This window comes from Grus americana, chromosome 1 (assembly GCF_028858705.1).
Source record: "Grus americana isolate bGruAme1 chromosome 1, bGruAme1.mat, whole genome shotgun sequence".
Taxonomy (NCBI): domain Eukaryota; kingdom Metazoa; phylum Chordata; class Aves; order Gruiformes; family Gruidae; genus Grus; species Grus americana.
The window spans coordinates 131,223,737-131,284,684 of record NC_072852.1 but is presented as its reverse complement, the minus strand read 5'-3'; the positions used below and the strand labels follow the sequence as shown (position 1 = coordinate 131,284,684).

The 60,948-nt window shown below is 43.2% G+C and overlaps 2 protein-coding genes across 4 annotated transcripts in view; both read left to right on the top strand.

The window, feature by feature from the left end:
- The first annotated feature begins 8,072 nt into the window (after nt 1-8,072).
- Nucleotides 8,073-30,664, top strand: ZFX (zinc finger protein X-linked). 2 transcript variants are annotated; one of them, XM_054828548.1, is made up of 8 exons: nt 8,073-8,364; nt 14,292-14,380; nt 14,842-15,408; nt 24,312-24,461; nt 24,647-24,790; nt 24,883-25,017; nt 27,568-27,708; nt 29,191-30,664. In XM_054828548.1, the coding sequence occupies exons 2-8, from the start codon at nt 14,320-14,322 to the stop codon at nt 30,375-30,377; spliced, it is 2,385 nt and encodes a 794-aa protein (XP_054684523.1). In that variant the 5' UTR covers nt 8,073-8,364; nt 14,292-14,319; the 3' UTR covers nt 30,378-30,664. The 2 variants fall into 2 exon arrangements, with proteins under 2 accessions (XP_054684523.1, XP_054684612.1); XM_054828637.1 differs by lacking the exons at nt 8,073-8,364; nt 14,292-14,380 and adding an exon at nt 16,528-16,605 and having other exon boundaries at nt 15,291-15,408.
- A 23,067-nt stretch (nt 30,665-53,731) lies between these two features.
- LOC129201787 (organic solute transporter subunit alpha-like) overlaps nt 53,732-60,948 on the top strand; it is a 12,518-nt gene continuing 5,301 nt past the window's right edge. The window contains exons 1-5 of one of the 2 annotated variants that reach the window (XM_054813511.1): nt 53,732-53,990; nt 55,447-55,598; nt 55,715-55,788; nt 57,344-57,502; nt 60,489-60,600. In XM_054813511.1, coding sequence (XP_054669486.1) covers nt 53,912-53,990; nt 55,447-55,598; nt 55,715-55,788; nt 57,344-57,502; nt 60,489-60,600 — 576 coding nt within the window. In that variant the 5' untranslated portion in view covers nt 53,732-53,911. Of the gene's footprint in view, nt 53,991-54,100; nt 54,355-55,446; nt 55,599-55,714; nt 55,789-57,343; nt 57,503-60,488; nt 60,601-60,948 lie in introns of those variants that run through there. The other variant, XM_054813512.1, reaches the window with a different exon arrangement.

Here is a 60,948-nt window from a genome sequence, read left to right as displayed (position 1 = left end):
AGCTCAGGATGCCAGGGACCCCTGCTCAACACAAGGACCACCCTGCCGTTTAAATATCTTTTTTCAGAATTTTATTCTTCCTGTAACCTTTCAATTAATTTTTTTTTTTTTAAACACGGGGGGGAAAAAAATGCATTTTGATCTCAGGCAGCTGAAAAAGCTGTGTCTGGAAACTTCCCAAAAAACTCAGTTTGAGGCCAACACCCCTTATGGAAAATTTCAGACTTGTGAAAGCTGGCAAACTAAAAACCTGTATAACAAAATGTCAGACAGCTTCAAAATAAGTGACACTATAGTGCACATATTGCTAGTATTTTTAAATAGAGAGCTTATCCAAGAGAGATACACAGCTGTAGAGATTTCATATTGGCCTTGCAACGTATTCACCAATTTAAACCTATTAGGTCAGTTAAAACTTACTGACTGTGGATACCACCACCGTAAGAAAGACTGTCAATAGCTGGACCCTCCTCTGATCTTTCTCCACAACTATCTCACATAGCACAGCATGGGCAAACCGATCATGAGCCCTTTGCATTCCACTTCTGGGTCCAACCAGCCAGGGGGGTCTTTACATTGCACACAGATCTCTAAGATGCACAATACTACTAGAATAAAAACCATGTCAGTTGGTTGTCAGGCTGCTATATCTGAACTCATTTTTTAATTACTCTTTTTTCAGAAGTAGGAACCATTAGATGGTCTGTCTAAATCCAAATCCATTTTCCAGACCCCAAGCAACACTGACAAATAGGATATTCTCAGATCACGTTTCACTATTCAGCCTGTGTATTTCCCACTCCTTTGCTATTCAATATCCCAGCCTTATCATGATGAACTTCCTCCACATGAACATGTTGCCATGCTTCTTTCATAAATTTTCCTCTAATACCTTATTTTTCAGCGTTACACAGATCTCAGCAACGTCTACATTGGGACTTGGGAAAATGTTTTCTAATGCCATGAAAACCTTCTTTGAAAGACTTTTGGGTTTTTTTGATAAGCATTTTTAATGGCAGTTTCTTCAAAAGAATTTTGTGTACTAATACACAAGCTCCATGGGTTGAAGCGAGTTGGTGGCTTCATGCTGTATACCAATGGGCTGGAAGGTGCCTGTCTCAGTGGCCCAGCCGTTTGTTCTGACAAGCATCAGGCCAGATGCTACCCGAAACCCAGGCGCTGTGGACACCTTCCAAGCCCAGGTTGTGCCTTCCAAGCCTCATTTCCCAGAAGCTACGTGAAGCTTCCCACCAATGCCAAGCCAGTTCTCTCTTCAGGTCTCTCCAAGGAGCACCCTGAAGACCAGAGGTGATTGCAAAAGTGTGGATGGATGGGTCAAAGCCTTTTCACAGCCTCCCAAGGGAGGGTGATGGGCAGCACACCAAGCTGCAGCATTCAGCTGGTGCTCAAGCTCCGTTGGTAAGGATACTGCCTGGTGGGAGAAGGTCATGCAGCAAATCCAGGACTGCTAGTTGCTGAAGCTAGGGGATATGGCAGGTGACTGTCCTGGAGTTCTGTGCTGGTTTTATCCCATCCTTAATGAGGCAGGTAACTAACAGAGCCACCTGGAGAACAAGCCATTAAATTTCAGCTGAAGGCATCAAGGGGAGGAGAACCCATCCTGCCCCTTGTGTTTTGCTCATGGTTGATCACCTTTTACCATTTGGACAGTCAAGTCTGAATTTTTAAATTTAATCCATCTCGTTTAAACTTCTGGCTATCAATTTCAGTTGTGTCTTTCTCTAGACTAAAATGACTTTGCATTACCAGGAAAGCACTATACAATTCATGTATCTATTTTTTTGTTCCTATTGTTATTAAACAGCCAGACTTTTTAAGCCTCTGAATCCTTTTATGATCCTCTGTGGCCTCTCCAGTTTTTCATCTATTTAAAGAAGGGGACCCAGCAGACACAAACTCTCTTTATTTCTGTCTACTCCAGTGTTAGCACCCCCAAACAGCCCTTTCTGTCTGATGGGTACACCAGACTCTTTTCAAAGTATCTTGTGATTGCACCTCCTCAATCTCTTCTGAAGTCTCTGGTTTCCAGGATTCAGTAATATCATCTAGGTACACAATTTGCATTCATTAATCCTAGGTACACAATTTTGCATGTGGACACATTAAGACATAATCTATTTAAGTGGTTCCATTTACAAAGCAATCCAGTCCATGTGACTGTTCTCCATCATTGTCTTTTCCTCATCATCCGTACTTTAACTCACCCCAGCATCTTTGTCGCAGCCACAAATAAAATCAGTGGCAATACCGTGATGACTTCTAGACCACGGACGCAAGTGTTGGGCCAGATACTGTAACTAAGGCTCCACTTCCACGAACACTCAGCTGTTTGGTTATTGTTGTAACGCTACTTATTTCTTCGAATCTGTCAGTCCATCAGCTTTTAAGCCATTTAAGGTACTATACTGAAACTAAGTGAGACTCACTGGTGTGTAGTATGAAGCACGTTACCAAAGTCTACACCATCTACATGATTAATTTTTTGCTGAAGCTTCTCTCCTACTCGAGTAATGAAGCTTGGTATGTTTGCCAAGATCTTTTTTCCTTAAGCCACGCTTACCGGTATTAATTATATTCCTGTCCTTTTACTCTTTAGCAAAGAAATCCTGTGTTTTCCAGTATTTTGCTGAGGACTGACTTTAACATGATGGGCTGGCTTATTAGTACCTGACTCATCCTGCTCAAATGGGAACCAGCCCTGATATCACTCTTTCTGAAATGGCTCAAGCCTTTTGAGATTTACATTTATTACTGCAAATGGACCAGCCACCTCCTCTGCTGACAAAAACAGGCAGGACTGTATTTTGAGGCATGTACCACTCTACATTTTCCCTATACTTGTAACTTCTCACTAGGCATTGTCTACTGATTACTGTCCAGAAACAGCTTATGAGGTCTAACAGACTTTTGGTCTGACAGCCTTTCCTTTGTTACATTCACTTTTAAGACTCCAGGGTTATCTGGACCTGCAGATTAAACAGTATCAATTGAATGACTGCTTATCCCTCATACTTCCTTCACTTTAGGACATATTTTTACAAGGATACCTTTTCAGTGTAACTGTCGCAAATAATGCATGAAAAATGGTCCTAGTACAGTTGTAGCTTATACCACAAAACACCGCTTTGGTCGACATGCTTTATGCCACACTCCTTTCTTCCTGAGTAAATTAATTCTAATGCAGGAACTGACCTTCCTGGCAAAGCTATCCCAGCAAAAGTTCACAATTTAAACCTCACAGAGTTCTTTGTAGACTGAAAACTGCTTTATTTAATCCTCATGAACTACAAACACATTTTGCTGGTTTTGTCACATGGAAAACAGAAGCATTTATTCCACCACCCCTTTTTCAGCTACTGATGGAAATACGCTTTTGCTAAAACCTCTTGCTGCTAACATACAACAAAGCTCTCTCTCCTCTCCAGTTCTGTCAGGGACAGTCTTTGTGGTGATACAAGCAGTATGAAAACAAGAATACTAAATACTTAGGTGTTTGGGTTCTTTTGAAATCCACATCTTTTTTAAAATGCATGTAGTCTTTGACATATATCATGGGTTGCTTGGATTAATAGCTGGAATGTTACTAATAAAGGTAATTAATTTTTCCTGGAAATCACAAATGGTTTAGTGAATAGTAGTATTACAAGCACTGCATCAGAATCACATCTGCAAGTTTTTGTATTTAACTACACCAAACTCCTGCTTCGCGTGTAAGTTAGTTTCAAAGGTGGACCACGGCCAGCTACAATGAAATGATGTTTTTTCCAACTCTTCCTTTCAGTAACTTAGCAGCTACTACAGTTACAAAGTAAACCTTTTTACCATTGTTACAAGTAATCTTGTTAATCCTCCTTAGTCATTCATTTTTAATCAAATGACTGCAGGTAAGTATTGGTGCATATGCAGTATTAATAACTAAAATAGAAAAAGTTACAGAAGACTTTAGGTCCTTGGATTTTTTTTTATAGACAAGCTTCAAACAGAAGCTGGGAGACAAAAAAATTATTCATAGAATTTCCACAAAAATATATTAACAGAAGACTATTCTTGGAGAAATGAGAACACCCCACACACACTTCCTTTCCTACTCAGCCTCTAATTTCCCTCCATCATTGTGGCTGCACAGGAAAAACATGAACAGATCACTTCAGCAGACTCAGGATGTTTACTGTACAGTGGAGTAACCTTGATTCAACTCAAAATGACCACTCATCACCGGTTGATAGGTTCATCAAGACTGAAAAATTGCTACTGTTAAAGGAAATATGATAATGTAACTGGATGATAAAATAACTCAAATTTCATACTAGATCAAGAAGCAAACACATCTTTACCTAAAGGCCTTCAAACCAGTCAACACAAAGTTGATGGCCCTCAACTTAGCATCTTTCTTCACTGTGAGGGTGGTGAGGCACTGGAACAGTTTGCCCAGAGAGGTTGTGGATGCCCCATCCCTGGAAGTGTTCAAGGCCAGGTTGGATGGGGCTTTGGGCAACCTGGTCTAGTGGAGGGTGTCCCTGCCCATGGCACGGGGGTTGGAACTAGATGATCTTTACGGTCCCTTCTAACCCAAGCCATCCTGTGATTCTATGATTATAACCTAGGGCTGTCAGCAATAGAGAAGCTAGAGCTTGAGAAATCTGGCAGTGTTACTCAGCACACTGGTGTCTGCTCAGCACGTTGCCGATACCTGGAAAGGGAACTAAATAAGACACAAAATAAATAGGAAGGAACTGTGACTGAAAAAAACTCTTTACTAATTTTTACAATTTATTCACACATAAATTATTCATGAGATGGATGCAAACATTATCAGGCATACTGACTTACAGCCGTACCAGTTTTTCATGACTTGAAGGACACACTAACTTTTTAAGATTACCTAGATGGAACCTGATCATAACATCGTAACAGCAAATGTGATAATTAGGTGTCCAAGTAAGAAATTACCAGCACGTATCTTTAGAACTAACTCTGTGACTGCTAAGTACGACTATAATTTTAAGAGGACATTCAGCAAAAGCCACCGGCTTCATTTGCTTTTGTGAAGGCAAAGTCAGACACAGCATGGTACCTACTGCCGAGTGACGCTAAAACAAGGTCTACAGAAAAATATAAAGAAACGCTGGATCACAGGTAAAATTACAGTCGGAAAGGGTTCTGTTCACAGGACTGCGAACAACTGAGCTATAAACTTTTACATACAAGCTATATTCTGTCTCTGGTGTATCAAATCTGACCCAACCTCATTACTAATTAAGGTTAGAAATCCTATTGGTTACAATGTATTTTTACCATTTGCCTACTCCACTCCAAAAAGTGCAAGTTACAAAAACGTTTGTGCAAAAAGGTTAACCTATGTTGTTATGATGCAAGCATACCTATTTTATCTGCAGTTTTCAAGTGCGTTCTGCCCTCCGACTCCTCCGTTAGCTGTGGGAGCAGAAAGGGCTGTGAATATCAGTTGTAAACATGGCTTCCTTTCTGGCAGCTCCATCGATGGGAGTTACCCTGTTCCTGATCATACCAGGGTGCTTCTAGTGGAACCATAGTGGCTGGGGACAACATTTAGGTGATGGCTGCATCAGGGCAAAATGTCTCTCTAATGACTCAAAAGCTGCTGCTATCTGGCTCCTGAGCAGTAAAGAACAAGGGGATAAAGGTGAATGGTTACATGCAGACAGGGTGAATGGCCAACCAGTCAAGAAGTTAAGATACAGGTCTTCACAAAACATCTAGCCATTTGCCTTTCAATGGCATCACAGCTTTTCTGAGGTCTTACCCTGCAATGACCTGACATTTGGATATCCTGAATCTTTGAGGGGCCCTGTATTCTGGACCTCCATTCCCTATGTGAATGACAGATTGATTAAAATGTCCTTGGAACTAAAGACCATATAGGATACCCTGCTGTTCACTATAATTTTCTATGCACTTTATGTTTGATGGAAAAACTGGCTTAAAAATCATAGAATCGTTTCAGTTGGAAGGTACCTCTGCAGATCATCTAGTCCAAGCCTCCTGCTCAGAGCAGGGTCAGCTACAGGAGGTTGCTCAGGGCTGTGTCCAGTTGGGTTTTGAGTATCTCCAAAGATGGAGACTCCACAATCTCTCTGGGAAACCTGTTCTGCTATTTGAACAAACAGTAAACTTTTTTCTTACTTTTAAATTGAATTTCCCAGTTTGTGCCACTGCCTCTCATCCTATCACTGAACACCACTGAAAAGAGTTTGGCTATGCTGTCTTTACTTGCCCTCATTGGGTATTTTTACACAAGGATAAGATCCCCCCTGAGCCCTCTCCTTTCTGGGCTGAGCAGTCTCAGCTCTCATCCTCTCCTCGTACACCCGATGCTCCAGTCCCTTAATCATTTTAATGGCCTAGCTCCTATGAAAGCATTGTATAACACAGGCTTATTAGAGATGTGTTCCAACCAAGGTCCTTATCAATGCATAATTAAAACCAACAAATAATCTGACCATTTTTTACTTTTCTATATTAGATCTACCTTGCTGTTCGTTATGAATTCACCATCATCTTTCTCTACTCTCATTCCTTTGGTCTCTTCTGTCCTGACATGTATATTTATTTAAGACTATTTTACATTAATATCACATGTATAGTCAGGCTCAGAAATTCTTTTTAAGGGAAATATTTTAGGACTCTCTCCTGCAATACAGGTCTGGGCTGACTCTACAAAAGTTTAACTACAATAAATAAAAGGAATACTTTCTGAAGTATTATAGTTCCTCTTCCATTCTCAGTATCATGGTTAAAATTTGCACGGTGCAGGGTACATGTTTACCATACGCTATACTGACGTAAACTACAAGTATCGCCCAAATTACTTTTTAAGCCTGTGCATTAAAGATAGAAAAGACTAGTGCATAAAATTAAAGCTGAGTCAAACCCAAAGGCTCATTCGCAATATAAACAGTGTGCGTATGCTGCTCATGGCCAGATAAGTCATATCTGCATCATTTGATAAGTGCAACAGCCAATTTCCTTCCAGTTTACTTAACTGGTAAGAACAGCACATGAAGTAGCCTCCTCAAGCCCTGACCTCACAGTTACCCAAGAACTCCAACCAAATCGAATGTATCTCATCTCCATGAGGTTACTCATTGCACCTAATTTCTGATGCCTTGAAAACTTTAGGATGTATCTTTCACGGATCGACAGCAATTCCCTTAAAAAAAAAAAAAGAAAAAATAAATTCCGATGAAATTTCAGGACAAGGTTCAGAAAAGACTGCTAGCCAATTGGTTTCGACAGCACAGAATTTCAAAATTTCTACCACTGACAAAAGGGGTGTCCGTCCCCCCGCCATGTACTGCTGTTCCCGGGGGGGGCAGCGCGGGCCGGGCGCGGCGGCAGCCCCTTACATAAGTGCCAGCGGCCGCGGGGAGCGCCGTCCCGTCACGCGTGGAAGGGCCGCCTTCCACGTGGAACGCTGGGGCTCCGGCTGCGCCCGCCACTTCGCCCCCCCGCCCCGGCACCGAGTCCCGCCGCTTCAGCGTTGCCGTTACTTGCCGGAATTCCCACTTGTGGCCGCGCCCCGCGCCGGGGTGACCCAAGGCCACGCCAGCCCCGGCCCAAGGCCGGCGTCCGTCCCAGCGCGGAGTTTCCGCACCCTAAAATTCCACCCCCCGTCCCCCGGCGCGCAGACGCGAGTTAAACACGCCGGCGGGAGCACGGAGCCCGTCGGTCCGCACCCCCGCGCCGGGTCCGGCCTGGTCCGCAGGCCTGGCGACCGGCGCCGCGGGATGGCGGCAGCAGGAGGCGGAGGGCGGGGGAGGCTCGCCCGGGCGGCGCCAGCATGGAGGGGCCGGGAGGGGAGGGGAGGGGGGTCCCCGGGGCAGCCGCTTCGCTTCGGGGGCGCACGCCGAGCCCCGAGCGGCGCTTCGCGGCCGAGCTGCGGCGGAGGCGGCGGCAGGAGGAGCCGCAGGGAGCCGAGCGCCGCCGCGCCTTCCCCCCCCCCCGCCTCGCCCGCCGCCACCACCGCCACCCCCCCCTACCCGCGCCGGCTCGCCTCGCCCGGCCGCGGCCCCCGGCCCGCCCGGCGGCCTCGGCCCCGGCGGGCGGCTGGCCCGAGGCGGCGGGCAGCGGCGGCGGTGCGCTCCCTTCCGCCTTTTCCTGGGTCTCTCTCGGGCAGTGACGTGACGTGCTGACGGCGGGCCCGGCCCGGGGAGCTTGGCCGCTTCCACTCAGCTCCGAGCTCGGCCCCTCCCTCCCCTCCCGCCCGCCCGCCCCGCCGCAGCCGCCGCCGCCGCCGCCGCGCTCGGCCCAGTCGCGCTGAGAGAGGCCGCGCCGAGGCGAGCGCCGCCGCCCGCCACCCGCACGGTAAGCAGCCCCGGGGCTGGGCCCCGCCGCCCGGCCCGGCCCGGGCCTTCCCCTGCCCGCACCAGGCCGCAGCGCAGGCCCCGAGGAGGCCGCAGCTAGGCCGCGCCAGGGCTCCGGCAAAAGAGCGGGCCGCAGGGCCCGGGCCGGAGGGTTCTACGCGCCTGGCACGGCCCTGGGCAGCGGGGGCGACGGCGTGAGGGGAGTGGAAGCGAAGGGGGGTGGTTGCGGAGCCGGGGGGAGGCGGGCGAGGTTGGTGCCAGGCCCCGGGCCCGGCCGAGGGGGGTTCGGAGAGTGTCTGGAGGAGGAGACAAAATGGCGGCGCGCGGGGGGGGGAAGGCGGAGGGCGCCGGGCGCCATCTTGAATTAATCGCTCGCCATAGCCCGTGCCTCCGCGCAGGCCGGGCCGGAGGGGGGAGCCCCTGGCCCCGCTCATCGCAGCGCCGGGCTGCAGGCTCCGGAGAGTGAGAGCCTGTAGCCTCCCCACCCCCGCTTCTCCCCCCCTCTCCCCCGCCTCTCCCTCCTCCCTGCCTCGGCGCCTGCCAGCCAGCGAGTCGCAGGGGATCTCGGCGCTTTCCGGCCCGTGGCGGCTTCCTGTACGGCCGCGCCAAGGCTGCCAGCCGTGCCCCCACTGCCGCGGTGCCCGGCGCGCCAGCCCCGCGATCTCCTCTCCTTCCTCCCTCCCAGCCGGCAATCTGGGCAGTACTGGCTGGGCAGCAGTGTGAGGTTCGCCCTCAGCCTCCGTCGCCGAGGCGCCCCGCGAGGAGCCGGGTGCGGAGTCGCACCCCCCACCCCCCAACCCCCTTGCCCCCCCCCCCCGGTGCTGGCTGCTTCTCCTCCCCTCTGGCTATCCTCTCTCCTGCAGAGGCCCCCAGCTGAGTGGAAAGTAGTTTCAAAGGGGCGCCCAGGACTGGTTATTTCCCCAATTTAGGTTTTGTTAAGAATTGGCTTAGGTGTTGTCTGACGCACAACATCTTTATGAAATCTGGAGAAAACCCATTTTTTTAAACCAATTTCTGCAAATACGCCACTGAACTACAACAAAGAGAAAAAGATTTGAGATTTTTTACGAAATGACAAACCAACAGTACTGATTTCTCCTGCAAAAACTGAGGGAGATGCATCAAGAAATAAACAGCTAAATGATTACACTGTCACATTTGTAACATTGTTTTTATTCTTCTATTTATTCACCTAATAGTCATGGGGGTTATTTCTAAGATAAGATTTAGATGCTATAGGAGTAGTTTTTTTTTTTACCCTTTCATGTGTGTGTGATTGAGAGCATGTGTGTACATTGCATTCTCCATAAGTGGGTCACGTAGGGAGAGTTGTGACACTGCAGCAGTAGTGTAGACTGAACCCATGGTCATCTCATAACCACAGCGAAGCTTCGGGTAGCTCGGGGCTCTAACCCAATTGGGACATGCAAGGCGTGCTGCAGTTTTTAATGTGATGTAGCAAGGCATGATGGGAACTTGGTTATGGTTGTACACTAAGTCATCTCAGCATGGGTAGGGGCAGGGGCTTGGATGTGGGGAATTTCTACTGTTTATGCTGTGATTTTTTTTTTCTGGCAAGGGTCAGAGTTTTGCTGTTGGTGTTTAGTTTATGCCCCTGACCCCAAATAAACAGATATACTGTTCTTTCTTTAGGAGTAGGCAAAGGACTACCTTATGTGTTTCTTTTTCATAAGGATGGCTTTTCTGAGGTTTCCCCTTTTTTTCTTTTTCCTATTTTCCCCTTTTTTGGTGAGAGCAGAGAAACTCGATGGTTTCTGAGGCATGTTAGAGCTCTTTTTTTCTAAGGAACTCTAAAGTTGTTTTCTCTTTAAAATGTTGCAGCTTGTCTGTTTATTTCATCTTGATTACCTTGCTAGGTCTATTGAGTCAAGGATTTGTAATGTGGCAAGACTAGTGCAGTGTCTACATTGCTTTTCTTGACCGATTGTACTCGAGATTTATGGAAAATACCCATTTTTATTTTGGGAGGTTATTTTATTGCTAGTAGCTTAATACCATTTCTTCCATTAATCTATAATTTCTGTCTGTCCTTTCACTTGAAAATATCGCCTTGACTTTCATAAAACCAAAACCAGCCAAGTCTCTGAATAAATAGATACAAATCAATTTGTAAGAACTAACTTCACAAACAGAATTAGGTGTATTTCAGACTTGTATTAATTCTCGATCCATGTGAAGCTGACATAGACCCAAGCCAAGTAAAAGGTATAGATGTTTAGGTCTTTTAGAAATATAAACCCTGGTTTTAAGTGCCTAGGCTTTTTCTGTTGTAGTGGTAGAAGAGCAGTTCCCAATTTGAACAAAGAACCATGTAGATTTGGGTGTTGTGAAGGACTAAGTGTAGGGAAACGGCTGGGCACCTACTTCTCTTTGAGAGTTTGGGTTCCCAAACTGGACTGAAAATTGATTCTGTCTACTTCAGTGCCAGAACCTGCTCCTGAGGTAAGTGTTGGCTGGAATATTTTGAAGGAACTGAGAAGACTTTCTGCCCTCCTTGAAATCTTGCAGGAAAATGAACTGCTGGAATTGCTCCTTAGCCTTATGGTACCACAGAGCTTAGGGCACTTGCCAAGGAATTTGAAGGTGTTTGGTGTGGTGCTCGCAACAAGAAGCTCTGGTATTTCTCGTGTCACAGAACAGTATCTTCACCACAGAGCTGCTGGTTGGTACAGAACCATGTGACATATCTTACTTTGGCTGAATCTTGGGCCCTTGTGCTGGCCCGCTACTCAGAGGAGCAAATCAGGAAGAAACACAATATTTTCTGATCTACTGGTTAGAATGCTCAAAACGTGAGATGATTTCAGGAAATTTTTGGGGTGTGGGGTGTTTTTTTTTTTCTATCCATGGACAAATGCCTTGATGCCTTTTTGGGCTTCAGGTTTTGATTTAGGCACTTTTATAATTTTAGACACTTTAATTAAATCCTGTTTTAAATGCCTGCATACTCTTCTGCAGAAAATTTCTGTGGAGGTGGGGTCTGTGCCCTAGCAGAGCACTTTTAAAGTCTTTGTGGTCCCGCACAGGAGCAGGTATTTGTGTACGTAAATTTGCTGGCTGGGTCTGGGTACAAAAGCGTGTTGTGAGAAACCTTATTTAGTAACAAACTCATACAGTGAAAGGGTTGGGTATTTTTTCTTCTTCTTTGGAACAAGTACCAAAGCATACATCCACGTCCCTTCTTAGATTCAGTCTTGAAAACCCATGTCCCCAGGAAACTTCCTCAGTTTGTGGAGAACTTGAGCCTTTGCTTTGCAGCATATTACGCCCCTGTGGGTGAAAAGACCGTGCAGTTGAAGGTCTGCTGGGCTGTCACTGCTGATGGCAGCGTCTTCATAAAACTGCACCATCACGAACACCGCAGAGATTCGTTGGTTTTAGCGTGTCGCCTGGAATCTGGGCAGCAGTGAGAGCATCAGTGAAGAGATGGTGTCAGTGGGCTCCTTTGGGAAGCTGGGAAGTAGTGGGGGCAGCCTCTATCTGGATCTCGGGGGTGAAGAGGACAGACAGATGGACAATGGCGGAGAGCCTCACTCATAGAGACAGCGAGGAATTTGGGGAGAGGATATAGAAAGTACATGGGTGAATCATAAGTAGGAATTTGTGGTGGAGTGGTGGTCAGGTGGGTGATGAAAGCAGGAAGCAGAGAAAACAAATGCCAATTCTTCCAGTAGCTAGTGGTGAACTGGCACTTCAAGCTGGTTGGGTCCCAGTCAGTCAGAGGCTAATAGGTATGATAATACAGTCCTCAAAAGCACAGGCAGAAACGGTGGCTTCACTTTTCCCAGAGAGCTGGACAGCGAGTGCTAGCTTCTTAGGTGTGTGTTGCCCAAGGACAGAGGCAATTTATTTCCGTCAACCCTTAATCCCCACCTCCACTTCCCCCCCCAAAAAAAAAATCTCTGAATCGCTGATACAATCTTTGCTACAAATTGATGAGTAGCATGGCTTGGTGTGAATGATGGGAGTCTGCTGTAGTTAGAAGCTGGAGAGATGAAATGAGTGGGTGAGGAGGTAATGAACATAATATAGGTACAGGCATACAGGAAGTTGGAGAAGAAGCAACAGAAGAAACTAAACTGAAGACAACACAGAAAAGATGACAAGATGAATAGGAAAGACATTTGTAATAGACTGGCTAGGTGTATACTGAATAGATGGAAGTAAACCAAGAATAATTCTTGCTTAAATGACTGTATGAAACTTTTTTTTTCTGTTCTGGTTTCTGTGGCATGGCAGAAGTTGATTGCCATCAGTCAAGCTATGTCTTGTATCTGAGGCTGAGAAACACTTTTCTTCTGCTCTTGATTCTGAAAAAAGCATCTGTGGGAAGAGCTGTTCCTGTTAATAGTGGGTGCTTCTGACATAAATGTTTGACAGAATAATTGTGAGGTGATTTATGTCCAGCTGGACATCACAATGCTTTGTTAGCACAGCTGTCTTTAAAATATAGGGGCCTTCCAACTGAACATCACACAAATGTGGGACCCCTTGGAAAATTATTAGACTGCCGCTGCTTTTCCTCTAGCTCAATTTCTGGCTATATTTCTCCTTCAACTTGTAAAAATAAATTTTCTGATATGTAAATTAGGTGGTTAGCTGTGAAGAGTTGAGAAAAGTTTAGCTAGAAAATTGGTGAAGTCTAGAAAATACTTGCTACGCATCATAGTTGTAGGTTTGTGTTTTGAAGTAGTTGTTAACTTTTGTATAGCAATTTCCCCCATGAAGACTTAATTAATGTAAATGTTAGTTGACATAATTTGGAAAGGTTATGATTCTTATGGAAACCTTGGGCAGAATCTTAAATGTTTTCTCTAGGTCTTTTGTGAAAGTGTCACAGGAATGGGGAGATTTCTGCCTGTCACTGTGAAAAAATGTTTGGAGGAAGGAGAATCACATCTTCCGCTTGTACAGAAACATGAGCAGAAACGTGTAACAACGTTCTGTTGCCTCTTGCTGGTTCTGCATTTAGGAAACTAGTTGGATTAAGTGCAAGGGAGCAGTACAGGTTTATGTTAGATCACATTTTACCCAAGTAGGTTTGCCTGATCCTAACTATAAAGCACATATGTAAGCAGCAAAATTTAGATTGCAGTTTCAGATTTTAGCAAATATTTTAACTTGGTGGTCTTGTTTGGTTCTTTTGTTAAGAAGATTGAAATCTTAAGTTGTTATTATACATTGAAGAAATGTTGACATTCTGTTCAAAGAAATTTGGTAGAATATGACATTTGGTAATTTTTGAGAACTTGTGATATTTTTTAATACAAAAGCAAATAGGTACTTTGTCTTGGGGTGGAGTTTTTTAAAATACTCATGCATCTGGGGTTTGAAAACATATGGTGTTATGTTCTAGAAGCAATTTACGTTGATGATTTCCTGAAGTGACATAGGAGTACCTTCCTCCTGACTGCCCAAGTATGAACGCAGGGGACATCAAAAGCTGTGCGCATTTCAGATTATTAGCTGTCTACCTTTAACTTACCTTATTGAGCTTTATTGATGTGGCAATGCTGTATTTCCCACCATCCAAATAAGACTTGAGTGTGAACTTGTCTTGGCTTTGTTGTAAATTTTTTTTCTTTGTAAGATTACAAGGAATAATATTTTCATATCCCTTTACCAGCTGCTTCTGTGTTTATGGAGCTGTAGGGTTTTGAGAACTGGATCTGGAGTGTTGGAGCTCACACTCCTCTTATTCAGACCCTGCGTGTTTTTGTGTTCTGGAGTAGTATTTCTGTAATCCCAGACAGAGGTACCTTCAGTGAAATCTAGTCCAACTTAAAGTCAAGAGGCGTTATCTGTTAACTTCCATGCGCCCAAAATTTCTGCTTTTCAGTGTACAGGCAGAGGCAACCTTCATACCATAATACAAATTAAATAACCTTTCTTCTTTACCTTCTACAGACTCTGTGACTGATGAGAGTTAAAGGCCATGGATGAAGATGGGCTTGAATTGCAGCCACACGAGCCAAATGCATTTTTTGATCCAACAGGTCTGTCAGGAGATAATATGTAGATATGTAGAGTGTTCACATTAGTTGCTATTGACTGTCGTTTATTTTGTCTTTGCTTAAAAGTGCTATGCTGCATCAATGCTTTTGTATAGAGTAGTCACTTTTGATTTTCAGTTGTTTTTATTACTCAGAGCAATATGAATGAGTGACTGTTTTGTCAAGTAATAGTTGCTTGGATATTGAGGGAGAGTCTAAAAACTGGTAACCTTTTCTAGGAGAGAAAATGTTGTTCATATTAGTTAAGTTAGCACCTACTGAGGACTTGCTTTATTAGCTCCTCGTATATCTGCCTATCTTAATTGCTCAGAGGCTATTATACCTGTGTTACTAAATTGCAGCATAGTGTAAAAGTTGAAGTAAAATAGAAGTAATTTCAATTATTAACCACTTCACCTGAGTTAGTTTTACAATTTAACTGCTATTTTAATTATGTTTTTCAGGAGCTGATGCAGGACATATGGATGGAGATCAGATTGTTGTGGAAGTACAGGAAACAGTATTTGTTTCAGATGTAGTCGACTCAGATATAACCGTGCATAATTTCGTTCCTGATGATCCAGATTCTGTAGTAATCCAAGATGTCATTGAGGATGTTGTTATCGAGGATGTTCAGTGCCCAGATATCATGGAGGAGCCAGATGTATCTGAAACTGTTATTATTCCTGAACAAGTGCTGGACACAGACGTAGCCGAAGAGGTTTCTTTGGCTCATTGCACTGTCCCAGATGATGTTTTAGCTTCTGACATAACAGCAGAAGCAATGTCTATACCAGAACATGTACTGACAAGTGAGTCAATGCATGTACCTGAAGTTGGACATGTAGAACATGTAGTTCATGACAATGTTGAAGAAGCAGATATTGTCACTGATACGCTGGGAACAGATGTTGTTTCTGAAGAAGTCTTGGTGGCAGACTGTGCATCAGAGGCAGTGATCGATGCCAATGGAATCCCTGTGGAACATCAAGATGAGAAGGGCAACTGTGAAGATTACCTTATGATTTCCTGTAAGTTTCTGAGATAGCCATGGAAATTCTTATGATATGGGCCTGGGTGGTGCTTGAAATACCTGAGGGAGGGCTTACGACAGCACCAAAACCAGAATTCCTGTATTATTTAATGAAATGCGGATCTCACAAATGTACTCAATTGGGGGTATTTTTAGGAACATGTACCAGCTAAAAATTCTGGTGAAGCTAATGGAGAGAAATTCTGGCAAATGCATGTCTGATTATAAATTATTTCTGTAGCATTTTATAGCATATGAATGAAAGAGTAAGAATTCCAGTAAACTAAATGCCATATACTTAGTAAGAACTGAAAGAAAATAAGTGTGACATTGTTTGAAAACGCATGTATATGCAGGTTGCTAAGGTTACTGCCAAGACATTAAGAAAACAAAAAGAAATTATTTCATGGAAAAGGGAAAGTAAAAAACCCTGTTTTTTGGAAGTCCAAATGACAATTTGTTATCCTTGTCTTGGTTTTTTGCTAAGCCCCCGCCCCTTCCACCCCATTTATAGTTAGTTACAGGCAACAATATGGTTTTCTTTGTTGCTAGGATGTGTTTTCTTGTCTTGATTAAGCAAAGGACGGAGGTATGCTGCTAACAAAAAGAGTAGCTATTGCTGCTCATAGCTGAGAAGCATCCGTGAATATCTTAATCTCCCTTAGGAACAGTGGCACAATCCATTTGAATCATATTTCAAAAGACTTAAAGTAGGGGGTGGAGAAAACCAGAGCATATCATCAATCCTTTTTCTACTGAGAATATCCATTTGTACGAACTAGAGCTTACTTTTAAGCGTGTTACTTATAATAATGCTTACTCAGTGCAGCACCTAGGAACATCAGAGTGTCGCTGCTGAACATTTGTTTGTCGTAGAAATAGAAAAGCTTTGTTAGGCTGGTTTGTTTAATTGCCATTTCAGGCACTTCAATTTTGTCTGGCATGAAATGGCTCCATTGATGAGGCATACTTCATGCTCTGCTTCAGTTACCTTTTTTCCTTTTCTTTTTTTTTCCCCTTTTTTTTTTCCTTTGGACACTTTTTTGAAATGTATAATAACTTGTTTTAATTTTATATTCTGTACTTATGGATTTTAATGTTGCTTCTCCTTACCTAGGATCACTGCATTTCTTAATTTATCATCTCTTGAGTTCCTTGAGTAACCTTGTGCAGCCATGTTTTGAGTTTATATGAGGTACAGTTAATTCTCTATTATCTGGGAAAACAATGAAATGGGATAATGCAAAATATGGATAACACAAAATATTGTAAAATTAAGCTGCGAGATCATACTGAGGTGAAATAGGTCAGGGATGCGGCTCTCTGAAATAGTACTGATCCAAATTAATAAATGCACTCCGTACATTATGGTACAGATAAACTTTCTGATTCTGGACCCAAGTTAGATCAGATGAAAGCAGCTCAAATGCTTCTGCATCTGCAACATAGTTAGGCAACAAAGTAGATAATGCACCTATGGATAATTGAGGCCTGACTGCATAAAGACTCTGGTGGTGATCCTTACCTGTTTCTTATCCCTGAATGTAGCTCTTTAAAATGCGGTTGCTCCTGTCTCTCTGCTCACCCTTCCCCTGCAGGTTGTCATCCTGCAGCATGGGGCAGCAGAGTGAGGCCTCTGGGGCTGTTGTTATAGGAACGCTTTGCAAACTGTGTCTGTGTAAATTCAAGCAAGAGGGGTGGGTAAATACGTGTCCCATTCAACCATTGTCAGTGGCTGAATGAGAATGTCTTGGTAGATGCCATATTGCATGATCCCTAAAATACCCACCCAGCTGGGAAGTCTTCTCAGACATACCAGTCCTCAACAGGTGGTAACTGGCAGAAAACACAGGAGTGTAATTGGTTGGTTGTGCCGGGGTGTTCTCCGTTTTCAGTCATGTATTTCTGCAGTTTTGTACTTTATTTAGTATTAAACACCTCTTGATAGTCTTGCAATACATTTTGTTTAGATTCAGAACCTTAAGTAAGCCAGCATCTAAAACAATTGTTAGGCTACAAAACATACATCCTTTCTATTTGTTGTTGAAATGTTAAGTATGTTCTACAGTTCATTTTAAAGGGAAGTTCCCTATTACCACCTACTGTGTTTAAAGCCTGCATAACAAGTTCTTCTGGTTGTGAAGTCAGAGTCTAGTTCTTTTCTGTCAAGTAAAGACTATCTTGCCAAATAGTCTCTTTGTTGTATGGAAAACATTATTTGAATTAATTTCCATATATATTTTTTTTTTGCATCTACAGTGTATGTGTTTATTGATCTGTTGACTGTCTCCATTCTTCAGTTGCACTTAGCGTTGGGTGGTTTTTAAAAGGTAGTAACATCAGCCTAGTTTTTGATTTTTCATCCTAACCTGTAAATTTCTGCTGGATTCTGGCAAACCTCCCTGAACTGCTGGGGCAGATGTTGGAATATAATTTTCTCTGCCATTACAGTAGCCAAATGTAGCTGCTTCCCAGATCTGGGAGCTAGACTGTGTTCTTCAGGATGCTTTTGCTGGTCGTCTTTTATCTAGTTGCTTGCAAAGCAGGGGATGACACTTTGTGTTCTTCTGTCATAGGTTTTTCAGTCTGTTTTCTTCAGTGGAAGTTACTGGCAAAATCTTTTTGCTTAAGGGTTTCTGGGTTTGTTTGTAATGAACTGAGTCTACATAGATTTTCTTAAAATAAGATAATTTTCTTAGTTTTATCCTGAAAATACCTGGTTTGAAATTACTAATCTATGTGTACTTTTTTTAATGTTGTATTGCTGCCTTCTTTCTTGGTTTCAGACTGGTTTGTCTTCTCAAAGAGTACAGTCCCTGTGGGTTTCATTTTGTGACTTTGCTTCAATAAACTCAGTATTTTAATATTTATTTTCCCATATAGATTTAAGTTAGCTTCTGCATTGATATGCCTTTGTTTTTTTAATTTCCAAGATAATGTTTCTTGGCACAGCTTGTATGATCACTTACCTTTTGATGTACTCACCATTTTTCTTGGATGCTTTGTCTTTGCCCTCAAGCTTCCTTTTTGGTCCGTGGTCAGTTTGGGGCATTTATGGCAGAGCAGAATCAGATACTCATTCAACAGAGAATGCAAACTGCTACTAGTTAGTAGCTTGAAAAGGACTCGGGGAGGTTGGATAAATCAGGTTTTCTTTCACATATGCTATAAGAAGCCAGGTCATGAGTTTGGTCAGGAAAGGATAAATTGTGTTTTGGCTCACACTGGTACTACTTATTTGGTAGCAAATTTTAAGGCTGGGAAAATCATTAGTCCATAAGTGAAACAGTAATAGTGACATTAGCTAGTGTTTGTCAAAACAACCCCCCTCCCCAGCATTTACTAGCCAAAGAAAGTAGTGCCTCGCACTGGCCATGAGATGGAAATTAAGATTTTTGCTTGTCTGGTTTTATCCAATTTGGTGAAGACGTATCCTCTTGCATGAACTTGTTCATGAGACAAGAAGTTGTACTCTGATATAATCATATTTAATTGCAGTTAAAATGGTGAGGCACAAAGGAGGTTTGATGAGGGGAGTCTGGAGAGAGGGAAGGGTAGCCTTACAAAGTTTAAGCTGCAGTTTTAGGAAGTTAAATGATGTTTGCAAATACAGGGCCTATGCTATGTCCATCCATATTCTTACTTTGCTGTGAGTTAGACATGTTTCTTTTGTTTATCTGAATTAACACTTTTCATTACAGGAGTCAGAACCCCAGGTACTCAGAGAGAATAATGATTGCATCTTCCCATAGGTCTAGGTGAAACCTATCTTTTCTCATCCTTGTTGGATTAGTTGAATGCAATGGATCTGATCAACAAAGCTATAAAGTTCATGCCTTCATTAGGGTCATCCAGTAGACTTGCAGTCAAGAAAACAAAATGCTTTTATCTGCTTTTTTAGCATAAATAAATACCTCCCTATTTTTCCCTGGAGGTTCTTAAATATGCAGGAAATCACGTATTTCTTTGTGAGGTAGAACTTGCTGCAGTGCCTCTGCCTGACCACTGGAATGGCACGAACAGTTGTTGCAGCCAAGGCTGCTCAGGAGGTCACCATGAGAGGTGAGGGAGATAAAGGTTGCCTTGAGCTGAGGGATGCTTCAGAGCTTAGTCTGATTTGTGTGCTGGGGAGAGCAGGACCAGAAGTGTTAGATATCCGTTTGGAGCTCAGGAAGTTCTCCTCTGCTAGACTGCTGCCCTGAGGGGAGCTTCAGATGCATAGGATATGCTATTGCTCATGTGTGATGGCAGTGGCTTTACAATCAAAACAGAACAGATTTCTATTTTCTCAACAGGTTAAGAAACCTGCTTTGCCATTTAAGAAATAACTAGACAGTAAAAATAACTTCTTCAGTGGACTAGGAATTCTCTGCTATCAAGCGAAGTACAAGTAAAATGTTTCTGTCACAGATAACTGAACAAAGTCTGTCTGGGGAACAGCATGCTTTTAATCTATTTTAGAGAAAACAGAATAGTTAGTAGTGGCCTTTTTCATTAGGAATGATTAAACAGGGTTGTTTATTTTGTAAGTAGACATGTATCCCATGATACACATTTTTTTTAGCAGCGAAGAGAATCATTTGGGAACATAAAGGCTGACAAAATAGATGATTCTTGTCTAATTGCTCCATAGACAGATTTTAAGATCTGTTACACTGGTGTAGAGACAAACTTTTTCTTAGAATGTTTGTAAGAATTCTTTCAGTGTGTATTTAGCAGAGCGCTAAAATATTTGAAAAAGATGGAAGGTTTCTTAGTGCCTAAGTGAATATTGTCTTTTACAGTCCTTTTATTTTCCTCATTTAATGCCACATAAAGGAGAAATAGTAGGAAAGAATAAATGTAAAAGCTTATGGAAACCATTAAAAAAATAAAGACAGCTACAGATATTTGCATTTTTCTAGTTAGGAGTAAAAGACTGCAAGGCTACAAAGTCTGTATCTGCTGATCCATTAAATATTGGATGTAAAAACCTAAAAACAATTTCTTTGGTAAACTGTACATGTCATGGTTAAACAAAAGATGTACCATTTAAGCAAATGCAGGATCTGGGGCTGGCATTTGTGCTCCTGTATGGGGAAACTGGCCTCAGCTGGGTTTTAAATACTGTTTTTATTATCAATGCACAGGAGCTTGTTTCTGTCCCAAAAATGCCATTGGACATGTTTTAATAGGAGGGTAAAGATACAGGAGATAATTATTGGTTGGATATTATAGTTTACGACATTATATGGGGTTTTTTTATTAGATGTAATGTTTTTAGGAGACAAATGCTGCCATCATGATAGAACACATTAAATGATCTGTTGTTGATGTTGCCTGCATCTTTTATTTCTTCGGTTTACTCTTTATTCCTTTTTTTATCTGTTGGTCTCTTTTTGTTGATTTCCTTGTAATGTAAATGGCAACTAGACAAGCTTTAAATATGCTATGTCTTTCATATTTTGTGACACCTTTCTCATCTGTTTGTACTTTAATAAAAAATCAAGCATTATCTTTATATGGAAGCAATTATTGCAACATTGGAGAAATGCATCCTTTTTTTAGCTGTTTTTTACAGCTCATAGTATGCAAAGAGCAGGCTCCTCTCATCAGTGAAGTCTGTAAAGAATGACGGCAAACAAGCCATAGAATGCATTCTTGCAATTTACATAAAATAATGTGTCTAATAATTTTCCTCTTTTTTTTTTTTAACTTGGAGAATTTGTCTGAATCCACTTGTTTACTGAAGTAAAGCTACCAGCCAATAGGGGGAAAAAATAATATATTTAAAGTTTTTAGTCTTCAGTTAATACCTAATTAAATGGAGGCACAAGGTATGATAGCATTGGGAATAATGCTAGTCTGAACTTTTTTCTAGCATGTGACTTGTGATTAGTAACTGCCCAGCATCTCTACTTGAAAGGAAGCGGTCTCTTATAAGCTTAATTAATACTTTTAAGTACTTTGGGGGTTGTTTTTTGGGTTGGTTTTTTTTTTTTTGCAATTTCAAAGAGGAACAATGTGAGAGAAGATCAGTCATGCATGGTATTTGTGGGATCCCTTGATGGGCTGTGAATTCGAATGAAAAATTCGAACGTCATCAGAGTTCCAACTTCAAACATTGATCAGTCAAGTATTTATGAATATCATTTTCTCTGATTGTGAGACTGAGGTATGAGGAGAATGCAGAAACGTAGGGAAAGTGTTAAATAGAAATCAAATTTCATAAATGCTGCCAGAGCATCAATGAGTCAGTATAGATAAATGCTTATGTAGCCATGGGACAAAATACCATGGAAATGGTACATTATGTGATAGATACCCATTCTCTTTCATCTCGTTTGTCTCTTCTTCTGATTTTTATCTTTTTTTCTACCTTTTCCTTTCCACCCTACTTTTCTTCCTGTTACCTGTTTGCTACTATACTGCAAATGCCATTACTTTTCAAGCCCTTCAGGGACTTCAGTTTTTCAAGTATTACCACCTGTCAGGAGTGATTTTTTTACCTTTTGGATGAGAAAAGTTGGCCTAATATTCCTACACATCAATTACCTTACAGTTTAATGGCACTGTTAAAAATATTTAAACCAGGTGTTACATTTATAAAACACTGTTGAATGTGGAGGAAAATCAGGGATAAACAAACTCTAAATTGTGTAACGATTATTTTTTTTTAATTGTGTTGTTTAAAAGATTACTTTGAACCTTGGAGAATTTATTTTGAAGAGTAAATGGAGAATATTTTTAAGATTTAGAATTCTTCTGTTGTGTGAATGTTATCAATGGATACTTCCATGTATGTATGGAAGTAAAAAACACTGTTTTGGTTAAAAGAAACCAGTCTGTTTCACATGGTGTACATAGATTTGTTTTCTCTCTGATTGCTTCAGCCATAATTTTCCTTCCTTGAGTATGTTCCAACATCAGTTGAGCTTGGTGGCAGACTTCCCCTTTGGCTTCAGCGGTGTAAAATCAGTCTACGCTGATTTGAAAGCCTTCCAAGTACACATGCGTGACACTGGAAACAGCCAAGTTAAAAGAGAACAACTCCATAAATCGAGTGTAGGAACAAAAGCAGGTTTTCCTTTTGTCAGAGTTCCAGTGACGTTTGGTATTTCATGTGTATGCCAAAGAATTTATGAAAGTCTGCTCAATAACTGAATATATGTACTGTGGAGCTATGTTGTTAACATGATTCAAAAGAACATCTTAAGGTTTTTACTTTTGAAATGCTTTGGGGTTTCAGCTACAAGATGTTATGTTGTCCCATGACGCACAATCATTTTTTAAACATCGTACTGCTTGAAACATTCTGTACGGTGGCCATTGATCATGAATTTGGTCTAAGAGTATTTAATGGTTTTTTTTCTGCTGCTCTTTTGGTGAGGAGAGAGATAGACTAGTTTATTTTAATACTTCATAATTTAATGTTATTCATATTTCTTTGTGAATAGTGAAGCCTCATTGAGAAATTGTACTTAAATACAGTTGTGTTTGATACATGAGACACAACATGTGCTAGTTTATCTAATTTAAAGGCTAATTTATTGACTTCATGGCAGGAAAATAATACAATGTTTTGAACTTTTTTTAAAAAGTAGATCTTAAAGTAAATGGAAGAGTTGCAGTTACTGAGTAGTAAAGCTATGATTTAGTTATGAGGGTAGTTTAATGAGTGCCAGTAAAGCGACCATACTTTATTAAGTATTTTGTATGTGCTAGGCATGGTAGTAAAAATTCTACAGCATTTATGGGACAGTTCTTACACTTCCTGTAGTATAAATTTCATGTCTTGGTGTTGTGAATTGAAGGTATGCATGGCTCTGAGGGAGCCATGTCAGCCTCCAAAAGTGACTTTATGAACAATAAAGTCACAAATTACAAAAGTATGCCATCATGTTAAGAATTCTTAAATAATCTCCACACTCGAGAAACTTCTGGGGCTTCTGAAATTGAGAGATTCTCTGAAGGTCTTGAGATGCTGGATTTGATTTTTGTAAATGCATATTTAACATTTTTTTCTTGAAAACCCACGCTTGGTAAAGTAAGATGGTGTGTGTGCGAGCATGCCAATGTAGAGCATGTCTTAAGAATCAGAAATATGTTCCGCATAAAGCTGGCTGTTAGCCATGTTTATGTGGGAGGCCTAGGCAAGTTATGGCAATTCAAACTGAAGTGTGGTGTCAGCGCGCTTCTGAAAGGAAGAGAGCAAAATCTGAGATGATAGTAAGGATATCGGGCTACAGCATAAAATCCAGTGCAAGTCCCTTTCAGTAAGGGCACCATGAACAATCCATTGAATAGGTTCACCAGTGCTGTAGCGTCAGGGCAGAGTTTTGAGGCTATGCTTGATCCCTCAGCTGTTGAGTGGATGAGAAGAGCGGAGGGGTTTCTTCCTGTAGGTTTTCCCTCTTGTCAGTTGAACAAGCACCAATAACACCGTTTTGCAAGGAACCAGGTCTGACTGGCAGAAATAGTACCGCTTGCATTAGAGACATGGTTGAGTAACAGATAATGCTTTTGAAAAAAACACTTAATAGCTTATTAGTTGTGAAGGAGAAAGGAATTAGAATAAATGAAATTATGCCACAGAGTAAGTACTAACATGCAGTTTCTTCCTACCACCATCTTGCTGCAGATTATTATTTCACTATTAGTATTGCTTGCTGTGGTGCTCATGCTTCTAGTCATATCACTGCAGCACTCTTGCAGTTCCCCCTTAACTAGAAGATACAGCTTGAATTTATTTCTGTGTTCATTGTTGGTGTTTTCAAGGATATGAAAAAAATATTTATGGGTAGGTTCTTTATCACAACATAATCTTAAACTGCTTCCAAATTTGAGTAATAAAGTAATAAAAGACTTTCATATATGTCTGTCTGTATATGACTGGATAATTGTATTAACTTGTTTTTGTAGTGGATGATGCTGGTAAGATAGAACACGAAGGTTCTGCTGAAATTACCATGGAAGCAGAGTCAGAAAGTGGCTCTTGTAAAGTGGATGGCATTTGTCCAGAAGTCATCAAGGTGTATATATTCAAAGCAGATCCTGGAGAAGATGATTTAGGTAAAATATTCCAACCTGACATCTGAAATTTTGCATAATTAGAGACTGCGGTCATCTGTACAGTCATCTGTAAAGAGCTGTGGGTCTAAATGTTGAAAGAGCTACAAACTTTCAGTTTTCTGTGGTTTAGCATAGAATTTGAACAAAGCGCATGTAAAATATTTTGCTCTGGTCTTCTTAATCAGGGGGCACAGTAGACATTGTGGAGAGCGAGCCAGAGAATGACCACGCAGTTGGATTACTTGATCAAAATAGCAGTATTCGTATTCCAAGGGAGAAAATGGTTTACATGACTGTAAATGACTCTCAGCATGAAGATGAAGACTTAAGTAAGTAGGTGGCTTTCATTTGGGAACAGGGATTTTCACTTTCAACAGTGCAGTGTTCCTATTAATTTTTTCTTGACTTCTTTTTCTCTTAGATGTTGCAGAAATAGCTGATGAGGTTTATATGGAAGTGATTGTAGGAGAGGAGGATGCAGCAGTGGCCCATGAACAGCAAATTGATGACACTGAAATTAAAACTTTCATGCCCATAGCTTGGGCAGCAGCTTATGGTAGGTAATACTCAAATAATACTTCCTGGTGACACTGTCTATAGCAAAATGTTGGGGATTGTATTTTGGAGGGTAGTGGAGTATTTGTGCTTTTGTGTTTGTTTTTAGTTTTAGTTTAAGAATGGTGTCTTGGCATAATGAGCCTTAAAATTAAAAAGAGAAGAGGGAAGCTGTAAGGCAGACTGCTTCTTATTCCTATTTTAACAGGAATTTTCCTTCATATTTTCATGATGTAGAAGGGGAAGTACATGAGCTTTCAGCTGAAAAATTGCATCTCAAGTACATCTGTCCTTCACAGTTTTAGGACACAGTAAGAGATGGCTTGGGAATAGAACTGAGTATTTTTATTTTGGGGGGGAAAAAAAGCAGATGGGAATATATAAGATTCAGTGTAACAGTAAAATCCAACACTGACCTCTAGCTTGATTTAAGTGCTTTCTAGAAGGAACATATAAATACATGATTTCACTAATGGAAATAATTAATTGATAAACGCAAAAAAAGCTGGAGGGAGACATCTTAAAATTGTAGCAGAACCCTGAGAATACTTCCAGCATGCAGAATGGAATCCTTGAATGTTAGTATGTGAGCATCAACTGGTGCACAAACTGATTTCCAAAACTTAGTAAGCTGGTAGACCAAAATCTTGTCTTAAAAATGTTCCATATTGCCCCATTCTCCTTCTAAACAAACTTTGAGTAAATGAAGCAGAAGAAATAATGGAGTAGAGGACAAAACTTAGGTTATATGTCTGCATGGTGTGGACTGTGGTGATAGTGCCAGCAACCAAATGGCAGGGAGATACTGAGAATGCCATGGGGACTGGAATCACAAACATAAGTCAAGGGAGGGCAAGATTTTGGGTAGCAGCATGTGTTAAAAATTGCTTAAGAGATGGATGGTAGTGCACCCAGAGACATATCTTTGGCCATATACTGGTGAGCACAGTTTCAGTGGTGATGAAAGTAAAGAAGCCAGGTTGGGAATTAAAAATGAATTTAAGTGAACTCAAAGCAACAGTCGTAGACTGAATATTCAGTGTTTTTGGAGGAGAAAATTGAGCAGAGTGGATTAAGAACAGCGAGATGGAATTGAAGGGAGGATTTAAGAATGTGGGAAACAGTGGAGTCATTGCATTGTCAGCAGTAAGGAACCTAATGCGCAAGGTGAGAGGTGGCAGGGAAGGGAAGAAATAATGAAGCATGAAGGCATGAAAATGGCAGAGGTTTGTCATCTGCACTTCTCAGAACTCTTCTCCACTTAAGGAACGTTTAAAAGCTGATAACAATGGCATCTTAAAATGTTAAATTTGTTTTGTTGCTGTATTGTAGCAAAACCCGGTCCCACTGTGCTTTATGTTCCAGAAAGTTTTTGCAATTTTATTCTAGTATTAGAAAAAGGCTTGGGGCCTGTTTTGCGTTACATTCTAGAAGGACTCTTCATGCACCTGTTACAAAGTGTACTTTGTACATGTAAGATGTGAAAAGGCTTTGTGTTTTCAGCTTTTGTAACTTGCCGCGTTTGCTGCTCAACACTTGAGCTAGCATATAGATCAGACTCTTCAGGCTCTGCATATGCCTCTTCCTGGCTCTGAGTCTTCTTACATTAATCATGAATATTCATTCTCGGCACTCTACAAAGGGAACAGCTATTGAGCAACTTGCACTTTCTTCCACTTCAATCTTCCTGTCTTATTTGTGCGCTCTGCTTTCTCTAGGAACTGTTGCCTTCTACTGATTCAAGTAAATACTTAACCACAATATTTGTTATTAAAATTTACTTATGCCCTCAAATCACCAATATTAAACCAAATTAACCAGTGTTAAACTGATTGCCAGTAAATACCTCCCTGAATATATAGATATATTTACTTGTAGTTTTCATTGTTTTACATCCAGTGATACCATTTGTGTATTAAACACAGAACTCTATAAGGCAAAGATTGTTTGCCTCTTTCTGTTACACAATACTGAGCATGCTTTCTGTTCCCAGTAAGAAGAATTTGTAAGTGTTAAAGCATCAGGTGTGCAAATACTAACTAGTGTATTTTGTGTGAAAGTTTATGGGCTGTTCAGAATGATTCTTTGGTCGCAGTTCCAGTTCTGAAACTTGGTGTGTGAGAAACTTCAGTCAGGTGAATTCAGATGTCCAGAAGTGAATGGGAGCTCACACATATATTTCAGGACTGTGAAGAAAATCAGGCACAGTAAATATTGTGACATGCTATTGTTTACTGATGTTAAACATTTTGGGCATAATTAGCAATCAAAGAAATGCAAAAAAAAATACTGCACTTAAAGGAGAGCTCTTTGTGAAATGTAAAACCATTAATTCCTGTAAATTGTGTACTCCTGTAAAATTAGGTTTTGGTTCCAGGTTCATAATATCAAACAGAATTCATAAGTTACAGAGAAGTTTTGCAGCTCATCATGGTTTGATTAAATGTCCAGATAACAGTTTATAATCCCTTTTTTTAATTATTGTAGAGTGTGTTGCTCGAATAATCCGTAGAGTGATGACGGTAGGTAACTTTTTAACTTGTCTTGTTAGGTAATAATAACGATGGCATTGAAAGTCGGAATGGCACTGCAAGTGCTCTTTTGCACATAGATGAGTCAGCTGGACTTGGGAGACTGGCTAAGCAAAAACCAAAGAAAAAAAGGAGACCTGAGTCTAGGCAGTATCAAACAGGTGAGTGTCTGGTTGCTGGCGGTACTCTCATTCCTCTAGGCGCTCATCCATTAACAGATGTACTTCGCTGGTAGGGTGTGCGATGTCTTGCAAAAAACAGTGAGTCTTTTGGGAATTGTTTTCTTAACACCACTTCTACATCATAAATGAATGCATATTTTATTTTAAAGTTTTTAAACACGTCGTTGGTTTGGATTTTGGGGGGGTGTTTTAAAGGAAACCATCTCTGATGTAAAAAAAAAAAAACCCAGTGTCATAGCAAAAGGTTATCTGCTTAACTTGCCACACCAATTTTAATGTTGTTAACTTTTTTAAAGGTGATGTTAGATAAACAGTGTTCTGTAATAGTACCTTTTAAAAACCCTTTTTGTCTTTATTGAAAATACATAGAACAATACATTTCATTATATCAACTCAATAAGTAAGCGGAAAATCTGAACATTATATGTTGCAGTTGGTAATGTAACTTCTGTACTCTTTTCTGTTTTAGTTGTGAGATAAATTGCCTTGATGTTCACGCCAATGGTCTTACTTGCATCTGTAAGAACAGATGCGCTGTTTTGGCATTATTTGGTTTCTGCTGCTACCGTGTTATGGTCTGAACGATTTATTTGGTCTGATAAAGTTGAAAACCCACACGACTGTTCTCTTCAGTAGCCTTGCCTTAAATGATACTCAAAGTTTCTTTCCAAATTGTGACTTAACTGTAGGAGTTCTGTTTTGTCTAGCACTGAATTAGTAAACCAGGCAAGTTTTCATCTTAAAGTTTGCTTTTTTTGTTTCCAGCTACCTAGTCAGTTCTCCCTCCAAAACATTTTTAGAAAAGAGAGCTTTTTAGCATGCCTAGACAAATTCAGGGTAAACAAATCAGGCTGATGGATGAGTGCAAATAAGCTCCAAAGCTTTGAGGTGTCAGTATGTGAAATGTGTTCTTGTTGATTCCTGCCTGATACCTCCTCAGACTGTGATTGTGACAGATGGCACAAGAAGGAGGTGTTAGTTTGGGGACATGCGAATTGTAGTCAGCAGTAGGTGATTAAGCTGCCAGATTAAACTTTATCCACAGATTCGTGGAAAGTCAAAGACCGTGTGCCATGCTTCCTGTGTAAGACTTGGTTTAACAAGTTGGCTGCTGTTCTTTGCACCAGCGTCGGTTTCTGCGTGTGTTTAATGTGTGAACTGGGTCAGAATTCTTTGAAGTAGAATTATTTGAGGTGAAGAACAGCTGGGTTATGCTTTGGTTGTCTCCATCAGAAAACAGTATTTCCTTTCTCCTGATAATAAAAATGAGTGAAAATAGTAATTCCCCCAATTACTTCTGCCTAACACAGTTACAAGCTTGTTTATTATATAGTATAGTGTATGTATCTGACTCTGAGCTTACTTAACAATTCAGCTCACTGTTAAGGTTGAAATATGACATTTATTGAAGTCTAATATTGTTGTATAATACTGATGAAGGGGTTTTTGTTGTTTTTTCAGCAATAATCATTGGCCCTGATGGTCATCCGTTGACAGTCTACCCCTGCATGATTTGTGGAAAGAAATTTAAATCTAGAGGTTTCTTGAAAAGACACATGAAGAACCACCCGGAGCACCTTCTTACCAAGAAGAAATACAGATGCACGGACTGTGATTACACTACGAATAAAAAAATAAGTTTACATAACCACTTGGAGAGTCATAAGCTGACCAACAAAACAGAAAAGCTTATTGAGTGCGATGAGTGTGGGAAAAGCTTCTCTCATGCAGGAACTTTATTTACTCACAAGATGGTGCACAGGGACAAAGGAGTTAATAAAATGCACAAGTGCAAATTCTGCGATTATGAGACAGCAGAACAAGGATTGCTCAGTCATCACCTTTTAGCTGTCCACAGCAAGAACTTTCCCCATATTTGCGTGGAGTGTGGCAAAGGATTTCGCCATCCGTCGGAGCTCAAGAAGCACATGCGAATCCACACTGGTGAAAAACCGTACCAGTGCCAATATTGCGAATACCGCTCAGCCGACTCTTCTAACTTGAAAACTCACGTAAAGACTAAACACAGTAAGGAAACGCCACTCAAGTGTGATATTTGTTTCCAGACTTTTTCAGATACCAAAGAGCTACAGCAGCATACGCTTATGCATCAAGAAAGTAAAACACATCAGTGTTTGCATTGTGACCATAAGAGCTCAAACTCGAGTGATCTGAAACGACACATAATTTCAGTCCACACGAAAGACTATCCTCATAAGTGTGATATGTGTGATAAAGGCTTTCATAGGCCTTCGGAACTGAAAAAACACGTGGCAGCTCACAAGGGTAAAAAGTTACACCAATGCAGACATTGTGACTTTAAGATTGCAGATCCGTTCATTCTGAGTCGCCACATACTCTCAGTTCACACAAAGGATCTTCCGTTCAGGTGCAAGAGATGTAGAAAGGGCTTTAGGCAACAAAATGAGCTGAAAAAACACATGAAAACACACAGTGGCAGGAAAGTGTATCAATGTGAGTACTGTGAGTATAGCACTACAGACGCCTCAGGCTTCAAACGGCATGTTATTTCCATTCACACAAAAGACTACCCTCACCGTTGTGAGTATTGCAAGAAAGGTTTCCGAAGGCCTTCAGAGAAGAACCAGCACATTATGCGGCATCATAAAGATGTTGGGCTGCCTTAAAGTCTCTTTCACAGACTTAACGGCTGGAATTATAAAGGAATTTTGCCTTTCAGGCAGTTAGCTTATTTTAAAGCCAATCACCTGCTATCACACACAAAAAAAAACCCAACAAAAAAAAAACATACTGTGCATTTGATTTGTTGCTGTATAAAAATAGGATTATTGCTTCTAGTTGACTTTTATACCTTTTGTTCAATAGCGTGTTCTGAATTCTATTCAGTTTGTTTAATAAATGAAGAAAAGATGGCAACAATAAAGTTGCATTTAATAAAGTAAACCCCGTCTCTTACTGAATTTTTCAACCGTAATAGTTTATTTAAGTATATTTATCTTACTGACCTCGTTGATACTCACAGTGTCCATGTTAATGCAGTTTTGTCGTGAATTTTAAAAATAGAAAATTTCTCTTGATAAAATTGTCAGAGGTTTGTATGCGATGGGGAATTGTGATGTTGAAGATGAAGTCGCTCGGGCCCTCCTGACTGTCTTGTTTTGCATATACGGACTTTGTGGCAGGTTAACTATTGTCCGTTTGAGCAGTTACACATCTAACTTTATTGTGGGAAACTATTCTGCATTCTAATTCAGGTTTCAGAGAGAAACATTTTTAAAAATAAGTGCTTTGGGGCATTTGTTGTCTTCCTTTGGCGAATTTGAAAGTATGCTCAAATATTCTGTTTATTGTGCTGTGCTTCTTTGTCTTTGAAAGGTTTTGCCTGTTACAAAATGAGTTGGGTTTTTCGGTTTTTTTTCAATTTACTGCTGTCTTAATGTTGGAAACGTAAAATACTGTTGTTCCGTTTGCAGAGTTAATAGATCACAACTGTCTGTACGTGCCGGTAAACGTACCTCAAACTCAGTGCTTTTATGTATATTAGTATTTCTTTGAAAGAACAGTTTGTGGTTTGAGTCACATTTTTATTGTGAGTTGTTTTTGAATAAAATTTAAGACCAAGAGGTGCCTGGATTTTGGAAATGAGATATTTACAGTGAGCGTTTCAGAGGGGGATGGAGTGGAGCAGATGCGTTCATGAGGACTATAGATGTTTTAACGTAGATATCCTTAATAAGAAAAGTAACTTATGATGGTACCAGATCTGTTTCTAAATGCAATGTTTTTCATGCGCCATTAGCAGCTGTGTTAAGCTGCTGTTTATTAATTAGTACAGTATCCAGAATTAACCCAGTTTGTTTAATCTGTTTATAAACAGCTGGCAGAACATTACAATTATTATATGCGATTCTGCCACCTGAAGACTATTATAAAATAGCGCCATATTTGCTAATTGCAGCATAAATGTACCAAGCATGAAGTCGCGTACCGTAACGACAACTGTGGAGCGCAAAAACCCCAAACCATTTAGTCACACGCCAGGTTTCAGGACCCGGCCCCGCTTCCTTTGCTCAAATTCCCGCTGAAGCCAGTGGTTGACGGTGGATTGCAGAATTTGGACCCAGCTGCCTGCCAGCTTAGCACAGATTTGTAACCAACAATTCACTAATGGAAAGGGTTCAGGGCCTGGCCCGGCGTTAGCTCTCGTTTCTAGGCAGGCAAACTTCCTATTGAACAGGGACTTTAGCGATGATTTCAGGTTTGGGGTGATAAAGGGACAAAAGTTTCCTTTCATATGTGCACCTTGTTGTGTTACCAAGCCCTGCTCCTACTGCTCAGCCCTTCTGTTTCACTGTAAGCCGAAATACTCGTGTTTCATTTGCAGTTCAGGAGAGTTGAATGCCATGTGACTACCTTTGTTGTATAATGTTTTGGGTTTTTTTCCTTTTGATGCCTGCTTCATAGTGCCCCCAGACTTGTCCAACGTGCTCTTGTGTAACGTTGCTACTCACGGGCCGTGAACCTTTAGTGTGTAATACCGAGGTGTGCTGCGCTGTGCCTTCGTTGAAATCCCCGGTGAAGTCGAGTGGATTTTCTACATGGCCGTAGCTGGCTGTCCGTTGCCTACTGATTGCCAAATCAGATGCAGTAAAACCCAGTAGAGATTTTCCATTCGCGTCTTGCAGAGCACCCTCCTGCCACTTCCCCCCCCCGCCCTTACGTTCAAGCATTTTCTAACTGGAAACCTGAAAAGTGTACAAAATCTGCACAAATTTCCATAGCATCGCGGAGGATTTTAGCCATTTTGAACTTTATTTTTTTAAATAAGCTGAAAGACAAAGAACACAATTTTACACGTTTTCTTTCTCTTATGTAGTCTGGAATCATACACACTTTTTTCCTTTTTTTTTTTTTTTTTAAAGCACAATGTTGAAACTTTTTTTTAATAAGGGTTTGGTCAAGTGGATTTTGTAAAATGTATTTGTCTGTATAAAGAGAAAATGAAATTATAGTTATTGTTAATGTACTGACATTAGTTACAGGTTAGTTTTAATTCTTAAATAATTTGCTTAGCAAATGCTATAAAATGGATGTTTCAGTTTAATGTTTAAAAAAGGTACAGATTTTTACAAGGACATAATATAAATTATTGTTCTGTAGAAAATACCCTGTTAAATATTGTATACGTCCTTCCCTCTGTACACTTTGTAAAAAAGGCAAAAGAAAAAAACAAAATACATAGAATCATATAGGGATGTGTGACATTATTGTAATTGTGTACTTGATAATAACGTGAAAAAATAAAATTCAAAATATTTTCCTGTTAACGAACGTTTGGTCTATTTGCTGCCAGTACTGAGATCAAGCGTTGTTCTGAGGGATGTGGTCATCTCGAACCCAAGTGCACTTCCGCTTCTTTTTCTGCTCCCCGGTTTTCAGCTCCTTTGGTGTAGTCCCAGGGCGCGGGTGATGCCATCCCTCCTTTGGTTGAAAGGTACCTTTGCGAGAGTCTGCAAAAGTGAAAGGCAGGGATGGCAGGTCTTGGAAATCCATTTTAATGTCTGGTTTTGTATTAAAGGATTCGTGGCTGTTAAAGTTATAATGCTGTACTGTTTTTCCGCAAGGTGGTTACCTACTAAGTGCTACTACACGGTCTCAAAACACCCCTTCCCCCCCACCCCCCTGCCAAACCTCGAGTCGAAGGAGGTGTACTGCTGCTGTTTAAATTAATAAAATGTGTTTCCCGGTGCCTCTTCTTTTGGCACGTGAGCACCCGCGGGGGCTGGTGGAATCCCGGCTCCCTTCCCCTGCACTCGGGCAGGGAGAGGCCGGGGCTGGGTCTCTGCCTGTCCTCGCCGCCCTGCCCCAGCTCCTCTGGCTGCTGCTCCCTGGTGGGGCTGGTGCTGCCCGGCGGTGGGGATGGAGAAGGCTTCTGGCTGGTTTTCCCACTGCTCTGTGAATGCTTCAACCTGCTTAAATTAAACTGCGCACATGGGAACTGTTTTGGTAATAACTCATCCGGCACAGGTTGTCCCGCTTTAATGGTGTGCGTGACCTAATGCCAGCCCGTTGCCCCCCACTAACGTAATGGCAGAAGTGCTGTTGGTGTCACTGCCTGAGAAGGGAGGAGGTGAAATGTGGAGGTGAGGTGTCTGCTGACCCTGAAATCGTCAGGGTATTTAGTCCAATTAGCATACTCTCACTGGATACCTTTAGGAAATGCTGACTCATTCACTCAGCTTGGTTCATCATGCAGCCAGACTGGCATTGGGCAACTCTTCGTATGAAGAAGCTGTCACGCCGAGTTGCCAGCAATCTGGTTTTGATTTGATGTGTTGTCTTGTTTTCTCCATCTACCTGATGTTCCTCAACCACTCATCATGAAACTGTACGTTGAGTACCAGAGATGTTCACGGCACCGGAGAACATCCCTATTTCTGGCTGCTGTGGGGAAGAGCCAGCAGGAGTTCCCAGTTCTTCTAGTTCATGCAGACTAGCAAGTCCCACCCTCCCCTTGGACCTACCTCCCCTTCCTCCTGGATTTCCTGAGCTGTGAAAGCCTCACTGCTTTGCTGCTGGGCTCTGCTGAAGGCTCCCTGGCTTGCCCAGGTGCCTGCAGCCCGCAGGGGTGATGTCCCCCTCCCTGGGACATGGCAGCGAAGGCACCCAGGGCGCTGGGGCAGGAAAGCTCGGGTGCCAACCCAAGAGTTCTTTGACAGCCTCACCTGCGAGCAAAAAGGCTGCATCGCTAATTAGGAAAAGAAGTATTTGGCTAACAGCTCGCTGTGGTTCACTGGCTTATTGAAGGTAGTTATTAAAATTAAATAATATATCATTAATAGGAAACAATTAATAGGTTAACAATGATGACCAGTAGAAAACTGACCAAGGAGTGGCTGACTGGAACCAATAAGCAGGTCAGCAGGGTGCTCAGGAGCAAAGTAGTTGTCAATATACATAAAAGGCAGGCATGCCAAAAACCTGTTACTAGGTGGAGGAGTTACTAAGTGGAGGAATTTGAAGGGAGGGTTCTGGTTTCCTCAGAATGACGATGCAGAAAAGCATTTTGATATTTTTTTCTTTTCTAAAAGTAGCAGAAGTATTAAATGAGGCAGGGGATGTTTTTTCCCGGACCTGTGGCAATCAGGAATGCTATGAACTTCTATAGGCAATGAGCGCTTTAAAAACCGCAGGCACAGGGGGTTCAGAAGCCATGTAGAACGCTGACTGGGTAGTATTTACTGGAATCCCACAGAAACTCCACAAATCAGGAAAAGTGTTACTGTTGTAAGCCATTGCGGTGCTTGTCTCCGCTTGCGTCCTGGCTGGGGGGGATGCCCGTCTGTCCCGCTGCCCCACGATGCCAATGTCCCCATGCTGGCCAGGGGCTGAGGTGCCTGAGTGAGCGTCCTGGAGTCTCTTTTGAGAAGCCAAGTGCTTGAAATCAGGTTTTTGATTGAAAAACTAATCAAAGTCCAAAACGGGTGACCAGAGAGCACAGGCCCTGAAGATGGCATTTCCAGCAGGGACCAGAGAGATGTCCATGCCTTAGGAAACAGAAAGCCACACAAAGGGCTTGTTTTGAGACTTTGAAATCAAAGTCTAGCAGGTTGGCTAGAAGCTCAGAGGACAACCTACAAGTACAGTGCCATGGGTCTGAAAGCCCTGTCTTGTCCTATTTAGACTTCTTGGTCTCAGTTGCTCACACCTGGGCTTCAAAAGCCACCTGTGACCGCCTTGGGACTGCCAGGTGCTATACAGGCCCCAGGGGGACCTGCACCGAGCAGTGTGGTGCTCCCAGCATCTCCCACAATGCTTGGAGCCCATGGAGGGGGGGTGACATCCTCCAGGGAGGTTTCCTACTTGCATCCAATGGACAAGATGAGTCCTTTGAAACAAATACAGATGAAAAGACACTTTTGTGACGTGCAAAAAAAGGAGATAATACAGACCTGATTTGTCTCTTGCATTGGCACAAATCAAGAGTTTTGTTGAGGCTGATACTGTAAAGTTAGTTTTAAGAAGACTGGGACATGTTTTGTCTGACACAGCCCAGGAAAACAAGGAATGCCAGGATTGTATGCATTTGAAAGGATGAATCATAACTAACAAGTGCTCACAGGTACAGGAGCTGGGATGTTACAGCAGGTCAAATGACTGGCAGAAGAAGAGAGCGCTAAGAATAAAGAAGTGCTTGAAACTGAGAAAATTAATATATACTTTATATATTTACTATATTTTTAATGTAATTAAGGTATCAGTAATACCATTCTGCCTATGTATCATGGACCTACTAAGAGAATTCTTTAGTTTCCTTACTTAGGCTTTCGACACAGCGGTTTTGCTAGGAAGCCTCTGCCAAGGAGCAGTGTGAATCCTCTGTGGGCGATCGGACCAGTGCTGACATTTGACCAGATCCACTGAGCTCCTTTGCAGCAGTACCCAAAGCTGTCACCTCACTGGACAGTTGACCGGTATCACAATAAACCTAACATGGAAAAAAACCCAAAACAAACCACAACCCTATGTTGCCATACAACAGACCTTTCTATAGTACAACATACACCTTGCAAAAAGACACCAGTAAGCTGGGGTGGTGGTACTACCTTATGGCAGCTGCAGAGCAAGGGCAGTGCCATGCCTTCTCTTTTTAGAGCAGTTCCGAGACTCGGGGCTGTCACCACAAATTCAGATGCTTCACATGTGCAGACGCAGAGCCTGGGAAGCATCAGGAGAAGCTGGCTGTGGCAGAAAGGCAAACAGCCTGTGCTCCAAGTGCTCCATGCCAGGATTTCCATGCAAGCCTAAAGAGAACCACCGAAGGAAGGCAGGATCGACTCCTGCTCACAGCAGGAGGGACAATGGAGCCCTGCCACTGAGGCCAGGTAGCTCTTACCTGCAAAGGTGGACCAAAACTTGCCCCATAACGTGGCATGAAGTGCCCACTGCACTGTGGCTGGCAAGCAGGATCCCTGTTTGGCTGCCTCCCAGGAGTCCAAATTGCTTGTGCAGGGTCATGGGGCCTCCTCACGGCTGCACATGGGGAAGGAACTAACCCCCTCTCCTCCTCTGGCTCCAGCTGGAGGGAGGGACGGCCGCTGGACCAGCAAGAGTGGCTGAGGAGCAACGCCTTTTCTTACTAGATGTCCCTTTTTGTAGTTGAGAGCTTTTGAAATGAGCTGCAGACAACCAAATGCAACCCAAATTGGCAAGTGATGTGTGTTCAGTGTGTCCCAGGTTTCATTTAAAAGAAAACTAACTTGATCTTGACTCTGAAACTTGAAAGCAATGCCAGATTAGAGAGGAACCTTTTCAAGTTGAGCTTCAAGTACCTAAAAATAGCGGGGGTTTTTTTTCCTCCCTTTCTATTTATTTATTTATATTTTTTGGAAGAACATAAAATGAGCTGTAATGTAAATGACAGGAAACATACAGCTAGTCCCAAAGACTTTGCCTACATTAACCGGCTGGCTAGATCACTACAAGAGGATCTGTAGAGGAAGAGGGGCAATACTGAGGGCACCATGTCCATCTTTTAGTCATCTCGGTGGGTTTTGTATGGTTTGGATGCCTGGGACCACTCCTGGGCTGCAAGATCACCCCTGTGGGGCTGGGGGCACCATTTCAACCCCTGAGCCATACGGTTCACCCTGTGCCACACCCCCTGGCCAAACACGTCGCTTCCCCGCAGGCAGGTTTTTCTTCCCCATCACAGGATTAAGAAAATTCTTGTATCCAAAGCCTCATTAGACCTGCCAGTGCTTAGCCTGTTAGCACTAAGCGGCTTGCGAACCTTAAATCGGTGATCCTGTTAGTGGGACCAGTGGTAGGAACCTGTAGGAGTCCTGTTCCCTCTTGGGGATGCCCAGTTCAAGGGACGGAAATCACAGGGGTTTCTCTTGGTTTTCAGTTGGCCTGGCCAAGACCAAGTTAAATCCTGCTGACCGACCAAATGATGGTACAGGTCAGGAGTGCACGGCTTTTCTTCCATCACCACAGAGGAGGCTGCATCAGCGTGTGATGCTCTTGGCTGCAGAGACTGGATTAAACACCAAACCAACCCTAAAACTTACCCCAACACTTTGAGAGCTTAGGGGAAAGGCAATGAGGGGTGCCTCCAAACAAGGGGAAGACCAGATTTCCCGGCCGATGCATGCTCAGAAAACTTGTGGTGCTTCTGGCCTGCCAGGCTCCTGCTGCTGTCAGTCCTTCTGTTTGGAGCTGTTAGGAGCAAGAGGCAGAAGGAGGGAGAAGCGGGAACTGCTCCACTGGAGCTGGAAAGCCCCCTGCACGCAAAGCTTGCCCTGGCTTCCGCACCTCTCACTGACTTGCTGGCAGCAGCCCCTCTGTGATAGCACCCTGCCTTTCCATGGCAAAAGTCACCAGATGGCCGACGCCAAAATGATCTGCAGAGGGAAGTGCGGCATTCGGGCGTGACAAGTGGCCGTTCGCGTCCCCAGGGATGAGGGCAGCCTCGCTGGGATGCCCTTGAGGGGCATCTTGAAGTCCTGAGGTCTTCCCACCTCAGCTTTCAGCCCAGTGCCTGCCTGCCTGCGCCGCAGCCTCCAACCGAGGCCCGCAGCTCCCCGGCCGGACAGCCGGAGGCGTGGCCGAGCGAACCCTCTCGCAACAGCAGCCGGAGCCCCTCATCTCCAACCTCCCTCGCCCATCGGCCCTGCTTTTCCTCGGGCAGTGGCCGGGCCCGGCCCGGGGCCCTTGTCGCTAGGTGGCGATGCCGGATAAGGCCGGCGGCCGCGGGCCTCCCGCCCCGGCAGCTGGCAGGGCGCTTCCCCGAGGCGCAGGGCCCGCAGGCCTCTGTCCTCTCCCCGGGGTGTTCTTCACCTGCCCTCGGCTTCGCTCCCGCAGCCCTTAGCCACGGCAGCGCCGCAAGGGTCGTTGTTAAACCCGCTTTCCCCAGGTAGCTTGGGGGACCCCATCAGCAAAGTTATTTCCCAGGGGTGTCAGACCTGAGGGCATCTCGGTGGGTGAGAGACACCCCCCCTGCAGAGGTATTACCCCGCAGGGCATGGGGGATTGGCCCCACAGGCATTAGCTGCCTTATTCCCAGGAAAAAGTTAAACAAGCGGCTCCGCACCGGTGATGCGGGGGGATGGACCTTACCCCAAACCTCTTGCTCAGGCTCCCTGCAGCTGGTGCCCTGCTGAGCCCCCCGTCGCAGGACAAAACAAAGATGCCCACCCCATGGGCCACGGCAGTGAGTGAGGAGCCCAGGACCCCATCCTGTGGGAAAGCAAGCTCAAATCTGCTGCCGATTCACGAGCGAGGGATGTTAGTTAACACAAAGCGAGGATGGGATTATACGTCGTCTCCATCACACAGGCAGATATATTCATCACGGCTAATGTTACAGCGAGTACCGAAGGAATTAATGATTCACCACTTAATTTCCTCTTCCCCTACTCCTTCCACCTTTCTTTTGCTTTAATAAACTGGTCTGGAGCCAACTGCAGCATCAGGTTAGTAATGACTTTAAGCACCATTTATGCTGCTATCGTGGCAATTTAAATTGTCACTTTCTATTAAAAGGTCTAACTCCAAATGGTTTTAGCTGAAAGCATCGGCACTGACAGTGCAATTAAATAAAGGAACTCTTTTCTTGGGATGTCAGCGCAAACACATTTTAAATAAGGGTTCAGAAGCACCTTGCTAATTTAAACTATGGTATAGCTTTCTAGTGAAGAAAAATACCTGCTGCAGGGATTTTTTTTCATGCTAGATGACAGTTTTCGTTGTCATTGTAAGACACTTAAAGGAGTGATGTGCCGAAGGAGTCCGGCAGGAGCCTTCGAAAACCTCTTCACTATAAACATGGGCAGTGCTTCATAAGCAAAAGCCATCATTTCTCAGCAGATACCCATGAAAAGATATTAATCATGTTCCTAAAGGACTCTGATTTACACTCTTGCTGACCTCCAGACAGTTTGTAAGAACAAATCCCTTTACTGGGCATCCATCTGATTCTTTGTCTCTAGCTACACCGGTTACCTTTCAGAAATGTAGCATGTATGGTGCACTTTGCATGTCTCACGCTCCTTTTATCTACACATCTTCCATGCTTTATAAAGCACGTTGCTTTGCAAGAAAATAGACTCCATCTGTATTGTAGCTCATCTGTAAAAACTGCATCCAGTTCCTCAACTGTCTGCAAAAAAACATTTTTTGCAAGCTCTGTGCAGCAGCTGCAGTGCCTGTGCCAGGCTGGCCAGCCAGCTCCTCCTTCCCTACCTGCTCCGTCTCAACATCGCCTTCCCTCTACGTCTGGCCCTTTCCTGCTGCGCTGGGCACAGGCTGGTCCTCCTTTAGCAAACACCTCTGGGCTCCTGATCTTCAACTCTGCCCCACACGTTATGCTATTTATCTTTTGGTATCAAATAAAAATCCTTTTGCTGTAAGAGGGAAGAGCACGCTGGTATTTCACATGTAAAAAGTGTTTAACATCCTAAGTAGCATAAATATGCTAGCATATTAATGAATATTGCCTAACATGAATATTACAAATCACAGCATCATAAAAAAGATGTTTGTTCAACTTCAGTTGATTTTCCTTATTCCTGCAGAAGAGGCAGCCTGGCAGTACGGCCTTTTTAGTTTTTTAAAAAAGTTACTAGACATCATACAGAATAACGCAACCACAGTCTTCGGTGTCTGTGCCTTAAATAAGAAGTTGAAAAATACCTGAAGAGCTTTAATGGTCCGTATTTCATTTTAATGGCTTTAAAGCTTCTCCAGTACGTGAGAGTGTCCCTTATGTTATGACAACTATGGTTTCTCTGAAGTTTATTACATCTGCTGGAAATAAATGAATCATAAAATTTCAGCTCCCCCTGTCCCGTTCTCAGTTGCTACAGTTATTGCTCTGAAGGAGAGAGAGACATATCTTGAGATAAGTATCTGTAGGATGGTTATGGATATGATTTTTATGTCTACACAATTACATTTCTAGTTACAGAGCACTCCACATTTTACCACTTTACTGCAAAGAAAATTTGATTGATTGATAGCTGACCCTTACAAAAATAATATACAAGGGAATAGGATTGAAAGTAATTTTCTTTACAGAATTATGAATATTATTCTGCTTCATTTCTTTTTAAGAAAGGGAGAACAAGAAGAAAAATATACTGGTATTCTGAGGAGAAATGAAAGAAATGTACTGAATAGTTGTAGAAGAAGGGAATCAGGGGTACATGTGGTTAGGATAATTTTGACATCATGAAAGTGGTGTATTTGTTAAAATGAAAACTTTGCATGAGAACAACCCCGTTTTCCAATTCCAGTGGAGCTCTCGCTTTGTGCAAAGCCTGCATGCTGCCCCTCCCCAATATCTGTCTTCTAGCTAGTTTTTCTGTCTTCAACCTTACTTTCAAAGACCTCCATTTTCCAAAGCTTAAAAAAAGCCACCTTTTTTTTTTAAATATCAAAAGATTTTTGAGACAGAAGAAATAATTTACTGTCTAGGTCTAATTTTGCATTAGAAGAGAAAGAAATCTGGGAAATATGATTAGACGGAAGCACTCTTCAAGAACTACTAGTAGCCAGGATGGTTATGGGAATGTGAAATGTCAGCATGCTCAAATATTAGTCAAAGCAAGTGAGGGCAAAATTAAAGACATTTGAAAAAAAAAAAAAAAAGCTACTATCTTCATTCTGCAAATATCCACACGGGGCTGAAACTAGGAGGCAGAATGTGATAACCCTGTATGGTAAAGCAGGACACTACCTTTGATAGCAGCTCAGTAGCACCAGGCGTTACCCCTTTACTGGGCAGGGTGAAGGGGGCTCCCTTTTTCACAGACAAGGTAGTAAACAAGAAAACTGCACCTGGGTTTCCCAAGGAGTGACAAGTTTTGCGTAACTATTTCTTGGGTTTCACTGTGGTTAGGTGGAGCGAGCACCTCCTCTGTCCGTATTTCTGCTCCCCGGAAGAGCCCCTTGGGCCTCTCCAACGGGGAGAAGTAAGCGAGGCCCCTGATGCTAGGCCCTCAGAGCCAGATGCCGGAGGCTAGGAGAGGAAGAAGAGGGTGCTTCCTGGCAGTTCATGCGTGTCCACGTGCATGTGTGAGCTAGCCAGGAACATCAGGGTGCCACATTTCCCAGCTCCATCCCTCCACACCCCATTCCCACTGCCAGTGGATGATGATCACTGTGATGATGATGGATCACCACAAGAAGTGATAATCACTGTGATGAGGGTGCTGATCACCATGATGGACGCCCTTTGGGGCAGTCCAGCCTTGCCTGCATGCGTGTGGTGGCCACCGTGTTGTAAGGCCTGGGCACAGAGACGTCTCTGTGCTGCCTCTGCTATGGCAGAAATGTACCCATGGCACGGCCTTGGCCTCCTGGAGTAATGTCTCCTTCAGCTGAGGGGCCATGGCAGAGCCCTACGGCCTGGCCATGGGCTTAAGGGCATGTGTAACTCCATCCCAGCTCAGCCAGGTTCATCTGGAGGGGCTTCCCCTTCGCCCAGGTTTAATCCCGCTGGGGCAGGCAGGGGTGCACGTGTCGCTGGCAAGGAGCTCGCTCTGGTTTTGAGCCTCTCTGCCCTTTACGGAGCACCTTTCATTTTTGGACTTTACCCAGGTTACGCAACCGATAGGAAATATTTGTTCATGGGCTCTTAGTGCAGTGAAATAACACTCCCAAAGAAGTAGCTAGACAAATTGTACAATTAATGGGTTTACAATGATTTTGTCAGAACAACCCTGACTGCAGGGAGTGGTTGTGTCCTGTAATACCCAAGGAACCTGCCAAAGTTAAACCAAGTCAATAGCTGCAGATAGGCAATCTAAAGGTGCCTCTTTTCCCTGCCTAGCCCTTCTGCCAGGGCCGTATTAAATGGGGTCATCACCTAACCATCCTCGTGCTCAGGGAGTTTGTTTTCCCAACTCATCCTCAAACATAAATGAATTGCCTTCACAACATTATTTTAGCCCAGGATAAAAAAAGAAAACACTTGCAAGGTTGACATAAAGGACAACATAAGTTATCTAAGTGTATCTATAGCTTTTTACCCTCTTCTGTCCTCTAGTGGGGCAACTGTTGACGTGCCCTCCAGAGCAACCCCAGCCTGGGTGTTTGGGACCATCAGGTGCCGTGGCTTAGGCTGGCACCCCAGCTGTGCGAAGGGACCTTCTCTCAGCCTTTGTGCCATCAGCCACCATTTGCTCGCCCCAACAGACAGGAAACCCCTCGTCTCTGCTCTTGTTTTTCAGATCAGAAGAAACAGCTCAAGAAGGCATTTTCCCGCAAGGGGCAGGGGTGCCCTGGGGTTCCCCAACCCCTCCTTCCTCGGGGCAGGCTGTGCTGGGGCTCTCCTTCCTGTCGAGTTATTGCCAGTCGTTTCGGCAGGGCGGCTGGCCCAGGCTCCTGCGCTCCGTTGCCGTTAAAAGCTTAACTTGACTCTTAACAGAAACACTGCTCAGACCTAATGAAGCAGCATCAGCCACAGTCACACATCTCAGGCCTGCCCCCTGGTCTGTTCTTCCAATCTCCCCTCTTTCCCATGACATACCAATAGGGTTTCCCTCCTTTTTTTTTTTGTCTTCCCTTCCCATCTGAAATCCTTGCAGGGAATGGAGCAGGGGTGGGGGTTCACTTTTGCTTTAGAGCTATGCCACTGAGCTTGTATCAAATACACAAAATACAATGTGAGTAATTTTTCATGACTTTTTCAGGCATATGCGAAGACCCTGATGGGTGTAGTTTACTTGTTGACTAGTATGTATCTGATGTAGAGGTAAGACCACAATGGCATTGTGAATTATTTGAGCATACAAAACATACACAGATACATTCATAAATCAGAGAAGTACCCATGCTCTATAAACAAGCATCTAGAAACCACGATATTCCAGGGGTGCAGCTGAGCTCGTAAAATGGTTGGTAGGTATACATTATAGCACATATACAAGGAGAGTCTGGGAGAGCTGGGATGTTCAGCCTGGAGAAGACTCAGTGGGATCTGAGTACCTGATACCTGATAGTATTTATATGTGGTGGTGGTGGTGTGTGAAATATATATATATACCTGATGATATTTATTGAGGAGTAGAGATTATGGACCCAGACCCTTCTCAGTGGTGCCCAGTGACAGGATGAGAGGCAAGGGGTGCAAATTGAAACACAGGAGGTTCCACATGAATGCATTTGGAAACCATACTGACTATGTAACAATGCCGTGCTTTATGTCTAGCTATTTTTAAACACCAGAGGAATTACACCTGACTTTTAAAAGGGGAACAGGTTTCTCAAGTGTTGCAAAAATAGCCCAAGAATCATTAAAAGCATGATTTTGGTTTGAATACATTTTCTTCAGTATTCTAGCTTATTGGACTAAGCTGTTACAAGCCTGGTTCACAGAATGATGAGATTTAAAGAGATATATACCTTTCAGTGTATTTGGTTGGGGTTTATTTTTGTTTTGGGATTTTTTTTTAATCTTTAGGATATAGATCACATTGCCAGTATTTTTTTCTGATAAAAATATCTTTAAAAAATGGACCTTTATTTTGAGCAAAAGCTGAGATTCTTGCAGAAAATGAGACTTCAAGAAAAATACCAAGTATTGTGAAATTTCCATTCTTTCTAGAGAGATAACAGTGTGGCTTTTTGCAAGCATTTCCCTGAATTAGTTTTACTGACGTGAATGTTTTCAGCCATAGTAAATTCCAAGCAATTGTTGTCAAATGTTTATATAAATTACTTTCAGGCCATGCAAATGTTTGCACTGCAGAGATCGGACTCTAAGTATTACCTGTCAGTCAGGCAAGATAATAATTTTCTATCGTGAGACTTGAACACTTCCCTCCCCGCACCACCACCCCCCCCCCCCCGCAAATACACGGCTCGGCATTCGGGTGGAACTTATTCAGCTTCTTGCTTCCACTTACCAAGTCAGAATGAATTGCTGGGGAGTAAATATTGGAGAAACTGTAAGCCGACTATGTAGAATTGGGGGACAGAGGAAAAAGAAACAAAGGGCATCAGAAAAATTATTCTCTGAAAATTATTGTGTGGGAATGACAGTTCTGAAGCAGGACAGATACCATATTATTCAGCTGTCAGCAAGGGCTGAAAGATGCCGGGGGAGCTGTGATAGTTGCTATATGAAGGTGCTAGTCAACTTGTCAGATGCTAGGAAAGAGGAAATTGGTGGCAAGAGGAGATAATAGAAGAGGCAAGTGGAGGTAAATCAGAAAGATGTTAGGCTAAGGGAGAGCTAACAGATGCTGCCATGGGAACTGCCAAGCAAGAGTAGGAAAGCTTGCTGGGGTCTCAGATAGACCACGCACCCTGCAACTTGCACATTAACACGAACAATTTCTCCTGTAGAACAAAAAGATATTCTAATAAAATAACAAAAAGATGAGGGGAAGAGAGGAGGAGGCTATCAGGAATGTAAGCAGTATCTGAAAATATTTAGTGAGTTCATCAAACTCAAGAGAAAGATGTGCAGAAAAGGTCTCTCTAAGGGCCAGCTCAGTGTGTGTTAAAATTTCTTCTGCCTCTTGAGTCTACCCGCAATTAAAAAGCTGCCTAAGGTTACTGTATTTGAGCCATACATTTTCTTGTGGAAGCAAATATATCTATTAAAATGTCACTGACATGCTGCTGTCTCAGATCTGAAGGTTCCTCACATTTGAAAGCATACCCAGTTTTTTCCAGCTCACTCAAGTTGGGCTAATAAAATTAATTATGTCTTCCTACAAACTTGGCCTGACTAGCATGCAAACCATCTGCTTTTCTTTCTCTTTCCTTTCTATGATTTTTTTTTTTTTTAACAATCTCTTTACAATGATCTTTGTCCCCTCAGGAGCATATTATTGCATGTCCTGAGAAGCGATGATGAAATTTAAGAGAAATATATAACAGCTGTTCTGAAAAAGGTTCAAGAAATTAAAAAAGAAAAAGTGGCCAGCAGTACAGTTCCTAGTTGCTCTAATGCCTCTCCTTCCTTCCTGAAACAGATGCTGATGAAATTTACCTTGATAAAGTGTGTGCGTATATATTAACATGTTTGTCTGGGAGAATAGTGTCCTGGGACAGGCATTCAAAGAGGCTTTGCTGATACTAAACCAAGGTGGACATCTGGGATATGCTGCTGCAGCTATCCTCAGTCATGCAGAAATGCCATAGAAATCAGCTCGCTAACTTCAGAGTAGCCTGAAAGCAGGGAAACTTTGGAGCGACGTGGCTGGTCGTCTACTAAATCTCAGCTGCTGGCTGTTGGGTGAGAGCCCAAAGCAAGTCCTGCACCCTCAAGGTCCCAGCCCTCACCAGAAACATCACACACATCTCTCCTTATGCTCTTTGGCCTCAGCCTTCCTATCCCTCTTGAGTTTGCAGTGAAAGTGCTGGAATAACTGTTATAAGCACTGGCCGCAGCGTTGTGTGGGGTGATGTCCTCCTCTGAGGTTACAAGCCGGCCTGTGGCCAGCTGATGCCAGTTTGCTGCCATGTCCGCCACACGTAGCACTGGCAGTTGGACCAGGGTGGGCTGCCAGGCTGGGTCTGGGGCGGATCAGCCTACCTTCACAAAAGCTGTAGAAATGGAACGTGCAAGGTGTACCCTACCCAAAGGCAGACCTCAACAGATCTTTTTTGCTCCAGTCTCCCACCAGGTCAGATGTGGACCTTCTGGAAATGCAGGAGTACCAAAACTCTGACATTCAAAGCAGGAATTTCTATCGGAGCTTGAAAGACATAATCAGGAACTTCCAAGTTGTCTACTAGCAGACACTACTTTTGCTTCCTTATGGAAAGACAGGGTTTGAATTTTACCCACTGAAACAGGTATTGAGCTTTTGCTCAAGAAATCCCTCTGGAGTTAAGCCAGATGTGATGTCCTTAAAGTCCTGCTCTGCAGTCCTCTGGCTCTGCAAAGTGGAGCCCTAATTCACAATCGCTCAGGAGCCTGTGTCTCAGTTCAGGATGACTATGGTGTGTGCCTATGTCCTATGTATGTATTTACTCCAGATGGAAGAGGATGAGAAATTAACACTTTGAACTAAGGAGGATGAAGGTGTGTGAGGAGTGGAGGAAAACTGCATTCAGATAAAATCCAGATATGCAGATAGTTGATGACAATACTCATTACACCTATTCCACTTCAAATTGCTTTTCATTTCTGGCAGGCCTTTGCAAATTTGCTTAATGTGTAATTTTCCATATCAATGGATCATGAGAGTTAATGCTGTCAGGAGTATGTCAGTGCTGTTTAGGCAGACCTGCATTAGGAGAAGGTGGCATTTTTGTAGCATATTTGTTTAAAGCATCAGAACTGAAATCATGGCTATCAGATTCCATTCAAAGGTTTGAGAGGGCAGAAGCACACAGAAAATGAAACCTCTAAATATAAATATATGCTCACTACAGTGATGCTGTTTGTTTACTTCTTAAAACTGGTTTCAGCCTATTCTTTCAGTTATTTGGTGATGACTTTTTGTATTACTTCAGACTCCATTTTGCTCTTTGGACAGTCACAGATTTCTAGCTGTATCCCCTGACAGCTGCTAAGATGATGTGACAGCTGCTGATAGCATGTGAATATTTATAGTCATTTGTGGTTCATTATGCTCCAGGAGTGAGCTGATCTGAACCATCTTTTGGCTAATACAAATACCAGCTAATACAATTATGCAATGTCTCTCTCTCTCTGTCTGTAAATGAGGCCTTTAACGCTACACTTTGGAACAAATCATAACAGTTCTGCCCAGCAAAGCTAAACGTTTGAATTCAGCAACTACGCCGCATCATTGAAAGATGATACATTTCCAAATATGAAAAGTATCAGAAGAACTCGCTTGTCTGCTTGTGATCAAGAAACACTTCAATGTTTCTTGTCTTTTCGCAGCCATCACTGGGGGGGACCCTTCCACCGCTCTGCTCTGCAGGCAAGTGCCATTTTGCCATTGCACAGACAAAAGCTGAGACTGAGACAGGTTGCTTGACTTTTACAACAGAATGAAAGAAATCCTCGCCAAAACCAAAAAAACCACCACAGCTGCTGTGAATCTCCTTCATTGTATTCACAAGACTCACATTTCGGTTCAAATACAGATAGAGTGGAAACAAAACATTGGGCTTTTAAGAGAACAATATCATAAAACTCAAGAACGGTACAGGTTACTCGTTATCAAGGCAATACTACCAAGACGTGAGTATTTAGCTGTCACTGGGAAACACAAAAAATGGCCACCCTCTTGGGAAGGACCCCATAGCTTTCTCCGATGCCCCGCCTCCCTCTGGCAGCCTGAGCTGCCCCTGTCAGTCTCTGTGAGCTGGGGGAGAGTCAGTGAAACCTCCTCGGGATGATGCTGCAGGCACACCAAGCACACCAACTCCAGAAGGTGAAACCCCTCACGGGTTGCCACAAGTTGTCAAACATCATAAAAGCACCCAGGGGTCCATACCAGAAACCTCCAGGGTCTTTTGCAAGTTAGGGGGTTGGGTATTTTTTCTGTTCTGCAGAACCACAAACATTTTAACCAGGTTTGTAAGTCCTGGAGGGAACCCCCCAGCCTCAAGAGAAGAGCTGCCCCTGGCTTAGCAGTTTTATGTCTGGAGCACGTTTGTCCCACACACATGGCTCAGAGGTGCAGGCTCCATTCGCACAAAGGAAGGGAGCTGTGCTACAGGCAGCCACACAGTCTCTCACTCTTGCTAACAGTTTCATGGGTTTTTTTTCTGGTTTACTCTGACCTGTATATTATTTCATAACATCTCAGATCACCTAGTTACTCCTGTCCAGTTTTGGTATTTGTCCGAAGCCCAACTTCTAGTTTTCATCTGCAGACAGTCTTACCTGTCAGCTATTACAAACACGTGCCTAATGCTTATTTGAAGGGTTTTATTCTTCCTTTCCAGCCAAACTGTGCTCCAGACGGTCTTGCTTCTCTACCAAAATCTCTTCACTGCTCCTGTTGTCTCTGTCTATGAACTGCAGGAAAAAAATTCGTAATTGAATGCCATTTGAAGGATGGTTGTACTCTTTTTTTCACCTTCACAGCTCAGTGCAAACTCAAACATTGCCTATGGCTTTTCAATATGTTTTTAAAACCGTGAATTTCCCATGCGTGTAGGGACAGCTGTAGAATTGAGGTAGCTTTCAAATAACATCAAACTGAAAACAACATATATATTTTTTTCTGACTGTAACTTTCTTAATCTAATTTCTATTACTCACAGGAAAAACCTTAGGAGTGCATGTCCAGCCAGAAATAAGAAGAAACAGATAATATAAGCACACAACGTAAGCTCCCCAGCCTTTACCTGTAACACTACTTACAAACTGAGCTTCAGAATTTCACAAGCTGTGTCTATATAAAGGTAAAAAGTACAGTTTCAGGCTGTAGCACTGATTTTGTAGGTGGACAGTCCAGGATTTTGCCCGTGCCCAGGCTACTGGCACAGGCAGTCTCACTGCTATGGTGACTAAAACTCGTACTGACAATGTTCTGCATTCATACATGCATGCTTTTTTTCTCCTTGCTTGCTAGTGGGTGGTCTCCCCTAGTTTTGGAGGATGTTCTGGTTTGGGTTTTTTTATTTTATTATTATATTACAGTTTTACTGTTGTGTGTACATGTTCTGGGTTTTTGTTGGGGTTTTTTTTCCCCCTAGTAATAGCAAGACAGAAGGAGCAAAAACCTTTCCTGTCATGTTATGACCTGTAGGAAGAAATGCATGATCTGTCTTGCCCAGCACCTCGCTGTTATGGAAAAAGCAGACTTACTCATTAATGGCAGCGTGCCTGAGAAGCCATATTCCAGTCAGAATAACATCAGTAACTTCTAAAAAGACCCTCCCTTTCCCCTTCAGAAAACAGCTGTAAGCCATGATATCGAGCACAGCTGTATTGATTCTACATACACTATTCCATAAAGAGGTCCTTAGCTTTTGTTAAGGTCTGCTGACCTGAATTAAGCCAAAAAGCAGAAACTTCTATAAACAAACAAAAAATCAATTTGTGTGCAATTTCCTCATTTTGAAACATTGCATTTTGATTTCCATCACTTTTAATTTTTATTTTAATGAGTTTCAATTTTTGCTTTGAACAGCAGATGCTGAACAGTTCATGTAGGAAATGTCAAACTGAAATGTTTCCACATAAACCGAAGTTAAAAAATAGTGTCCTGTCAATAAATCTTTTGAAAATCACCCCTCTTGTCAGAAGCTTCAGTTCATATGAACTGGCATTTTTGATACAAAAACTTCTCAAAATTTTTGACAGCCCTCCTCTAGAAGTTGGGGATTATAAATCAAGACTGGGAAGGAAAAATCTACAGAAATTCACCCTAGGGAAAGAGCTTCTTAATCCTAATCTATTCCTTTTGATGCTGAAGATCTGTAAGGTTTGTCTTTGCCCATCAGTGCCCTCGGACACATATGAGATGCTCACAAAGTGGCACTTACTTGGTCCTTAAGACATATTTGTCTTACTGCTCATCAACACTCCTTTGGGGAAAAACTTCTCCCATTGCTGAAAAGCTCTGCAATCAAATATATGTACTTTATCACAGCAATGGCAGAGAAAATGCACTACCTGCCTCTATTCTCCCTCAGGATGCTGATTGTTGGCTACCCCCCTTACCACCAATTTGGGGTCCTAATTTTATAAGGTTCTTTCAGGTCTTTGTTCTACTATGAAGTGCTGTGAATTTCCTTTCTGTTGTTCTACTGCCACATCCAATTGCTCATAAGTTACTTTAAAAAGGTAAGACAAGGCAAATAATTACTCGTATCTGGATGAAAGTGTAACAACATATTACAGAAGTAATACTTTGATTCTGCCTTTTTATATTTCTCCCCTATATTGACTGCCAGAAACTGATTTGCTTTGGAAATGAGATAAAATCAAACTGGTTAGCTTCAGATTTAATGAAAGCCTATCTCTTTTCTCTTTTATTGCTTCTCTACTGGTAAGTCTTTGTCTAAGCTCTCCTCTTAAAAGCACAGATGTAAAGCTTCTGGCACACCTGATATTCTTTTTCATGTAGAAATTTGTCCATCTGAATAGGCATGAAAATGACAATTTAGTTTTGTTATCTTAATCTATTTCATTGTAGTCATTGTATTTTTACAGTTGCTGCCAGGATCCAAATAACAAGGAAATCCCTTTATTAATTAAGTGATACAGATCTTACTTCTCTTACATTAAAGAGCCACCTTTTCTGAAATGGGTAGCTTATTACTGGCAATAGGTGAAAAGGCAATGGCTTTACTGGGTTGGGTATCCAAACTTGTGAGAAATCTGATGTACAGTCCTATGGCACTAATGATTTGATTTATTTTTCTAATACAAACTTTTCTTGTTAGCTTGAACTCAGCTGAACATAATTTGTCCCCCAGGAAAAATCTTTGGCTGTATTTCCCATCTGCACCGATGATGTCTGCTAGACTTCCCTACAACCAAAATACATTAACCTATCCTATATATCCCATATGATAGAGCTTTGAGTTTGTCCTGTGAGCTAGCCTGTAGGATCTCCTGCTGTTCAGTTTCTGAGCTGGGGCTGACATCAGGATTTCTGTCTATAGGCTTGGCCCACCAATATGGGATAGCAAGGCTGTGTCACCTTCTGAAGGCCAGTATGCTTCCTTCAGGGAGAAACCATAGATGGTGTCGGCTCCTCCGGACTGCACACCATGGGGGCAACGATCACAACAGGCATCCTGTTCAACAGAGCTAAGAGGGCCCAGTTTTTCCTGCAGTGAGGCAGGTGAAAATGAAAGTCATCATAAAAATGGCAGAAAGATAAACATCTGCAGTGCTCTTTAAAAGAAAAGCACACTAGATGGATCTCTACAACAGCAGCTGAGAATTAATCCTTAACCTCTAAACTTCAACCTGTTAATTTTCTATAGGTTTGAGACAGGAAATTCTCTAACACCGTGTCCAGTGTATGCTGCAATATTTGCTCCAAACCAGTATTGCTGAATGGCTAAAATATGACTGTCAGATCCAAAAGTGTTACTGTGTGGATTCTTCAAGGAATTCTTAAGTCAAAGCAGACTCTGGGTTTCTTTTAAATATGGTAAAACAGCCATGAGTTTTGTCACCCCTATGCTTAACGTGTGGATTTCTTTAACAAAAGCATAGACAAACCTGCCTCATTCAAAAAAGGGATTCACAGGAAAGGGATTTTTATTTTTAGCTTTCAGGGAATACAAGGAGCTGGCAACCAAAGTAGCAGCAGATGGGAATCCTGTTGTCTCGGCTCAGGAAGAACCTTCAAAGGCCTTGGGCCATCTTTCCATCTCAGCAAATCCTAACTTGAGCTTTTGGTCACATTTCGGAATACATGATCATCTTCAAGTAGTTTGATAAAAAGTCAAGCAAACTGGGTAGAAAATCCATGGTGTATTAAGGCTATTTCCCCCTTTACTAGCAACTGTTTCTTCAGGATGAGTAAACAGACTTCCAAATAGAAAATAATCTGAAATGATGTTTCAAGAATTTTGCCTGTATCTTTCTGCAGCTGGGCAGCAGAAGATGTGCTGGATTGAGGATGCTCTGGGCAACCTGTGAAGACTGGGCAGATACCACATTTTAACAGCCAGTTACTGCCGCATCCCTCTCAGTGAAACTGTAAAGCTCTCCGCTTCACCTTTCAATGCAGTGAAAACAATGGCATTGCTGTGCCAAGGAGGACTCAAAATAAATGGCTTTGGTCTGCAACCAAGCCCTCCTGACAGTAACAGAACAGGCTGTCAGTAGCTTTGTCCGTCTTGCTCCCAAATTCTGCCACACTAGAAGGGATCCGCGTTTTCTCAATTGAGTACCTGCTGGTGTTAGCCACTGAGCAGCTCACTCTCCTCTTCATCCCTGTGTTCTTGCTGGCAGCATTTCAGTGTCCAGCCTGTCCTTCCCGTAAAACCTTTGGGAATTCTGTGAAAACTGCAAAATGGCCCATGGTGCCTATGAACATCCCACAGTCCCTAAATTTCCCACCTCCCCTCAATTTGTTCAAGTTTCTGGAATACCAACTTGATGAAGGGTGGCCTCCACATATATTTTAGCTGATTTATGTCTTCCCTTCTTTATCCACTAATTCCTGGCATTCCTTTGCATTTTCTCCTATGCTGGTTCCTCAGCCATCATTTCTGAGGACTATCCACTGTGGCCCCAAGATCTTTTTCCTGAGTGGCAATAGTTCATCATTGCATAGGTAGTTAGGGCTGCCCTCCTCCCCTGAACACTACTTTGTGTTTATTGATACAGCGTGTCACCCGCTGTCTTGTCACCAAGCTCTGTAAGCATCCCTCTGCTGCTTCTTGCAGCCAGCTTTCAGTCTCACTATCCAGAACAACTCGCTATCACCAAACTCCATCACTTCATTACTCATTCCCTCTTCCTGGAAACAGCTGAAAAGGCTGCAGAAAGCTTCTTCCAGCAGGTGAAACATGTGGGCAGGTGGAGAATCTCTCAGTGTATTCCTACCCTTGACGTGCTCTCCTTCAGGCAGTGCAGAAGATGGTGCAGCTTTTCACCTCACTGCAGCCAAGATTATCAGGAAGTCTTTGGTGAAGGCCTCAATGGAAAGTCCTTTGAACATCTGCTACATTGAATGAGTAACTTTCCACCTCCACAGGCCCCTACAGACAGTGCAGTGCCCAGGGCTGGTCTAACCGGGCTGCGGTGAAGGCAGACATGGCACTGGGGAATCCAGCCCACTCCTCAGTTGATTCCCCATCCCTCCTCAGCTGGCAGTCCTTGCTCCTGTGCGAGACCTGACTCCAGGTGCCCTGACACCCTGGGCCTGTGAAGGAAGGGGACGGGGACGGGGGACTCGCTGGCTTCCGCAAGAGCCCCTCCATGGAGGCCGAGCAGAGCCGCCGGGAAGAGCCGGGACATGGCTTCTCGCAGATGGAGTGGGGAGCGAGGCGGGTGCCTTCCTCCCCGGGCTCGACACCTTTCATCCGCCGGTGCCCTGGGCCGCTGGCACCCGGAGGCAGCGCGGAGGCCGGACCCTGGGCGCCACCCGCTCGGCCCCGGCTCCCGGGCTAATTATTAACCGCCCCTTGGCGGCTCCGAGCAACGGGGCTGCGCATCGCGGCTCCCGCGCTCGCCAGGAACCAGCGGGCCAACAACGATCACCGCCGCCCCGCCGCCGCCCGTCCCCCGTCCCCTCGGCACTGCCAGGGCACCCTGGCGGGGGCCGGCGGCCGCGCCGCCATGGAGGGCGAAGCGAACGGGACCCTCCACCCGTCCTGCGGCGCCAGCGAGCCGCCCTACTCGCAGGAACTTCTCCGGAGTAAGTGCAGCCGCCCGCCCGAGCCGGGGCGAGGCGGGGGAAGGCGTGAGGGAGAGGGGGGCCGCCCGCTGCCAGGCGGCCCCTCCGCCTGCCGCCCATCCGTTAACGGCCCGCTGCCCAGCCGCGAGCCGCCTTCAGCACCCACCGGCGACGGCTGGCGGTGGCTGCCTCCGCCGCTGCCGTTGCCTGTGCCGCTGTCCCTGCATCCCCTGCCGCCGTTCCTTCCGGACGGCAAAATTCCCCGGGCGGAGGCAGGCGGCTGCCAGTGCCGGCCGGCCCTCCGCCTGGCAGGGGGCCGAGCTGCCTTCGGCTTCGAGGAAGGGAGAGCGGACAGCAGGCCCCCAGCCCAGAGCTGCAGGTGGAGGTGTGAGAGAACGGGGGAGCGAGGGGAAGGGTGGTCGACGGGGAGTGCTGGGGCCTCCCGGTACGTGCCAAACCGAGCACTGAACCAGCACGTAGACTCGGCTCTGGTCTCAGGCTTCCGCCTGGTGAGATCTAGGGTGTGGAGATGTCCATTGAGATGTGGACCGCAGCCACGCCTGGAAGTCTTCGTGGTTTTGAAGCAGGTTGGGTTCAAGAGGCTGGGCAGAGGCTCACCTTTGCAAGCACTGCTTGGTATGCCTTTAGATAAGCTATGGCCGCAGCAACAGTTGGTATCAGTGATGACTGTGAACTTCCCCTAAATTAAGCGTGACTCCACTGCAGTGCTTTCTTCTGTCTCTGGAAGCACCTTTCTTGGGAGAAAATCCTCCTCAACCATCAGCTGTGGGTAAAAGTTGATATCCATACTAAGCATCAAGGGAGACAAAACCATCAGCCACATGTTGATACCCATATGCAACGATAAGGGAGAAGTAAAAAAGAATTTGGTGAAGATACTAAGTTTTTTCTCAGGCTAGATATATCAGGGGCTTATCCTGTTCGTGTGCCCCACAAACTTCCACCAAGCTCTAAAAAATTTGCATGCCTAATTTGCATACACAAACATGCCTATGAACATAAAACAGAAGCAAAGAACTAATACTGAGTAAATACATTTTTGCTTGTAGTCTGCCTGGAAAAGTTCCCAGAATATGTATTTACTGTATTTATTTATATTATGTATTACATGTTTGTTTATATTCTGTTGCGTATTTGCATTCCTCTAAGGACATTTGTCTGGGAACCCCACCTTTCTGAAGGGGACTTTTGCATAATGCTTTGAGAACATGAAGGCATATTCTTCCCATATGCTGTCTGTGGATCTTGGAAAGATTTAGTCATGAACTTAAGTTTAATATTTGAATCATCGTGTGAAGTCAGTGGTCCAGTTATGTAGCTAAGGATGAGTGCAAGTCTGCAGGAATAGGGCTAAGAAGCCCCTCAGAGACAGTGTCATTAAACAAATGGTGAACATTAAATGTTTGGAATGTTTATGAAATAAATCAGAACTTTCTGTGTTCTTTTCTCTCTGCAGGTCTTGACCTACCAGGGAGATTTCTCTTTGCAATCTTGACTCTGATGACACTAATTGCCAATCTGGTGTTTATAGAGGAAGCAGTCTACATTTACAGGAAAATCCCCTCCTCCAAAAGATCAATCATAATTTGGATTAACGCTGCAGCTCCAGTAAGTTATCATGGAACAGACATAAAATTGAATGTTGAAAATAGGGTTTCCCTGAAAATCCATGTGAACCTGCTTTATCTCTGCCCTTTGTACAAGTCTCCTCCCTTTCTCCGTAGGTGATTGCTACTACTTCATGCATTGGCATGTGGATTCCTCGCTCAACGATGTTTACAGATTTCACAGCAGCAGTGTGAGTATTGTGCTTGTTTCTAGACAGTTGCCCCAAACCCTGAATTTCTTCCCCTTAAACATCCGCTGCTCTTGGTAAACACAGTCATTTTGTAAATTTAACAATTTAGTAATTTTTGGTTTGAGTTGAAATCTCTTGGCAGCTCTTTTCTGGGAGGTGGAAAATGCTAAAGCAGTTCCCAGTGTTACAGTCTCCTAGTGTGGGAACCTCAGTATGAAAGAACTGTGACTTGCATGTAATTGATCCCTCAGATTGACAGTAGCTTTGAAGCAGTACTCTTTCTTTCCTCTCCCTGCGTGTCATGTGGAGTGAGACTCTGACCTGTGACTTCTCTGCGCTTTTACTAATGATGAGCCATGGAGGTCTATTATTAATGGTGGCAAGTGAACCTCCAATGAGTATATCAATGTAAAAATGTTCCGCAGTTGTCCTGATAAAAGCACTTTCTATACAAGCGTGACAGCTCTGACATGCACAGAGAAGAACAGAGAAATGTAGTCCTTGCTTTCCGGAGATGATGGCGCAGCCCTGGTAGGCAGAGCCAGGTGGGGGGGACACCGTGGCCTTGGGCACTCCACAGTTGATTTTGTGATGATTTTGGAACCCACTGCAGGACAGTATCACAGACTCTCATGAATAGTCTCACCCTTTGTCACATTGCATTTAGTAAGAGAGTAGAATAAAAAAGGAGGGAAAACACAGTAGTAGGGAACACTGTGAGCATGCAACGATTTGTGCAGGTTACCAAAAACTTCCAAGGTTTCAGTCCTATGGCACTTTAAGCCCATCTGCATCCCCTCTCCTCCCTTGCCCAAGCTGCAGGTTCTTGTCTTGCATCCACTGCTACTCACAGTCTTCAGCTGTACAGCAAGCTCCTCTACGGAGGCAGCGCAGCTGAATAGGACCTCTTTTATTTGGTGGTGTTGGATTTCAGTGAATCAGTTCCCTAAATCAGTTTAGGACAGGGAGGAAAGGGCGGTTGTGCAATCTCTAGTTCCTGGGAGGGCTTGAGAATGTGCAGCTGGTGAAGGAGGGAGATGTGGGCTTGCAGTCAGTGCTTGAATCAGCTTTGGCTGCAGAGGAACCTCACCCTGACTGGGCCAGCACATTCAATGATAGCTATATATATATATATATATATATGGACCTATCCATGTTTATTGTTGGTTTTGGGGTTTTCTTTAGAGGAGGAAGAGAACTTGTTCAAAAAAGTTTGGACCAGTCAGGACTACATAACTGATGGAAAAATATGGCCATAATGACTTGGGCCAGAAAAGCCTGTGCTGTAATACTGACTCTGCCACCAGCCACCAGTGTGGCTTTGGGCAATTCCACAGCTGCTCTGTGCCTCAGTTTATTCCTCTTTTGGTGAGGTTAGGGCAGTTCTGGTCCTCCAAGGTGATGGAAAGCAGAAGGTTTTTCACAGCTAGTGCTAGAATTTTTGTTGATTGCAAAGCGCAAGCTGTAAAAATCCTGGACAGAAGGTGGCACTGGCCTGCACAGCATACAAGAGACACACAGGCAAATTCAAGCTGGCATTTTCTTCCTCTCCTAGATTTTTTGCTGTAGTTATCCACAAGTTCCTGCTGATGATGATTAAAGAGTGTGGAGGTCAAAAGCTACTCCTCAGACGGTTTGAAAATGGTCGCTTCAAGATCAGCACTGGTCCCTGCTGCTGTTGCTGCCTTTGCCTCCCTCATGTGCGCATCACTAGGTGAGTTGCCCTTTAAGATTTCCCAGCTGGAAAATGGCTGTTGGAATTCAGCCAACTTGGCAAGGCCAGGCTTACTGCAAAGGGCCTCCCTGCTTCCTGAAAGTCAGTCTCAAGCTGTCTCTTTTAAACAGTGCCATCACTTTGAGGCTGTACACCGTCGCTAATTTAGTTCATTTTTATAATGCAGAATTTTGCACAAGAGTCAAGAGCATGAGCTCTCTCAGTTTAATGCAGTGCAGTGTTCCCACTCATAGTAATGTTGAGCGCTGTGTTATCTCCCCAACTAATCCCATTCTCTTCCAAGAAACCATTTCTGTAGTAAGCAGTGGTGTGTGGGTGGAGGAATTTCTACTCTAGAAAAACTAACAATTGAGATTTCAGTTTCTTTTCATTCCAGAAGGGAACAAATGTCTCCAAATCGGGTATTTTTCACAAGCAGAAGTGTCACGTTGAGGCTGTATTGAAAGAAAATTTCTCTTCAATGTTTCATTCTGAATTTGACTTTAAAACTACTTCAGATTAAAATAATTTTTAAAACAACAAATAGATGTAATTCCTGAAAAGCTTTGATCTCAATGAAATGGCATTGTCTGGCGAGGCAAAAGCAAATGTTTTCTTCTACTAAATTTTGTATTAATGGACCTTTGAGAAGCAGGGTGAGGACGGAGAGCTGCACCTACAGGAGACAATATACTGTAACATAAACCCTGCCTCCTTTGAGCACTGCCTGGTGGGGCTCCTCCTCTGGCTAGTGTCACCCTGTCATTTACACACTGCTCCACAGCCTGGAAGCCTCATGTATTTCCCAGGGCTTTCCTACTGGCACAGAGTACGAGAATGTTTCTCTCATTACGAGCAAAAGCTGAAGGACTGACTGTGCAAGGCAGAGATGTTTCTATGAGGGCCTGGACATTAGTGTCAGAGGGACCTTAGGGACTTTACGGTCTGGTTAAATGAAAGTGGCAAACAGAACGCAGTGTAGTGGTTTGTGATGCTTTTGCAAAAATTCTTCATTTTTTTCATAATAATTCTTCCTTAAACTGCCTTATTTGGTATTAGAATTTAAACTCTTATTTCCATCATTTTATTTTAATGGAATAACAGTAATTGTTTACATGGAGGGGGCACTAAGAAGAGTAGGTAGTAAGCCAACTGAAAAATGTATGTCCAAAAATGGATGTAATACAATGACGTAAAATCAGCAACTACTGATATGGATCTAAATGACTCCTACTAATTTTCATGGGCATTGGTTCAGGCTCATTTCAGCAGTCAGAGCTGAAGAAATGCCATCAGACAGAGCTGTGCTATAGATCTAATGTGTCACCGGTATGTTTGTTTTTCTTTCCATGTCTGTCACCCTCTGTATAGGTTGTGGTAGCTGGGAGCTTGGGAGAGCTCTGCCTTCCTGTTGATCAGTCCAGTGACAGTTTACCCAGGATGACATTAGCTAATATTAACTCCATCAGGAGCTAGGTAGTGCCTACTACTGCTGGAGGAAGGATAGCTGTCTTTAAAAAAAAGGCTTTTTGCTCTGCAGTGGGCTTAGGGCTCCTTCTCAGGCATCTGTAGCACTGGGAAACCCATCTGCTGTCTCTGCTTCTGATTTCTAGCCTTTTCCCATTACAGGGTACAATTTTTTGTTTTTTTAAATATGGGCAAGCTATACCAGAGAAAGGTCAGTCTCATATTCCTCCCTTAGGTATCTTCTGGGGAAACAGGGAGCTACGCCAAGGGAGGGATTAATTCTTTTAAAAAGCCATATACTATCGAGCAGTCCTGGGAACGCTAACAAGGTACAGTAGACAGATGAGGCAAAGTAAGAAGCCATACAGTGGGGAGAGATGTGGCAGAAGAGACCTGATGGTTAAGAAAGGTAGACTTGTGTCAACAAGGAAGACAACTCCTGGTGTTGCAGTGACTGCACTGTTTCTCATATTATTCTTAAAAACCTTTGGGAATAATAAATCTTTGAAAAGGCCATGCGCTAAATGGCTGGCCAGTTGTAGGTCCTTCCATGTGTGCTTGTGCTGGTCCTAACCCTGTGGTCATTAGCTATATTAATTGAGCAATTCCTGTAATTCCTGGTTCGTGGCTATATCCTGTAACGTACTAAATGGCAGCCTGTTGTCTGCTGAGCCATCTCTGATGCAGTCTCAAGGGCCCAAGGAGCTACAGTGAAGGCAACATTAACAGTATGGGAAATGCACAGTGATGGACTAAAACATGAGCCAGCCACAGCAACCTGTGAAGGTTGAAGGCGACTTCACGTCAGTCATCTTTCATGTCCTCTGTTTGCAAGTGCATCTGCCCCTTTCCTGGTGACCTTTAATGCTGTCTGGCCAGGTTACTGTGTATGGGCTGTGTTCTGGATGCAGATTATACTGACAGAAGTAAGGAAATCCTGAACTGTCCTGCTGGCCTTGTGCAGTTGGCCAAGTGAAAGATAGTTCTTTTCTCCTGCTGGAGTAGAGAGGAGCAAAACCAGATGCTTACATGGTAGTATTCATGATGCGTTGTTGGAAAAATACCAGTCCTTTCACCTAGGTCTGGATAATTCCCTTTCTTGATCTACCACAGGACTAGGAAATGTCTGAGGAGGAAGGCCAAATTGCCCAATTTCGTCGGAAAACTGAAATAGTAAGGCAACAAGGCAAGAGCAAGTGGCATTATCGTTCAGAAACTGGTTATGCTGCTACTGGCTGTCTGGTTAGCTTTGGGGCAGAGAAAGACACCACGTTTTGCCTAGCTTCGGTTAGTACGTAATTGCTGCAGAACAGGAAAAGTACTATTTTTGTAGAGACTTTACTAAATAAACACTGGGTAATTCTTGGAAAAATTTTCTAATCTTGAAGCTATTCCTCCCCAGATTTTAGCCACATGCTACAGGAGTGGAAAAGTTTTGCAGTTGACAATATCCAAAAACTGTTATTAAGGTTGCTAATAAGATTTTGGCCTATGTGATTTTTTATTTTTTTTTGGCCAGGCGAACCCTCTTTTGGCTGAAGCTGGGCACCTTTCAGTTTGCTTTCTTTCGACCCGTGCTCATGTTTTTGTCAATAGTGCTTTGGACTAATGGCAATTACAGCCTTTACAATGTAAGTAAATATTTTAATCAGAGATGGTCCACAAAATTCATGGATTTTAGGGTTGATGTTAGTATCTCAGCCTACAACTAAACTGTGAAATCTGGGAGTACTTCCAAGTGAGTCCTTACTATATTCCTTTGAGATCCTGAAGCATATAATTTCTGCCTTCCTCCAGACTTTCCATTTCCTGGCTTGTCTTGGAAAGAAACTGGGCATCAGAGTGGGTTGGGCATCAGATTATGCTCCAGCATGTTTCCCAGCTTGTATGCTTAGAATAGCAGGACTGCAAGTTGCCCTGTGGGATGTACCTGCCCTGTGTTTTGTAAGGTACAGCCTTAAGAAACAAATGTATGTACT

What these genes read in the sequence shown, in the direction of transcription:
- ZFX (XM_054828548.1), top strand. Translation starts at nt 14,320, where the DNA reads ATGGATGAAGATGGGCTTGAATTGCAGCCACACGAGCCAAATGCATTT. An exon ending in TGCATTTTTTGATCCAACAG is followed by an intron (nt 14,381 to 14,841) that starts GTCTGTCAGGAG and finishes TATGTTTTTCAG; the next exon opens with GAGCTGATGCAGGACATATG. An exon ending in TCCTGGAGAAGATGATTTAG is followed by an intron (nt 24,462 to 24,646) that starts GTAAAATATTCC and finishes CTTCTTAATCAG; the next exon opens with GGGGCACAGTAGACATTGTG.